The sequence below is a fragment of the Seriola aureovittata genome, chromosome 10, assembly GCF_021018895.1.
Source record: "Seriola aureovittata isolate HTS-2021-v1 ecotype China chromosome 10, ASM2101889v1, whole genome shotgun sequence".
NCBI classification, from domain to species: Eukaryota; Metazoa; Chordata; class Actinopteri; order Carangiformes; family Carangidae; genus Seriola; species Seriola aureovittata.
In genome coordinates, this window is record NC_079373.1 from 3,143,358 (window position 1) to 3,198,262 (window position 54,905).

Sequence of the window (54,905 nt, forward strand, 5' to 3'; positions counted from 1 at the left end):
GGACACATAAACCAGGTAGGCGACAGGTGAGTCACTGACTGAGCTGATTTAAAGCCTGTCAATGCTAATGAAACATAGAGCCAACAATCTGTAGCAGGCTAACTAAAGGTGAGGTGCTCTTTGCCAGGTGAGGAGCTTAAGAACTGAGGGATTGAGTAAGGGGGACTATATGTGCAGCTGGGGCCTCACATAGCTGAGTGATGACAGGTGATTTGCCTTTAAGATGTGAATAGAGGTGTCTTCAGTCAGGCCACATATATGGTTTCCCATACTATATGTGATGTACCAAATGAATTGACTCAAGGGGAACCAAAAATGTCAAATCTCGATCGCGATAGTTTTAATTTGAAATTTGTAAAAGGAAGTCATTTGTTGTCTGCACGCTAGCTTGATAATTGATCTTCAGCGCGCCTCCCGGACGTGGCTGCCTCTTGTGTGCTCTAGTCCCTCTCTCCTGTTCAGGTTCCGGGTTTCAGGTTAATTTACAGCAAGAACAATATGCCTTGTTACCTGCTGTTTGCATTTTCACTGTGTGATGGCCTGTGTTTCCTGCCGTGATATTGGAAAATATGAGTAAATGTGCAACGTGAATCAATGAAGATTTGACCCCCAGTTGGATGTAACTGATGCTCCATGCAAACACTGCAGAGAGTGTAAGAACAAATCAGGAACCAAGTTTCATTTGTTCCACATGTAGGGCCCTGTAGCAATCCTTCTGAATATAATTTATTTGGAAGGATTGCTTATCAGTTATAATTTTAAGTATTTTATTAGGAACACCTGTAAATCTGCTTATTCATGCAGTTAATCAGTCAGCCAATCATGTGGCAGCAGTGCAGTGTATAAAGTCCTGCAGATACAGGTGAGGAGCTTCAGTTCATGTTCACATCAAACATCAGAATGAGGAAAAATGTGACTCAGTGACTTTTGACTGCGACGTGATTGTTGGTGTCAGACGCTGGTTTGAGTTTTTCTGGAGCTGCTGATCTCCACGACAGTCTCGAGAGTTTTTGCTCTGAATGGAGCCAAAAACAAAAAGCTTCCAGTGAGCAGCAGCTCTGTGGAGGAAACACCTTGTTGGTGAGAGAGGTCAGAGGTCAGAGGTCAGAGGAGAATGGACAGACCGTTTGGAGCTGACAGAACTCAGATAACCAAGAACAGAACCTGAGGCTGCAGTGGACACAGACTCACCAACACTGGACTTGAAGACTGGAGAAACACAGCCTGGTCTGATGAATGTGGATTAATTAAAGTTAATTAAAGTATGTTTGACTTGGTCAAAAACATACACTATACCACAGCTTCACATGAAAATGAAATTCCTTCAACATAGAATTTCATGTTCATTCACTGTTGTACACACACACACACACACACACACACACACACACACAAACGTCTATCAAGCTATCACTGCTGCCATCTAGTGACTCCTACTTTTCCATTCACCATCTATTTTGCCTCGTTCATACTGTTACGTTTCGAAAAGGCAAAGACAAGGAAACCTACTGTATATACATAGTTTAAATTCATTTTCTTAGATCATGGCTTTTAAAATAAATGACAAATTTCAGCCCTGGATAATTAAAGTTTCTAGCTTAATGTTCAATGATTGATACTTAAATATGTAATTTGTTACTTAATTGTAATATCTATTGTATTTGCCTTTCTTTTATGTTGGAAGTGACTCTCATCTACCACAATAAATTATATCCTTCCACCTATGTGTCCTCTTTGTCACATCCACTGTACCCGTATCTCTCTCTCTTCCTCTCTCAATTATGCACTCGCACACACACACACACACACACACACACACACACACACACACACACACACACACACACACACACTATTTAAAACTGAAAAAAGAGTTGACGTAATAGAAGTTGAAAATAAAAACTTTAATGACATCTCTAATTTTTACAGCTTATCTTTTTTTTATCATCTTGTTAATCTGTGACTGTGACTTTTCCTCCAGGGACATTCTCAGTCTATGACCTCAGGAGCAGTTTCTGAGTAAGTGGTGACAGAGAAATAAATGATTGCATCACTAGGCCTTCGCAAGACAGAGGGGTTATAACAAGTTCATTATGATTGCTAATCTTCCCAGAAATATTTCAAATCCTGACACAGTTTGGGTCTGAAACAGGAAAGTTTTGTCAAATGTGTGTTTTTGTTCTGCTTAGCAATACTAAATACAGTTTTTTGGGGGAAAACAATTACAAATTGTGAAAAATATGGTCGATGTATGTTTTTAGTATTGCTGTGATTTGATTCAGATGTGAGATTATTTTTCTGATTCTTCCTATTTCTGTTAAAACATGTATATCTGGATGTCTCACTTGATATTAAACCAGACCTCCTCTCTGCATCTTAGGCAGCAATGTCATACCATGTCCCTCTGTGGCCAGTTTTCAGCAGGCCTACCACTAAAACTAGACTAAAATGTTTGTGGTTTTCTTCCACTGAGATGAGGCTAAAATGAATTTAATCAACCGAAAACCTAAAACAGTCAAAAAACTGACTGCACGGACGGATGGATCAACAAAACATTGGCCACTATCATGAAAGACCACTGTTTGTTTTAAACCGATGGCCGAGTCAACTTTGTGTCTCTTAACCTTATGACCAAAGTTATTATATAACCTTAACCATGCAGTTATTATTGTAACCATGATGACGAAAGTCCTCTAACCTTAACAAAGTAGTCTTATTATTTTAACCCAAACCATGATCTGTCCCAAAACATAACCAAACCTTTACCACAGCATTGTCTCATCATGCACATTGTAGGGGAGCTAATTTAGGAAACAGCCCTATGGGTCACATCATGGGTGGAGACAAATGGCCTATATGGTTGTTTAGGTTGGAGGACTGTTGCACATTACCCTGAATGAGTGATTTGCATAAGTCATCAGTAGCCTACAGTTAGATGTTATAACCAAGGACAAGAGTGTTCAGAATGAGAAACAACTCAACTCAACACTCAAACCTATGGTACATCCCGAAGTAATTCATGTAATTATCATACCCTGTGCTACAAAAGGGTCTCTGTCAAGACAGGTCACTGACTGAAAAGTTGTTCATGTTTGTGGATATTTGGTTTGTCATTAAGGTAGTCTTTAGGAAATACTTTATTTTAGGGAAACTGAAATTGGTTGTTTATAGAAGAACAAGGATGTGTACCAGCAGAGAGTCTTGGCCCTATTTTCGTGAACCCGCAAATGCACCTAGCAGCAGGCCTTTGCAGCACAGACTTGTCGATCGCACTTTGGTATTTCATGGCCAGACTTGCCTGATGCACCTGCGACACACTTGGAAACCAGGTGGGATCAGAAAGAATACATTATCATAAATTAATCTGTAAATTGGCATCTTAGATGCTGTGAAAATCATGGCCTGTCACATTCACTTTGGTATCCTTTAGGACGCTCCATAAGATGATGCCCTGACAGTTTGGGAATATAAATATATATGTCAATATATATAGAGAGAGAGAGAGAGGGAGAGGGAGAGAGAGAGAGAGAGAGAGAGAGAGAGAGTGGGCATGTTGTTACATTTCATTAGATTTTTAATATAGTCTACATTACAGACTGGATATGAGGTGTATTTTTTAGTCTGATCACTGTCAATTCATTTTTAAGTCAGTTTGTGGACCTAGGTTTTTTTTCACAGTCCATTCAGGTACAATTTTGTTGAATAGAAATCACCAGTGCCGGTCCAATTGTAAATAGTCCCCCTGTCCCCAGAATCTGGACTTCTGAGTTCAACTAGTCAAGTTCGAACAACGAAGTGCAGGAGTCTGAACTGATCTGAACCATGCAAACAGTCCGAACTAGTTCTCCTTGCCACCCCGCCTCCTCCCCTCAGATTGTCGTATGTTGATGACGTAGAGGTAATGGCCGCTCTCGCTGTGCCGTGCAGGGTGTTTTATTTTCTCTAGAACAGCGACTCAATTAAATGTTTAATATCTATTGTAGACTGTAAAAATAATATCAGCAGGAGAGGGGGTTCTTAACGAAGCAGCGCCGTGTTTAAACAGCTCCGCGTCGGCAAGGTGAATGAAATGTGTGGTATTCACGAGCTAGCAGAGTGTAGCTCCGCTTTTAGCTTAGCTTCAGGGAAGGCTGCATTGTTAATTGAGAGACAGGCTAGTGTGCTACACTGCCCGCTAATTGCTAAAGCGCCAGTTTCCGGCTAGTTATGCCCTTCATCTAACCAGTTTATTTGTTTCTATTCGTTAAGAAAGATTTGCCGATAAGTGAGGTATGTGCTCGTCGGTTAGAGAGATCTCGTCGCGTTGCTTAGTTATGGGCCTTGTTGCCAACTAGCGCGACCCAGCCATTAGGAGTATTACCGGTGATGTTACGCTGCAGCTGAACTTATGTAATACTCTAGTTGTGTACATACAAGTAGGTATACCACAAAATCCTTAAGACACATTTGCAGTTCATGAGGTTTTTAGCTCATACCGCTGGCAGTCGGTAGCTAGCTTGGCGTAAGCTAAGGTTTTTGAATTAGCTGCACCGGAAGCTAATAAAACAGACGCTGCTGTCAGTTATAAATTATAAACACACTGATGAGTGTTATTCTGATATAAAGTGTCATTAAAATTTAACAAAGCAATCATTTTCTCCACCTAGCCAGGTTTTTAGCAAGCTAACCAGTTATTCTTTGCTCAGGCTAAGTTCAAGTATTTAGAGTTCGTTGTGATTCAGTTTCTGTATTAATAAGCCCAATGTATATTGTGCTATATTGTGTGTCAATATTAAGTTCCATTTGAAGGTCTTCCATATATAGTTAAGTGTGAGTAAACATTCTTGAATACTGAACACTGTCACTAAAGGGTAGTTAGTTTGTTATCTCCCTTTATAATTATCCATCCAGATAAACTGGGATATGGTTGTTTGCAGTTGGAAACAAAGTTTTATTAGGATATTTTCTTGACTTATATTGTGCCTTTGATTAGAGACTTCTTGAATGGTCAGTTAATATTCTGAAATCCTATTCTTCCTGGTATATAACCTGGCTGATATGTAGAGATGTTAAATTGAAAGATTTTCAATTCAATTTTTAGACGGACTCCTGTTTTTCTGTTTACACCAGAATATTCTCTAATGGATTCTCCTGAAAGCCCTACCCAGTCCCCTCAGTCTCCCGAGGAGGAGGAGAAGGGTCTGACTGACTGTGAGCTGCTGGATTCTTCTGATGAAGAGGAGGACAGGGTCATTTCAGGCAGTGAGATCATCCGTGAAGAGGAAAATGGAGGGTTGGTGGATGAGGACGAAGAGGAAGAGGTGATGATGAGCCGAGGAAGAACTTTGAACTTAGAGGAGGAGATAGAAGGAGAGGATGAGGTGGTCCCTGACTTTATCTCTGATGAGGAGCCTGGAGGGATCGGGCAGGAGGATGAGACCATTATGCTGATGGAGGGGGATGAAGATGGTCCGCAGGGGGGCCAGTTGGATGGGGTGGAGGAGAAGGAAGAAGAAGAGGAAGAGGATAGAGTCATTGACACCCCACAATCTCCAGACTCAGAGCCAGAACAGGTCAAGAGCTTCACTGATGAAGACAATGGAAAAGATAGGGAGCAAGGATACAGTGTCAGTGGCTACAGAAAGGGTGCCTCAGCAGAGCCTGATCCAGTTGAGGTGGATGATGAGGAGGACAAAAGCAAGGCAGAGGAGGAAGAGGAGGATGAAAGGATAAGAGTTGAGGAAGCAGAGAGAAGAAGAGCTGCCGTGAAGGAGATGAAGGACGACTCTGCATCCGTTTCCCGGGAGCTGGATGAGCATGAACTGGATTATGATGAGGAGGTCCCAGAGGAGCCCAGCATCCCTCCACATGAGGAAGATGAAGATGAAGAAGATGCAGAAGAAGAGGAGAGTGAGGACAAGAGCATTAAGAAGAAGGAGAAGAAACCAATCCTCCCTCCATCTCCCAGAAACAATGAATCTAAGAGAACAGACGATTCCAAAGGGCCCGAGAGGATGGGCAGAGATTCCTTCAGAGACAAGAAGAAGGATGAGGATGATGGAGAGATTGATGAAGGAGAGATTGATGTAAGTGATCATTGTTACATGTTAATCAGTGTGAGGTGATTGGCTGGGTGCAGGTGAATAGAAAAATGCCTTGCATAATCAGAAGTGTGGAAGTTACATGTAGACTTTAATTATGGCTGGACAATAGAGATGTCCCAAGCAGAGTGTAGGGGTCTGTATCGGGGTTGATTGTGTTTTGATCATCTCAGCCAGCAAATGTTGAAGCACTGCTCTCCTGCAGCTTACAGTGAATTTCATCCTTAAATGCAAGTGAAAATTAGAGTGTGTGAATGTGAAAAAAATATTTGAGCACACTAGTGTGAGTGACTCTGAATTATGACATCCAGGTTGGCAAAAGAACTTAATGATTTGCTGAGCTTTGAATCGCTGTTTCTCATTAGCAAAGAGCAGTGTCTAAAATATTCAGGTAGCAGCGTTCACTGCCATTTTCACAGGTTGAAACAAATGTTGCTGGCAGCAGGTCATGTTTGCTAAATTCCATGAATAACTTGATGACTTGGCTGTTGTCTAGTTTGTGTGCAGCCAGAGATCATTTGTCAGGGAAGACACTGCACAGTGTAACACTGTTCAGGTGTTTCTATATTTCCCCTAAACCAAACAGAGTAATCAAGCTGATTATGTCAATTTCAGGATTCATAATCTCCCAGTCAACCTTCCGTTTATATCATATCAAATTTTGACCTTATGAATTACTATTTTTGTAATAATATTTTTTGACCTAGACTTTTGTTATTTGGATGAGGCTTGTGAAAAATGAGATGTGACAAAGTAAGTAGGCTACATTTATTATTTCAACGTGTCGGATGCATATCTTCTTTTGCAGTGTTAATCTAAGTATCAGATTGGACTCCGTATCAGCAGTGACCACTTATTATAGGACTCGGATCAGGGCCAAAAACTTAATTGGTAAACTCCTGCTGGACAATATTTCCAAATTTCTGTGATTATAATTTTGGCCGATATGAGGTACACAGCAAGTCCAGAATTTTGATACACTGGGATCAAAATCAGGGATTGACTTGTTGCTATGATATTTGATTTATGTATGCAGTGCACTCAAGCAGTATATTGAACCTTAATACTTCTACTTAATACCATCCGAAATGCGTTGCATTGACTATCCATTCAGATTTATGATCTTGTTTACCTGTTTTTATGCTATCCTGTTTTATGTTAAGATTTTTCAGATTTTTGACTGTTTTTATTAGGAAAAACTGTCAGACAGTTCCTTGTGTTTAGACACTTTTTTTTTTTAAAGTGGCAAGAAAAAGTATGTGAACCCCTTGGGATGACCTGTTTCTTTTTTGCGTCAACTGGTCATAAAATCTTATCTGGTCCTCATCAAAGTCACAAGTATAGACAAATACAATGTGCTTAAGCGCCAACATCTGACCATATTTTAAAACGATTTTATGCATCAATACTGTTGATTTAGAAGGGCTCACTTACTTTTTCTTGCCACTGTAACTTTGGCTTATTTTGTTTAATGAACCAAAGGGTAAAGTTTTGTAGAAAATCATACACCCTGTGGTCATTGTATTAGATACACCTTTCTAATACCTCCTTTTGTTTCCGGATCAGCTTGAAGTCTTGGTGGTTGGTACATTCCTTACAGATTCTGGTCCATGTTGGCATGACAGCATCATGCAATTGCTTCATGATCCTAGTCCACCACATCTCAGAGGTGTTGTACTTGACTGAGATCTGGTGACTGGGAAGGCGATAGGATTAAACTGTGCTCATTGGCATGTTTGTGGAACCAGCTTGAGGTAGTGGGCACTTTGTGACATGGTGGATTATCATGCTGGAAATTAGAAGATGTGTAGGTTGTGTCAATAAAGAACACACTTGGTCAGTAGCAGTGGTCGGGTTTTGGCTGTGCCATATAAATCATACTCAGGGGCCTAATGTGTGCCATGAATATATTTCCCACATCATTACACCATCACCCTGAACTGTTGACACAAGACATGATGGATTCAGTCTGACCTTACCATCTGCATCTGTTAACAGGAGTTAAACCTTCTGTTGCTGTTCTCCATGTGCTTCAAGGTTTGATGTGTTGCAGATTCAAAGACACTCTTCTGCATTGCACAGTTGTAATGTGTGGTCATTTGAGTTGGGTAGTCTTTGTTTTCTGTTTAGTTGGTTTTTGTGAGCAGTTCTGGTTTGTTGTCATTGACCATTGTTCCCTTGGTTAGAAAAACCAACCAACCAATCTGAGCTTTGTAGGATGGATTACAGCTCATGACGAGTCACCAGAGCCAGGAAAATGTCTATATTCATGAAAGATAGTGACAGAAAAATGGCAACAACCATTGATAAGGTTGTCACAGCTGTTAAGGTTGTCTTAAATTGACATACAGATAATAACTTATAAATCTGCGCCATTCATGTCTTTGATTAACAAGAACATTAACTGCTGAAAGTGAAAAGTCATCTGCTTTCCTCCTAAGTCACCCTGCATTAGACACTATAACCAGTGGCTGTATAACATGTCTGATTGACTGATTAAGTGTTGCTTTCATCAAATGGATTTTCAAAAAATTTTCACGACAAATGAAAGTTTGCTTAAAGCACAATTAAACAACAATTATTAAAATAGAACAACTAACCTTGGGCTGGTTGATCTATCGAAAATAATTCAATAGATTAAAATTAAAATTTTTGTCTGTGTAAAATGTCTCAATTGTGAAAATTAAGTTATTACAGTGCACACATAAAAGTAACTTTTCTGTCAAAAAGTAATGTTGATTAATAACTATCTTGAGTTAAAACAGTCCTGCTAACTGTGATGTGAGTAGTTACACTATATGTGTAACTGCTGCAGGTTACAGGACTGTTTTGACTGCAGTTGGCAAGCTGACTATCTCATAATGAAATTGATGATGACGTTTCCAAGAGGGACAGACTGACAGAACACTGCGTATTGATCTGAGCTCATGGTCTGTGTTTGTTGATGAGGGATCATTGATCGTTAGAAGAGTTGGACTGTTGAGAGGTGTCTAAACAGTCTATCTTCTGGGTAGCTAACTAGCCAGCTGTCTGCAGATATCATCAGTAGCAGATGGTGAGTTACTGTGTGGACTTGGACTCATGTCTGTTTGATCTAATATTCTTCTTATACTTGGTTGAAATACCTGATACTGACAGGCCATAGCTGTAGGGGATAATGTGTATTTTTTGAAGAGGAATAATGGTGACAATAGGTCCTTTATAATTCTGTCTTTCACCTGATGTACTAGAACTAGATCTGATATTTCAACCCTGCATTTTGCAGGAAAGAATGAATTAGAACTGAACTGACCCCAAGCATGAAAAAGAAATAGAGATTGAATCAGGCCTAGAGTAACTGCCACAACTTACTTTAAGTAGGATGTTACAACTGTCCTTGGTTTGTCAAAAAACATTTCTGAAACTCATTTCAAGTGTCTTCTGGTGTAGGGCCACTACACCAGAAGGGCCACTGTGTCCGTAGCATATTTATAACAGAACTGTTGGTTTTGCCTCAGACCGTTAGAAACCAAGATAAATACAAACCAGTGACTTATGGAAATGGTTGTTGTCAACTCCATCATCTTTGGTTACCTCCAATTTTTTCACACTCTGGATTAGGGATGGGCAATTGAAGACATTTCCTTATTCGATCATTGGGAAACTTAACGATCAATTATTGATTCATTACTAAAAAAAATGTTTATTAAAAAATGCCTGTGGTAGAAAATACTAAAGAAAGCCTCTTTTTCCTCATTTAAATTAAATTGCGCCCCGGCTGGTTGCTGCCACGTAGTGAAATTCATTGCATTGCTTCAACACAACCTCGTTGATACACACGTTAGATCGATCAGATTCCACGTGATCAACAAAATTCTGAACGATCAATTATCGATCATCGACAAATCCTACCCAACCCTACTCTGGATTCAACCATCATCCCACACCTTGCTTCCTGGTCATCCTGCTGTCCTCTACATTTTGCAAAAAACACACTGAATGCAGTGTGGCCAGTGGCTAACACCTCTTAATATTCAAATGCGGCTGACTGCCTGTTTTTGCTGTTGATGTTTAGGGTCAGTGATATCAATCATTTGATATCATTGATAGCAGTCAGTGCAGGAACTCTTTTAATAACGCTTTAATAACAATATAATGGTTAGGACAGCGTTCTGTAGCTGTGTTTTAATCCTCAGCTTTGAGACACAAATAGACTCACCCATTGATTCACTGAAGCAGGCACAAACCAAGTTGATTTAAAAGTAATTTTTATGTTTATGCCTAAATTAAAACATGTTTTCACTGGGTGATAAATAGTGCGATTAAATAAGCAGATTTTCCTTCAGTAAATTTGAGGCAAGGAGCTGTTATAATAATCAGTATAAACCCATTCTTCATTGCACTATTTAGCTTATACTCTTTAAATTACATATTCATCAGTTCTATGGCTCACCTTGATCCCCTGGGAAATCCCCGCAATCAAGTAGTAAATATAGTTATGGAAAATGTGTGTGTGTGAAATACAAATAAGGTGCTCTTCAAATGTTTAATCTTTCACATGATTACTAGGTAGGACACCTACGATTTGTCTTATTTTTCAGTAAGATGCTTTAGAGTGACGTGATTTTCCTTGTGTGGGCAGGATGATGACCTGGAGGAGGGGGAGGTCAAAGATCCCTCAGACAGGAAGATCAGACCACGTCCCATTTGCAGGTTCTTCATCAAAGGTAAGTGGAAGAGATCAGGTCCTACTCCAGAACTAGACCGATATAACATCATGGCTGATATTATTAGCTGCTTAAATAATATGACAGGTATACAGGTGCATCTCAAAAAATTTGAATATCATGGAAAAGTTCATTTATTTCAGTAATTCAATTCAAAAAGTGAAACTCATATATTATATAGATTCATTCATTCATCAGAGTGAAATATTTCAAGCCTTTATTTCTTTTAATTTTGATGATTATGGCTTACAGCTAATGAAAACCCAATATTCAGTATCTCAGAATTGTTGAATATTACATAAGACCAATAAAAAAAGGATTTTTGATACAGAAATGTTGGCCTACTGAAAAGTATGTTCATGTATAGGCACTCAATACTTGGTCGAGGCTCCTTTTGCATGAATTACTGCATCAATGCGGCGTGGCATGGAGGCGATCAGCCTGTGGCACTGCTGAGGTCTTATGGAAGCCCAGGTTTCTTTGATAGCGGCCTTCAGCTCGTCTGCATTGTTGAGTCTGATGTCTCTCATCTTCCTCTTGACAATACCTCATAGATTCTCTATGGGGTTCAGGTCAGGCGAGTTTGCTGGCTAATCAAGCATAGTGATACCATGGTCATTAAACCAGGTATTGGTACTTCTGGCAGTGTGGACAGGTGCCAAGTCCTGCTGGAAAATGAAATCAGCACCTCCATAAAGCTTGTCAGCAAAAGGAAACATGAAGTGCTCTAAAGATTCCCTGGTAGACGGCTGCGTTGACTTTGGACTTGATAAAACACAGTGGACCAACACCAGCAGATGACATGGCTCCCCAAACCATCACTGACTGGAAACTTCACACTGGACTTCAAGCAACTTGGATTCTGTCCCACTCCATTCTTCCTCCAGACACCCCAAATTCTTGAATGGCCTTTGCTTCACAATCCTCAAGGCTGCGGTTATCCCTGTTGCTTGTGCACCTTTTTCTACCACACTTTTTTCTTCCACTCAACTTTCTGTGAATATGCTTGGATACAGCACTCTGTGAACAGCCAGCTTCTTTAGCAATGACTTTTTGTGGCTTACCCTCCTAGTGGAGTGTGTCAATGACTGTCTCCTGGACAACTGTTAAGTCAGCAGTCTTCCCCATGATTGTGTAGTCTACTGAACCAGACTGAGAGACCATTTAAAGGCTCAGGAAACCTTTGCAGGTGTTTTGAGTTAATTAGCTGATTAGACTGTGACACTGTGAGTCTACAATTTTGAACTTTTTCACAATATTTTAATTTTCTGAGGTACTCAATTTTGGGGTTTTCATTAGCTGTAAGCCATAATCATCAAAATTAAAAGAAATAAACACTTGAAATATTTCACTCTGTGTGTAATGAATCTATATAATATATGAGTTTCACTTTTTGAATTGAATTACTGAAATAAATTAACTTTTCCATGATATTTTAATTTATTGAGATGCACCTGTACTGGTAGCTGTAAGAAAAAGAACCCTATGGAATTATCTGGTTTTCTGCATCAATGAGTCAAAAATGTGATCTGATCTTCACGTAAATCACAAGGATGGATAATCAATGTGCTCAAGCTAATACAACACAAAGAATTCTAATTAAAATTCCATGTCTTTATTGAACACAACCATTAAAACATTCACAGTGCTGGTGGAAAAAGTAAATGGACCCTTGGTTGAATCTTCTTTGGCAGCAATAACCTCAAACCAGCTCTTCAGTAGCTGCTGATCAGACCTGCACAGAGCTGCTTCAACTCAGATGTTCTCAGGATGTCTGATGTGAGCATCTATTGAGGTTATTATCTGTCAGATTATAAAGTCTGTGCTCTGACTGGGCCACTCCAAAAGGTGGATTTACTGTTTGAAGTCATTCTACAGTAGATTTACTTTGATGCTACAGCAGGTGAACAGACACCCTGACATTATCGTGTAAGAGACCTTGATAAACTTTGGAATTCATTCCCCCCTTAATGACGTTGAGCTCTCCAGGCCCCATCCCTCCACTGTACTTCACCTTTGGGGTGGTATTCCCATGGCTGTATGCAGTGTCCTATTTACATCATACATAGTGCTGCATGTTCTTCCCAAAAAAAATCTGCCTTAGTTTCATGACTCCACAAAGGTTTTTCCAGCAGCACTGTAGAATGTCATGGTGCTCTTTGGCAAACTTAAGGCGTGCAGTGTGGGTTCCTCCGTGGTGTCCTGCCATGGACGCCCACTTCTAGAGAGAGTAGCCTCAGAACTAGATCATCTCAATTTATTAACCTCTTGTATAACCGTGCACTGATGAATATATTAAGTCTTTGAAATCACTTTGTAACCCTTTCAGCTTTATGCAGATCAATAGTATCAAAGTTCTTGATCCTAAATCTTCTGAGATATTTTTGGTAAGGTTTGGTTCAGATCAGCAGATGCTCCTTGTGAATATCAAAATCAAAATGTAACGCCATGTTTGATAACTCCTTACTCCAATTAGATTTTGATGATGTCACTAGCCGAAGAGTTCACATACTTTTTCCAACCTACAACCAGAGCAATACAAAATTTAGTGTGTTATTAGGTAAAATTGATTGTGTTTCGGATCTGATCATATATTAAGACTAGAAAATTCCAGGGAAATTTTGAGTGCCACGGGGGCTACTGCCGGGATAGGGTTAGGGTAAAAAATCTTCTGTGTCACTGTAGCGATGACATCACACAGCCCTTGGCTGTCAGAGGTCAGGTCAGGAGCTGCCGTTGCCATGGCAATGTGAAAATCTGCCCAGAATTTGGCTTCTACATAGCTTCAAACAATTGCAAATTATGAGAAAACCGTTACTTCTTCTCAAAAACCGAAAACACTGAAGACAGAAGTTTCTTACAGTCTCTATTTTATTCAGATATTCCTTAAAATGAGTGAGTAAGCTCAGTGCAAAGACAGAGTGAGATTCTTTTGAAAAAAAAAAGATGATTACATTAGGTGTCAATGAGAGTGAGACAGGTATTGCTGCCGGACTCGGCACCCCCGTTTAATTTTGTGCAGACCCTGCCTGTCAAAGTTACATTTTATGAATCCCAACAACTATGTCTACATTTTGAGAAAGAATTATTTGTCTCCTTTTTACAGTTTGGCCGTGAGCTCGAGTTAAAAATAAAAATAAAGGTTATTTTTTACTGCTTCACGCACTCTAGCCAACTGACGCTGTCACTCTAACTTTGAAGAAAAAGTGATTTGCACTCCTCCTTTGAGTGCTCATAGTTTGAAAAGTTTACATGTTATGTAAAAACAGTTGTGTTTTGGAGAGAGCAGAAGTTTTCCTCCGTTTTATAGTTTGAATCACATTTCTACGTGCAGGTATGAGAGAGCTAGGTGACTCAGAAAAAAGGTGAAATTTTGTAGAAAAAAGGTTAAATTTTGTGGGTTTTTTAAAAAAAAAAAAAATTCCAATGCATTCCTAATGCATTATTTATTCCCAGTATTTTGGGAATAACTTTGGGAAAAATTGGAATTTTAACACCAAAAGTCATAGCACCTCTTTCGGGATCAAGACGCACGTTTTGATATTACCGGGGTTTTCTCAAAGCTGCGGGACGAGTTACGCACCAAAATTTGTCGGAAGAATAACAATAAGTCTGAGGAATATTAATAGATGCCTCGGAGCTGAGCACCCGTGGCACTAATTACTGTGCCACATTGGTAAAGGTATGTCTCAGGTCATTTAGGAAAAGATTAGTCATTGCATAGTTTGTCCACCAGAGAGCACTGACGAGCAGTTAAACAGTAAAATATCCTGCTTAGTGCACATCTGGGTCAGAAATCGGAAAAAACTGTGCTTAAGGGATCCATGTGTAAAACATTTGATATTAAAACTATGTTTCTTCCATTAAAGTGGGGAACCATTGGAATAAAAGCTTTTACAATTGTTGCTGTACTAGAGACTGACTGTTGTCTGTTCATACAATAGTCTTTTTTGTCATAAACTTGGATCTGTTCTGATCTGAATGTAATATCTTAATAAACAAAATTCTCTATTGTGGTTTTTATCTCTGACATGTTTTAGGAAATCAGTTTTAGAATTTGTATTTGTACATTAACAGAAGAGGATGAAGCCACCACAGGCAGATAGATTCTGTTTCTGAGGCGAGCTCATGAAAGATAAACGTAAAGATAACAGACTTTGACCTTTGTTAAGTTTTGATACAAAAACACAAAGACTACTGTAAAGTGATGTGTCAGGGAACGAGCTGTTAACACTTGTTATGCAGGTTGTTCTACAGCAGGGGGAGTCGTCATACTTAACATTGATCCAGTTTATTTTTCCTGCTGCCTTCAGTAAAGCATGTCCTCAGTAATAAACAAGGCACTTAACATATTGATTGATGATTTAGGATATCTCATGTCCCAAAAGACCATATTGTATCATCCATAACAGAAACTATGTTTAGAGTCAAAGTTGGCTTTTGCAATGTTCTTAAGCAACATATTAAGTCGTCTTCCTCTCATTTCACTCTCAATCCAAGAAAGTACCAAAATGTTTTTCTTCTCACTCTGGGTAACATACTGTTTGCTGTTTCTTATCCAGGAAATTGTACTTGGGGTATGAACTGTAGGTTCATCCACCCCGGAGTCAATGACAAAGGTAACTATTCCCTCATCAGTAAACCAGACCTCTTCTCACCTAATGGAGGGCCTCCTGGAGGACCACATCCACTCATACCCAATAATCCCTGGGTACGTGTCTCTCCCACCACTCTGCATAAAAACGGTGTATTTCATCTGTATGTTTTTGAAGAGATTGTGCACAGATTTCTGTTACACTGCTGTAGTACGTAAATACTCATAAATCGTAAAGATAAAAAAATGGATTAGAGTTCAAATGCTCAGGAACTGGATCTATGTGACTGGGCCTCTCTGTGTGAGCATGTTTGCTAATGTAGACAAACCAACAAATTAATTTGCTACTGTTTTAGGCTGCGCCTGCAGTGGAGGAGCTCCCTCCCCCTCCTCCTCCAGTGGAGCCTCCTGTGGAGAGTGCCTGGGAGAGAGGTCTGAGGCATGCCAAAGAGGTAAGTGCATCCACTGCCTCTCATGGAAACAGCAGTTCCATTTGGTTGTGTGTGTAAACTAACTGTCACGTAGGGCTGTTTGTTTAATGACGCTGTGGATCGAACAGAAGAGCTTTTTATTGCACCCCTAGTTTACTAGTTCTACAGTTTGTAAAATTTTATCTTTGTAATTGATAAGTATTTTTAAAGCACATGTTATGAGGCAAATGTGTTTTGATCTTTCTTATCGCAGAATATTTTCTGTGGAAAAAAGCTTTCTTTTAGTGATGCCAACAAGCAGTTTTTCACCTGTTTGTCCAAAGCTGCAACTGTCACAATAAAATACAACTCAGTTGATAGTTTATTAGATACATTTAGCTAAAACGAATGCAGTTTTAACAAAGAGCACTGCAATAAATCATGTGTCATGAAGGTTCAGTTTTTATTGAAATTGATTTACAGACATATTGATTAAACTGTGATCATTTTGGAGGATGTAGTGTGTGGAGCTGTTCAGCTGCATTGGCTTGTACAGGTATAGTTCCTTTTTGCTGTTATTTGGAGCCACCAGGGAGAAGTTGCCTACTGCAGGTTGTTCTGTGCCCCATAGGTGCTGAAGAAGGCCACCATCCGTAAGGAGCAGGAGCCGGACTTTGAGGAGAAGCGCTTCAACGTGACCATTGGAGAGGATGAGAGAGAATTTGACAAAGAGAACGACTTTTTCAGAGAACGCAGCTACCGCATCATTAGAGAGTACGACTTGCTCATACTGATTCCTCAGCTGAAACCAATCATATCATAGATGCAAAGCATATAGAACTGCTCCAGAATCTTGCAGGAGTAATTACATCTGTGTCCAATCTTTAATGAAACCATTTTCCCTGCCATTACCACTGCAGGGGCTAAAATGTGATTCTCTTTTTTTCTTTTTCTGTCTCTCTCACAGTCACCATCCTTAGTCAGAGGTTTCATGACGTAAATTAAAACAAGACCGACCACGTCAAGTTCAACCGACAACAATATAATCTGGGATCTTTTATTAATAATGTGTGTAGCAACAAACATTGGGGTTGTCAGTACCTCCAGCTCTGAAGTACAAGCTGTGTGCAAAGCCTTTTCTCTCTGTTTCTTAAAGTAAATCAAAATATAACTTTTCTTAGTCAAACAATCACATCAGACTCTTCACAATTGAAGTGAAGTTTGGCGAGATGACACACTACAGATTAAGTCCAACACATGTCAAATACATGTATTGTACCGAGATTATTAATTAATTAATAATAGTGATATAATATAACATAATAGTAATAGTCCTCCCAAGATTTGACCCTAGGTGACCTACCCTGTCACGCTTTTCAACCACCTGGGTCACAGCTTTCAGTGAGCCTGAAAGATGCAGTTTGTCAATCCAGTTTCTGTATTAATTATCATTGTCATTATCATATTATCATTAATAGCAATATGTTTTTCTTTTTTCAGTGAAATGGACTTCAGAGATCCAATCTATGGGTAAGTGTTGTCCAAAGACCAAAACACACAACAGCCGAACATGTCAAAACAGCCACTTTTTCTATATAAAGCCCCTATACTGATGGCAGTGTTGGCGTCGAGGCTCGCAACGCCCCATGACACATTGAAAAGACACTTTTCTTTTCCAAGGAATATGACTCATTACAAAAACAACAAAGTCTACACATGAATTTGAGTCGGTGTCTGCACGTTGTCTGCGGCACCAGTGTGTTTTGGCTTAACTTAGACGGCCTTAAGAAAAACAATTCACGTCAGTTTTTTGTAACTTATTAGAACTGAAATCATATCGAGGCCTCGATACATGCAGACACACCAGAGTTATAATGCTTGGTTTATGTAAAACATCAAAAATGCATGTTTTGATAAGCGGGTGTAATTGGATAAGTAACGTGTGTGCCAAAATTTGAAATGTTTTTTTTTCTCATTCTGGAAAATCTCATGTCTTATGCAAATTTTTAAAAATGCTACTTTGCACAAATGTGTGTAGTAACCTTTGTTGGGTATCGTTCAATTTCTCAAATGTGTTTCCCTTTGCAGTGACCCATATAACGATCCATACTATGACTATGAAATGGAGGCCCTTTGGCGAGGTGGCCAGTATGAAAACTTCAGAGTGCAGTACACAGAAGCTCCTCTTCCTTACCACTACAGTGTGAGTACCTTCCATACGCTGCTCGAAGTGAGAAGTGATCGGGTCAACCAAATATTCGAGTGGTTAGGACGCATACCATGAGTCCCCGGTTCGACCCCTGGCTGGCTGGACTGCTGCATGTCATTCCCCTGTTCTCTGTGCTCACCTTTCCTGTCTTCACTCTTGACTTCACAACTCTTGACTTCATCTTCACTGTCCTATCAAATAAAGGCACATAAATGCCTAAAAACTATGAAAAGAAAAAAAACCCAAAACAATGCAAAAGTGTCTTTGGGTTAAAGTGGAAGCGCAGTGGATGGCTCAACGCCACAAGACCAGTCTCATATTTTTCTTGTTATTAACATGTAAGTTTAATTTCTCAAGAAAGCTTCAACATAGGCAGCGTCCACGTAGATCAAAGAGCAACTGAAATAATACCTTTGGTGATATTCTCCATTAACTTCCATGAACCCAAACCAACACAGATAACACCATAATAACAATCCTGATCTTCTTCCTCTGTGCCAGAACTCTATTGATGTGCAGAGACTATTAAAAACACATCATTGAGCCAGGTTGCACTGGCTGATGTTTATCCTAATTCCCAGATACCTCATCCTCACCCTCATCCAGAAATAATCACTGCAGCACCAAATGTAGCAAAAAATAGTCCTCAGTTGTTTTAACTAAATTAAATTAGTCTGTGAGTCTTTCTTTTAGAAATGAAACTATATATTTGTGAGTTGGAGACATCAGTAGAATGAATGAGTGCAGCAGACAGGGCATGGAAGCCAAAAAGTATTGTGAGATGGTCAAACAAATTGTTGGTTTTGGTCTTTTAATGAGATTTATTCACAATGCAGAGTAATGGCAGTTGGTTTTCTGTGTGAGTGCCATTAAATAGCACGTTTTCAGTCAGATAACTGTGCACGTCCATCTCGACAGGAGCGCGAACGCGACCGTGACCCTCAGGAGCGGCATCGGGACAGAGAAAGGGAGCGAGATCACCGTGAGAGGGAGCGCCGGCAGAGGGAGAGGGAGAGGGAAAGAGAGCGGGAACGCGAGAAGGAGCGAATGCGACGGAAAGAAGAGTGGGAGAGGGACCGGATGAAGCGGGATGAGAAGGAGCGGCCGAGGATGCGTCCGCCTCGAGACGCCAGGGAGAAGAAAGACGAGGACAAACTGAAACCACGCTCTCCCCTCAGCTTGCCACCCAAGTAAGTCAAGTTTCAGCTGGCTTTGGGTTGATTGTTTTATTTTGGAGACATTTTTTTATGTTATGTCTTGATACACCAGAAAGGCAGGCATGCAACTAGAGGTAGGAAATGGTTTCAGCAGAACTTCCTTGAATTGTAATGAAAGAGTGGAGTTTCTCTATGCCCAGGATATAGGGCCTGACATTTACGTCAGAGAAATGATAAAGGGTTTTATACCACGTCATGTTCTTTCCAAGCACAGAGCAACAGTAAATAAGGCCATCGGAAAGGTAAACTCCCCCAATGTGTTTGTAATAATCCACTACAGCCTCAAGGGTTGGATGTGTTGGAACTGCCATATTCAAGTGTCCGTCACTCTCCTGCTTCGTTCCACTGTGTGCTGTTTGCAATGTGTTGCACAGGGTCACCTTTGTTGTTCAGCTTTACAAAGAGGAGGTGGTTCTTCTGTAACCACCTGAAATCACCTCTCATAGCATCTTTGGCCAGGTCACTGGTAGCAATCTTTTGGAAACCTATGTGCTTTTACACACTTTTATTGTGTTGTAGATAGGGATGTCACGATAACAGAAATTTAGTAGTCGATACAAATACCAGTGAAATTCCACGATTCTCGATATCTATTTCGATATCACGATAAAAAATTTAAAAAAACACAATAAATTCCATGTACTTTCTCTTTCACTCGATACGAATAAGAAAAACTAAAAACCAAGAACAGTGGCATGTAGCCTTCAAGAATTTAAAATAAACAGTACTGTGCTAAAATATAAACAGTCAACTTTTTATTGCACAGCGTTTCAACTTCTGGTTTGGAAAGTGTGAAGGCACCTTTTACAAACGGGCTTTTGCAGGTCTAAAATCAACCCCTCACCATCCGCTTCGAAAGCAAAATATTTCCATACAAAATATATATATATAAAATAAATATATATATATTTCTTTCGACGGGCCAAGGTGCTGTCGCTCTTCCATTTGTTATTGCGGCTAGACTCCAGCTTGGTCGTGGACGCTCCTCATCCTCCCTCGGGCAGAGGCCGAGCATGTGCCGGAGAAACTGTACTTAAATGTGTTCGGAGTCACTCAAATGTTGCCAGTGATGCAATAATCAGTGTTAATATTCTTTACACATGTTTCTGGTAGATTACTGTCACTTTTGAAGTAAGACACTTTTGCACCATGAGATAAGTTGCTCATATAGCTAATGACATCCTGCTTGTGAGCAATGAGACCTGATGCGCGAGCGGGTGTGACGAGCACTCATACATCTGCCTCCCTCAATAGGACGTCAATCTTCTGTTACTTCCTAAGAGGGTGACCATCAATCTCGTCACATGTACCGTGAAAAAACGTCCCGTTTTTTGCCACGTGGTACCGAATTGGTGCCGAAGTTTTGGTTCTGGTGACAACCCTAGTTGTAGATTTGGTGAAAACATGTTTTTCGTAGGGATGCTGCTGAAACGGATCATCTGAGTTAGATCAGATAATCATGGCCAATACCGATCATTTTTGCCATGCATTGCAGATGGCGTACGTTATATCAGTCTCATACACTTTAAGTTGCACACAGCTGACATGTTGTTTTGTTTTGGTGGCCTGTCGTGTATTGAACAAGGTGGGAGGCGGAACTACACTACACATCACACAGTGGTTCTCTCAGCCGCAGGCACCAAAGTATGAACCTCAGGTGATCGATTTTCAGGTGATAGTATTTTTCATGAAAATCGTCCGATAATAATCGACGGCTGATCAATCAGGGCATCTCTAGTTTTAAAAAATATTTTGCATTTTTTACAGTAATATTCAGACTCTCCTGTGGTCAGGTGCATCCTCCTTGACTGGAGTCCATCTGTGGCAAGTAGAATTCTTTGCAGTAAATCCAACCTTCATGAAGGTTATGATGTTCAATTGTTCTCTGTGCAGTTATGTTTACAGACTATATCTGCCTCCCTACACTGGTATTTGAGTCAAATTCATTTGCAAAAAAAGAGAGAAAACACACAAAAGACAAAGATAATAGTTGGTAGATTAGTTGTTAGTCGTTAGTGACAGCCCTAAGGATGAATTCGACTGATATTTTTTTTCCAAATTTCTATAGATATCACAATAATATTGTTATTGTGAATTCTTTTGACCATAATAATTGTGCAGTGAAACAGTGTCACAAACACAAATATGAATATGAGCGATATGATAAAAGTTGGGTTAAACATTTTTATTTACACAAAGGTCAGACTTGCCATAACGATTGATTACTTGACCTCATAGGAATGAGATATGCAAGAATGGGGAACTTAAACAATACGGGGAAGCATTTTAAAGTTGCACTTCCTCGTCTAGTCATGTTTTTGTTTGACTGCTTGTCAGCTGATAAAATGTTTGCTGCACACAATGGTTACCATGTGGCATCTCCTGCTAACAAACATCATGTCATCTTCATATAGAATTAATATTTTTTTTTTAAGTTTTTAATTTGGGGTATAAACTGTGTAAAGATACCAGTTCTTGTACAGCAACGAGAATCCAGTGTGATTTCTAAAGTCCAATATTTAGTGTCGGTCAGTCAAACATATGCTGTTACTTACTTACTACTAACCCTACTAAACCAGCTAATTTAAAAAAAGAGTTTGCATAAATAATGAAAGGAAAACAGAAAATGTTTGGTGAGAAGAACCATCAGTTAAAACAGAAGCAACACCAGAAGAAATACAACCAATCATAATCTGTGAATATGAAGCATATACAGGACAGAGACAGAAAATATTTTTTGTATGTCATAACATAAGCTGTGTACCCATATTTACAGTACCTATATAAAGTCATCATACCTTGTGAAAATCTTTACCTTTTGCCAGATTACACCCTGGAAATTAAAATTAAAAAAGTCTTAACTTTTTTTTAGCTGTATGTACACGTTATAACCCTCATAATCAAAGTGAAAATAACATCTTAAGAATTCTGGACAATGTATTAAAAATTAATTGGTGAAATTAATTTTTCTAACACTCATATTCTACTTTTGCTTTTGCTTTTCTTAATATTTTTCAGAGCTGTCGCCTTTTTTGTCGTTCGTTTGATGCTGTGTAGGAAAATTAATGAACAAATCTGGAACTTTTTTTTTTTTATAAATTGGGTTTTGATTTCAACTTGTACAACAAACATAGTAACTATTTTAAATGGGTATGATGATTTTCTATAGGCGCTGTATTTGAATTGCATTACGTGTGTTTGATGTAACCCAAGTGTGAGAAACCTGCATATCCTACTAAAACACACACAATGTCTTAGATTACTGCTATAAGGAAGGGGCACAGAGCACAGATGATGGAAGAGGTACTCAGATTAGAGTACTACAAAGTGGAAACACTGAACTGAAAGTAAAAGTCCTGCATTCTCAAGTATTATTAGTAGTATTTACATCTGTTACATTATTGCATTACTTTTACAGATTCATTAATGTGTCAGTTAAATATCATCATACTATCATCATTGTATCTTTTTGGCTGGACCGCAACAGCGGGGTCAGCCCTATAATTGCAAATGTGACCGACTGACTGACTGATGGTACTTTTACCACTTCTCAGCCGAGCCACAGTCTACCGAGCTGCTCTGGAACCGCAGGGGAGTGTTGGGAGCACAGCTAAACATCAAACACACACACAGCAGAGAGAGCAGGAGGGAGGGAGGGAGAGAGGGAGGGAGGGAGGGAGAGAGAGAAGTCATCTATAACACGGCTTTGTACTAACATCTATGACCAATTCTGCAAACAGAGAGTTAGACATTAAGACCTGCCTCTAATAAAAGCCTTAAGTTACGGAGTTGAAAGTAAATAAAAGCTAAATTATTGTGAATCCCAGACAGAGGCTGTGAGCTGTGTGAAAGACAAAAAAAGAACTATAGCCTGGCTTTGCTTCCCGGTAGCTCACTTGTAAAGCGTTGTGTGTTCGTGGTCTCTCTCTCCAATAGAAAAAAAAATAGCTTAAAATAGATAAGATAATATAGTCTTTGTATTTCTTTTCGATTGGGGGGAAATAAGTATTCAACACATCAACATTTTTTTAATTCAACATATTTCCATTGTACCTTTTCACATAAAATTTTGACCAGACATTGGTGTTACCTCAATAAAACTGCACAACTGAAGAAATTGTAACACTCTAATCCATAAAAAAAGTTATGTGCATAAAGTGGAATGACACAGGAAAAAAGTATTGAAACACAGAAAGAAAAATCACTAAACCAGCTTATTCCACTAATAAGTTCTCCCACCAGTGCTAATTAGAATCAGCTGGGTTAGCGCCTGTTTGAAAAAGGGTTTCCCACCTCTGAATGCAAGCAAACAAATGATTTGTCACCAAGCTTTCCTGCAAGAAACATCTCATCATGAATAGAGGCAAAGAGCTCTCCCAAAACCTTCACAGCAAGATTGTCGAGCAGCATAGTAATGGCACTGGTTGCAGACAGAATTCTCAACTCCTAAATGTTCCTATAAGCACCATTGGGGCCATTATCAGCAAGTGGAGTGAACATCATTCGACCATCAACTGGCCACTCACAGGAGCTCCTCGCAAGATTTCTGAACAGGCAGTCAGAAAGTTAGTCAGAAGAGAAGCCCAAGAGCCGAGGACCACTCGAGCAGAGCTCCAGAAAGACCTGGAAGCAGCGGGTACAGTTGTCGCAAAGAAAACACAAGGCAATGCACTCCACCGCCATGGTCTCAAGTTTGCTACAGAAGATTTGGAGAAGGCTGGAGATTACTGGGAGAATGAAGTCTGGTCAGATGAGACAAAAATTTTGTTTTTTAGCAACAATACAATGCCGCAGGTTTGGAGGAGAAATGGCTCTGCATATAATCCTAAAAATACCATACCTACAGTGAAAAGGTGGAAGCATCATAGTATGGGGCTGTGGAATCCAAATTATCGAAGGTAAGATGCAGCCATGTACTGGGATATTCTTTATAAGAATCTGTTGCCATCCACCAGGATGATGAGGATGAGACGTGGGTGGATCTTCCAGCAGGACAACGATCCAAAACATACTGCAAAGGAGATTCTCAATTGGTTCAAGAGGAAGAAAATAAAGGTTTTGGATTGGCTTAGTCAGTCGCCAGACTTAAATCAAATAGAAAATTTCTGGAAGAAACTGAAGATCAAGATTCACCAGCGGGCCCCCCGGAATCTTCCAGATTCCAGAATATCCCTGATTATTTTTTTGTACAGGAAGCGTTATGAAGCTGTCATTGGAAACAAGGGCTTCTCCAGTAAATATTAAATAAATTTCAGTTAGCGTCTTCAATACTGTTTTCCCGTGTCATTTCACTTTATTGCACATAACTTTGATATAGTACTCCATAACTGGAGTGTTACAATTTCTGTTGTTGTGTAGTTTTATTCAGTTAATACCACTGTTTAGTCTGTCTAGTCTTAATGCTGTAGCTTGTCCAGAGGGAGCTCTAGCTACTTGTATATTGTTGGATACGTATATAACTCTAACACTACAATATGTTTTGTAAGTAAAATGTAAATCGTTATTTTGCAAAGTAACTACTAACTACAGCCTCATAAAAAAGTAATGGAGTAAGAAGAACTTTATTTTCAAGAGTACGAGCATAATATAGCATTAAGAAATGCTAAAGTATAATCTAAGTACCTAAGTGTAGTAACGCATTGTATAAATATATATTTCTCATAACTAGTAGGCAACGCACCATCACCACATTGGCAGGTAGTTGATAGATCAAATAGTTTCAAGTTGCCATGGCTGATACACAAACATAACATTTGGTTAGTCAGTTTTCTATTGGTACCACCTTCATTTGTTTTCGTAAAGTTAATCTTCAGAAGAAAATGTCCGTTTCCCATCGTTAACACCCTCCGTCTCATCACCGTCTTGTTGCCAAAAGCAATAGACTAACTGTCCACAAAACTCGCTTCATAAAAGAAATTGGCTGACTGATGGCCAGTTGTTTCGCATAGTAGCACTCTGTTATTATCAAGCTGACATGGTGTGATAGTTGCCAGTAAAAGCAACAAGACATCAATAAAACAAACCTTACCACAGCCAGAATCTACTTCAAAATTCCCAGGTGTCTACATGTCAAGACATGCTTTAAGTAAACACCACCACAACAACAATGCATTCTAGACATACCGCTGTCCTGACCAATACAGGAGCAGCAGTTCGCTTATTGGCAAATTTAAAATTTTTCTTCCGCTTTCGAGTTTCAACCTCTTAATACAGAAAAGCATACATGAAAAATTTATATCAGTCCTAAAGCTCTTTGTTTTTACATGCAGTTTTGACATTTCAGTCATTGGCTTATCTTCTCCATACACTGACGTGTTTCTGTTGTCATATCAACCACTGTGAGTTGAGAATTGCAACTTAAAATATCCTTATCATCGTGGCTGTCCAGCTCTTATCACTTTAACATGAACTAATTGCCTAATTGGACTTGTCATCGAGGACAGATGTGGCAAGATAACATAAAAATAAAAGCCACAGGAATAAACGAGTGCTTTGTTTTCTTTATACAATTCAAAACAAGCTTGTACTGAAAAAAAGTTTCATAAAAGAATTGCTCCAGACAGTTTTGAACATTTTGAATGTAGATCATACTTTTTACTTAACCTCCTAGGACCTGGCGTCCACACATGTGGACCTCACATTTTGGGTTCTCTAGACCACAATACTAACTTTTTCTCAACAAGGGCCTGGTGACCACATATGAGGATATTATACTGCCACTCAGTAATCGAAATTTAAAACTAATGTCCTCATATGTGGACATCATTTTTCTCAGGTCCCAATCAGCCTAAATAGCAAAGAGAAAGAAAAAATGCACGCCATGCAAGAGTTCGGGTCTTAGGAGGTTAAAGATATAAATGCACGATTTTCCTAAAAAAAAACAAAAAAGAAACTATGTATAGACTCGTACAAAAGTAATCCCTCAAGAGTGTGGTGGTGTATTTATCAGCAGAGACACCCCCTGCTCTCTCCCTGTATTTCCTTATCTCCTCATGTGTGTCTTTACTCTATTAAAATGTACAGACCTCGTGTACAAAGGTTGCGAATGCACAAAAATGTTGCATCGACCATCTTTCATGTTCAAGGTCAGATGAATCAAGAGTGAAATGAACGTAAGAATTTGGGTTTGCTTTTGTGTTACGGTGAGGATACATATGGAGTTCGGCATTGCCTGTCCCCCTACAAGTGCTGACCACACTGGGTTTCACGGCGAAAGGGGCATTTCAGGAGAGAACAGGCAGACCAGTCTGCACTATGCCAGTCGTCCTTGAGCCGCATCATGCCAGCTGTACTGGACGGGAACATCCATATGTCATCCACGTATATAAAGTTCCCAAACGATGTGGTTGACCAGGCTGATATTACGCGCATACACCCTGAAATATATCAGTCTTTAGAGCGTCCTTACTTGTTTGAGCTAGAGACTTGCTGTTTTTTCCTGTTCAATTAGAACATCCCCACTTCATTCGTTATCTGTTATTATTAATGCCAGTCATGTTGACAAAATAAACAACAGAAAAATGGATGTATAAAGAGCTGCAGGTCTGTGTTTCTATTTGAATGAGGCTGAGCTACGTGCACGCACACACACACACACAATTAGACAATAACATTTTATTTCTCTGATTCACTGCTTTGTGTTCATTAACACCACTCCCTCTCCTCATTCACTCTCTACCTCTCTCGATCACCTCTCTCTCCGTCTCGCTCATTGAGCCAGGGAAGAGGTGCCATTTTTGAATGTTGGGTTTCCAAACAGCAACCGACACATCCTGCATAGTGTACCTTTTAATAGTACAGAAAATGTTAGTATGTTCATTATACACTGTATGGATCTAACACTTCATCTGGCTGTCAGTCAGTGTGTTATAATAATGTATAAAATACTCAGTAATGGTTTGGACCATGAAATAGTACATTTTCATTATAATCATTTGAGAAAATTGAGGTTATGGATGAAATAATCCAGCATATTGGCAGGGCTTGACAATGTTAGTGTTTCACTTGCATTTGCAGGCACCCCCTCAAGGACACCACTTTTTTCTGTCTAAATAGACTAAATAGACTCTTTAGGTTTAGAACTAAGAAGAACTACTTCATTATCGAGGTGTTCATACCATTTATACAGTTTAAAGTAGAAATAACGCATCATAATTATTGAATAGAGTTTAAAGCAGAAATGATTAAAAACCTGTTGTACGTTTCGTATTCAAGTAATTTAAATCATTTTGCTTGAAAATATATATTTGTATTTATTAAGGAAGGAAAAACACATAATTTGATCAGTTTTCATTGTGCCTCTAAAGTTCTTCATGTGTTCAGCAGCACATGTGCTCCTTGGGGAAAAAAGGTAAGCATCAAGCCCTGATTGGATACCTGACAAATCAATCATCACATACCATAAATCAGTCCTGCTCAATGATTTGCAAAAATTGCGCACAATGGTCTCTAACAGCCAGAAATATTAAATGGATAGATATAATGTTGTAAATGGTATAGTAAATTCTTTGACAGGTGACAAATTTAGATAGTTATTGTATATATCTAATCATAACCCAAATCTAGCTTTGCAAAGTTCTTCTTGTATTGTTGAACCGAAAGTCCCCAAAATGCAAATTATGCACCAACATTATCTTGTTTGCTGAGCCCTCTTCAAGTGCTTTGGTTTAATATTTAATTTTTAATGTCATAATAGGCAAGGAAATCAATACTTAGTTACTATTTAAAGGCATTCCTCTGGTGTGGCAAGCTGTGTCATAAAATATTCCTCTTATTGCATCACACAATACCACAGTACGGGCAGTCAGTCATCTGTCAAGCTCTGTCTATTGAAAAGCAGTTGTCCGTACTTCCCACCGGTTTTGTCACAAATTTCCTTTGCTTTGCTTTTGGTCATGGTCTCTGGTTTTGAAATTTTGAAACTTGACCATGTTTTTTTCCTGTCTGCCCTGGAGGTACCAAGACTGACGATGACGTGACTGTCACAAAATAGGTGCCAACACCCATGTTTTGCTATTGTGTTCAAGTGATGTGAAGATCTTAAGCAATATTACCTGCCAGAGTTAGAGTGGAAAACTTCCAGTTTAAGGATGAGTTAATCTACCTGTGATCTACATGCAGTCATAGTTAAGGAGAACTGGTTGATCGTTGCTGCACGCACTATTTGGAAAATGTCGAAATACAACCCTTGTTAAAATTTGGTCGTCAAAGCGACTCACTCTGTGCTTTTCAGAACATCTGGGAAGATGAATAAAAGCTGATGTTAAAATCATGTAAACGTCACCTTTAATACACTCGTTAGTACACTCCTAAAGACTTGGTACTCTCACACTCTGATCTTTTACTCCACCGACACCTTTCACTTGAGAACTAGTCCTACTTTCAGTCCTGACACATTAATGTATCTCATCAGTAACATGAATTCACTTGTCATCACTAATGATGTCTGCACTCTGTACTGTTTCACCTGTCCTCGCGATTCTCCTCCTCGCAAACTTTTTCGCGAAAAAAAAGCAAGACATTTCTGCAAAAAAAAAAGTTAATTTAGGGAAACTTTTCAAGAAGCTGGGTGTGCTTGGATGTTAAAGACATAATATTCGTCTCTAGGGTTGCCACCTTTTATGTGAAAAAAGGAGGCAACTGGTTTGGTTTTACTTGACATTACATTATTCACAGCACTTTGAAGACATAACATGAACAAAAACAAGTACTTGAATCATTTTATTTTCAAATGTAGGACGATCCCGTACTATATGGGATGGGTGGCAACCCTATTCACCTGTTTTAAAAGCCGCAAAGTCAGGTTGCCGCCTTCCTCAGGCAGCAAATCCAGCATGTTCGTATTCTTCTTCTTTGGCAATTCCGGATGGCTCTGCCTGATGCACGGATTACGATACAGCACCAGTACATTGCTGTAGTGGCGTACAGCCACAATTGCAGTTACAAATGTCAAATCCACCAAGTATTGAGAAAACAAGTACTAAAATTTTGTGGGCAGGCGGAGGTGGCACGAAATTTGACGGAGGTGGTCGCCTCCCAATTCTCTATACAGGAAAAACCCTGTTTGTTTTTTTTGTCTGAATTTGCTTAAGCCTGTACTCTCCACATCGCTGTTTTATTTTTAAACACATGCTCTATATTAAATAACAGACAGTCATATCAGGTTCATGTTCAGCTTGAATAATCACATGAACCTCTTCCCACCACACTGGCCTATGCTCCTCTAGAAGGCTCCTCAGGCTGATTCATTAAACTCACATCAGTCTGCAAACATCCTCTTTCCTTCTGTTGTGTTCTGTGGGGTTTGGTTTATTTGTTCCACTTCCCTTTTTTTTTCCGATGGCTTCCTCAAAGGAAATATTTTGTCAATAATAAATATCTAAGAGCTAAAAATAGCTCCCAGTGTTGTGGTTCTATTTTTAGCTCAGTGAACAGCGACAGCGTCACTTGTTTTCTCTTGCCTCACACCTGCGGAATTTCTCATTCACAGGTGTGTGTACCTTGTGTGTACCTTTCATGCACTTGCATTGTGTATGTACTCACTAAAGGATGTCCATTAACATGTTTCCCTTTTTAGATTTATGTTAGTGTTAGTTTAATCCTTACAGTTTGAGCAGCACATTGTTCAAAGGCAGTTTCTATTGTAATATTACACCAAAGCATTCTTCTTCTTCTTCTTCTCCTTTGCCCTCACCAGGCAGTAACGGATACAGAGATAGGACACCTTTAAGCATTCATTCAAAGGTTCCGGGACACAGGACCGTTTACACTGGGAATATCCACTCATCATGTTAATTTCCTCAACAAATATTTAGATACACGCCTAAAGATAAACCTAAATCTTATTTTGCAGAAATAAACAGTATCCAATCGTCCATTGCAAATAAAGTCCCACATACAGTGGGCCATAAAGACCACTTTCCCATAAAGGGAAACGTCTGTGATGGATGATGTCATAAGGTTATTACTGTGAATCCTTTGCTTTAGGGTCGACTGAAATAATGATACCATGATTTAAGATAGAGCTAAGATAGAAACTGTCTGTTAATCAGTTGATAGAAATTTAATTGATTTTGATAATTGTTAATATGATAAATAGTTCGTTTTTTTTTTTTTTTTTTTTCATTTGTCAACTTGTTCCAAACAATTTGAAGTTGTGACCTTGTGCTCTGGGGAGCCCAATATTTCTTGTTATTTTATAAACCAAACAATTCATCGCTAGATTTAGAAAATAATTGGCTGATTAAATGAGAATACAAAATCATTAAATTTTTTCCATTTCATTAATCCATTTCACAGAGCCAAACCAATGACTTGTGAAAGCAGGAAGTTACCAGGGGCATGTGTGACGACCCCAATCCAGAGCTAGGACCAAACCCAAAACCTCTGAAGCCTCTGTTCATCTGAGTTACCGAAGCCTTCCTGTGAACCAGTAAAACCAGCTTGAATCAGTCATGTCATGCTCCACTGTCCTCTCTCACGAACAAGGCGTTTCTGCTCACTCTGAGCTATTCCAAAAAGCAGGTAGTCTGCAACTTAATACTTTGACTTTGTCCATCGGTTTAATGCTCAATGTTTTGACCAGTATGAGATCACCATCTGGATGTGTGAATGCACTTATGCTGTCAAAACAGCAGGTGTGAGTATGTAAATACGCGAGCTGAGACACAGCATTGGTGATACAAGTCCATATGAGATAAGACCCGAATTCTTGATGTTTGGAAAATTCAATAGGACAATGACGACCATGTGACCACAACAGTAGTTATCACTTGATGATTTTTCAGAAGATTGATAAATAAAGTATATCAGAGATACATAACTATTGCTAAATATGTGACAGTACATTTACTGTGATAGGGCTTTGTATCCACATCACCCATTCCTGCTTTGGAGCTCTGATGTTGGAAAAACACCTCAGATATCTTCCAATATGTTGAGCATCATAACACAAAACCAAATTCCCAAAGTATCTGGTGGCTTTATAGATGAAGGTCAACTACTTGCTTCTACCAAGTCGCACATTGAACTAAAGTGATGGGGTTTTTTTTTTTGACTGAGCAGTCTTTTTGGAAACAGCAAATGTGCATATTTTGAATTTTATGGAGTAATGGAGAAACAAATGCTGGATAAGAGCCATTCACTATGTAGACAGTGTCATGTAAAGATTTAAAAAAAAAAAAAAAAATCCTTGATAAGGCTAACATGCAAAATTGCATCACACCTCCAGCCACAATAGGAGAAAAAACAAGCTGATGTTGATGCCAAACAGAAAAACCTCAAGTGTTCTTTCTCATGTGAAGTATTCACAGTAAGTTTATTTTGAGTGTAAAATAAATAATAGTTTCGGTTGCAGGTGGTGCTCGCTGAGAGAAGATAATAACACTATCAATATATAAAACAAAAATATATGTTCAAATAACAAATAGGATTTTTATTGACTATATGACTTTTATTTTATTCACAGGAACTAAATACACTGCATTCAGAAGTTATTCAGACGCCTTCACTTTTTGTCTTGTTGCAGTCTTATGCTAAAATCATTTGAATTAGTTTCTCTCTCATCAGTCTGCAGTCAATACCCCATAATGATAAAGCCAAAACAGAACTTAAGAAACTGAAATATTACATTACCCTTTACTCAGTATTTAGTCAGAGTACCTGTGGCAGTGATTACAGCCTCGAGGTGAGGAGCAGTGTCTGGCTTCCTCCAGACATGACACTCAGAACTGAGGTCAGACAGTTCAGTCTTGGTTTCATCAGACAAGAGAAGCTGTTTCTCAGAGTTTGAGAGAGGAGCACTTTAATGTGTCTTTCACTGAGGAGAGGTTTCCATCTGGCCACTCTGTCAATGATTTCACTGCAACATAACAAAATGTGAAAATAATTCTGAATGCACTGGAAGAGACAAAAACCAGTGGCAATTATAAAATTCTATTATAGAAGAGTGGAAATAAATAGGTTTTAAGTCTTGATTTCTCTGACAGTTCTTCGATAATTATCCAGTGGAGTGAGGACATAATTTGCGTTATGTTCACATTTTGTGGTTGTAGTAAAGAATTGTAGCAGCTGCATTTAAGACCAGTTGGAGTTTTTTATTTTTATTCCATGGAGTGGAAGAGCAGAGAGCATGTTACAGAAATCCAGTCTAGATAAGATCATTCTGCATCTGACTGTTAGAAAGAAATGGGTGAACTTGGGCAATATGGCAGAGGTGGGAAAAAAAGCAGCATTAATGATGTTATTGATGTTAACTGTTGAATTCAAAGTAAAACTGCTACCATCAAAATTTTGGTGTGGATCTGGTTAAATGTGCGGATCCAGGGATTTTTTTTTTTTTTTTTTAATCACTTTCCTTATTGTGCATTTAGGCATTTTATGACATTTTTGTTAATTTCTCAGGGAATAATGTTTGGATCTTGACCAGACAGCTTCTACAGCTTGGTGCAGATCAAGATAATAATCCAGATATGGTGGAAGAAAATACTGAATCCTCATTAACCACAGAGTTGTACTTAATATTGATAAGAAGTAAAAGTAGCATCAGTATTTTAGTCAACATACAACATAAAATTACACAATAACATCTGTGGTTACGACTTTGCAATGAGATGATGCTGATTTCACCATTTCACACCGCACGTAATGAAACCACACAGCAGTCTGGCTTAGGGATTAAAGACATAGGTTTCTGCTTGAGAACGTGTGTAGGCTTGTTTGGCTTTGATGGTGGTCATTCTAGGTATTGAAATATTGTAATCATGGCACCACCCATGAAATTAAGAGGCACTAAGAAATTCCCTGCTGAAATATTCATCAATAATATGTTTGAGTTTTGTTGTAGTTTCACCTCAGCCATTCTTTCAGGTAATAAGTTAAATGGGAAATCACTTATGCGGAAATTATGTCATTGCAGCTCCATATATGTTCATCAGGATTAAGTTTCAGTGAAGCAAGTACAAACAATACTACTCTGTCACTCTGCCACAGCCTGTAAACACAGCGAGAGCGTGTTTATCTGCCAAGCTGTCCAACCGTTGTTACTTGTATGGCAAGGGAGGACACCCTGGTTAGGTCACCAGTCAATCACAGGGCTAACATATAGAGACAAACAAGCATTCACGCTCACATCCACACCTGCCGGCAGTTTAAAGTCGCCAATTAATCTGTATATTTTTGGATTGTGGGAGGATGCCGGCGGAAACCCGCGCAGGCACAGTGGAACATGCAAACTCCACACATAAAGGCCCGGGCTGAACTTCAACGATTCACCAACATTTCTGATTTCCAATATATGGATGAATTTTTCCACATGTCCTCTGTGTGATGTGTGAGGGAGAATGTTTACTCGACTGGACCTACATTTTGGCGTAGCATATACATCTTAGTTTATCAGGGTTCGTTTAAGCGTAGACGTAACATAAGCGTTTTAATAAATGAGAGCAAAAGAAGAACAAGAAAGAAGAAAAACAGGAACAGCAAAAACAATGGGCCTACGGACACTTCAGGTTCAGGCCCCTTATTAAAAAAATTAAAAAAGTGACAAAGGATCTTATAAAGTGTTTGCAATATTTAAACCAGCACAAAAATGCTCAGGTATCAATTTTACCTAAATGAGTAGATATAAGAATGATTTTTACGCTGCCACTTGTCACAACGAGCCATTAATCATCTTTTCACTCTTCCCAGCAGGCCGATGGAGCCTCCCTCAAAGAAGGAGGTTGTTCCTTTAATGCGGCGACCAGATGAGTGGAAGGACCCATGGCGTCGGTCCAAATCGCCAAGGAGACGTCCCGGGTTGGGCTCTCCACCACGAGGCCGCCGGAGACATCGGCCCTCAGGCTCCTCCGTCTCTCTGTCCAATTCCTCCAGGTAGGAACTCCTCCTTCAAGTTCTGATTCCCTGCGTCATCCTGACGGCGAGAAATGACAAAAACAAGCAGTATTCACATTATCCTGACGATTAACTCTCTGTTGTCACGTTAGTTCCACACAGGTTATCTACATTTAACTAATTTATAAGACACACAAAATACATTGGGATGCGTAACATTAGATGGAAACAGAAGCATAGTTTGTTGAGGAGAGAACTCCACCACAGCTATAATTACATAATCCTTTGTAGATGGAAGAACTCTATGCTCATTCTATTGTAAATTTATTGTGAATTCAGCAAATTGGAAACGGTCTAGACATTCTATTGTTTTGTTACTTGAATAATTTAAAGAGTAAATACAGAGTTGTTTTATTCCCCACAGAGTGCGTCACTTGTGGTTGAGAGTTGGAAGAAATTTTTGCAATAGATTTTTACATTTAAAAAAGAAACGAAACCATGAAGGGTTTTTTTTTTTTGTTTTTATAATAGATGCTAAATTTGTAGCCACCTGAGTTTCGGTCATAAATCTGGTTTGAAACTAGAGTGAGATGAAAGATAAGAATAAAGTTTCTGTACCGTGATATTTATACAGCACAAAGAACAACAATCACAGCCTTGCCTCTTGATACTAGTATTCATGGTGCTGCTCCAACCTCATTTAAAGAATCTGACAAGAGTCAGTGTCACTTTAAGAACTAGACTGTGGCATTCTCATCGTGGGTGTTTTCAAGGAGCTATTTGTTCAGTTTTCCTATTGCTACAGAGCTAACGTTAGCGTTAACAGCTGTTTACTTACCGGTCTAGAAGAAACGTTGAGTTCATACACTGCGTCCTGTCCTAGTTTCTCTCCATGCCATGGAGGTGAGGGAGAGAGAGGAAGAGGGGTGAGAGGTCAGTTGGCTGGATGCAGGGGAAGGGAATCTTAGCATTCATACCCACTACATTTGTGAAACACAGTTTTCCATTTATGTGTGATGACAGACAGAAGACATTAGAAAGCTCATTGTTCAACTGTTTCCACAGACTGTGTAGTACCTCTTCTGACAAGTAAACTGATTTGTACCCCGGTCATTAATCTACCTTATTGATATATACATATTGGACATACATATTGGATCCTCTTTCATAGAAATATTATATCCCTCTCATGGTTCAGACGTCTTTGGTTGGTTTTCATTTGCCATTCATTAATCTTACGTACGTGTGTTTGTGTGTGTTTTGCAGGTCTTCATCTCGCTCTTCATCCTACACAGGCTCCGGGTCGTCCCGTTCTCGCAGCCGCTCCTCTTCGTTCAGCTCCTACTCCAGCCACTCCTCCCAGCGCAGCTCCTTCAGTGGCAGCCGCTCCAGGTACACAAATCCATGTGTGTCTGTGTGCATCTCCATACACCTAGCTGTTGAATTTGCATCAATGCAAATAAATACAGTGATATAGTCTTTCCTCTACCTCCCTTCAATCTTAGGACATGTTTATACAGTCTGTTCAGTTCTTCTTCTGAACAGTATCAAACATGTTTTTAGCCACTACAAAGCTGTTTCTACCTCCTGTGGGAAACATACGTACATCGTGAAAGGTAGAAGTTGAGTTATCTGTTTTAACAGGAAAGGTTATTATACGTCCTCTTAACAACCTCCTCAGTGATATAGGGAGTAGTGCGCTACAGTTTTTGGAAATAATTGCATTTAATCTTTAATGGCATTATGCGAGTAAGCACCGACTAGTTTGACAGTTTGGAATATTTGCTGCTTCGGTTTCTTGACAAAAAGTTCACTGAGAAGATTGAGTCGATTCTCATATTTGTCTGTTAAGTATGAACCAGCGTTAGGAGACGCTATATCTTGTCTGTTTTATCCATACAGTTTAATGGAGGCTAAATACTGGAACTTTTTCTTAGCATTAAGTCTGCAAGAAACTATCACATTAATTCTACAATTGTCCTTTATCCACCACAACTGCAGAGAGAACCATCTCTTTGTTTGAAACAGGCACATATGAGAGACAGGCATGATACAAGTATATTTTATCATATTTTAGTATGAAGCTTCCCTGCTTCCCAACCTCCTCATCTAATTATTGGCAATAACACAAATATACAGCGGCCCAGACGGGGCAACACAATGCAGAAGTCACAACACAAATACAAAAGCAACAACACAAATGCAAATTAAGCCACAACGGAAGTTAAGACACAATGGAGCAGAGCAGCGGTCCGTCTGTACTAATACTATAACAATAAATATGAAAATTAAAACAGTATGACAAAAGTACATAAATATGAAAATATAAATAGGTTGAAAAACATTTCTCATTTGTGAAAGCTTAGCGACATTAATCAGTTACCTAGCAACAATGTTTCGTTTAGTTGTCAAACTGCTTCAGAAACTTTCCAGGTCAAAATAATACAATCAACTGAGAGTGTCGTGGTAGCCAAGTGGTTAGGGTGCATAGTATTTTCTGAGCAGTGACTCTGTGGTTTGACTCCCGGCCGGCCGGCCGGACTTCATGCTGCATGTCTTTCCTCTTCTCTCTGTCCCTGTATTTTCTGTCTCTCTAAACTGTCCTGTCAAATAAAAGCATAAAATGCCCGACCTGGAACAATTTGGGATTTGGGTATTTTACGCTTTTATTTGACAGGACAGGCTTTTGCATTCGTATTGTGGCTTTTGCATTGTGTTGACCCGTCTGGGCCACCGTACAAACAAGAGTATTTTCAAAACTATTTCATAAAGTTACTCTCAATAAAACCCCACACTTGCTGCAGAAGTTTCATTATCAGTAACTTAACAGAACATGAAAAACTACATACAAGTTGAAATGATTGGACACAGTCAGTGAATATAAGCTGTGTTTGTGTGGCATAGAAACACAGAGCAACAGTGGTATGACTTGACTGTGTTGCACTGATGGAATCTGTGGAAATGGACATTGTACTGAATTTACCATGTTCTTGTAGAGCAAGTAATTACTACTCCAGTGTTTCCTCTACATTCATTTAGCTAAATCATAGCCGCCACGCCATTTTTTAATTGTCGCAAATGCACCACCGCCACATCTCTCCACCTTCACAGCACAGCCTGTGTGATGATGAGCGCCACAGCGGGGGGAGGGGAGGAGAGGGGAGGGAGGGAGGGAGTGGGGTGGTTGGAGGATCCTGTTGGAGTTAATTACTCGCGAGAGCGCGGCCTTGAAAGTGACATCACGTCAGGCACCAGTGAGAGTCAGAGAAGTGTAGTCGTGAGGAATAAGGCAGCGAATTACCAGAGAAAAGCCAACTCAGTGACGCTAACTTGGGTAAACTAATTGATAGCATTAAGCTAATATCTACATGTCATTATGTATTAACTGCTGACTGCATTTTCAGATGAGCTTGTTCAGATACTTCTCTAAGAAGAGAAAGACAACAGATGAAGAAGACGCTAGTCAGGTAGCATCATAAGCCTTTTACTGACTCGTAAATGATGATGTTAGGTAAAAAATAGTATTTTAATGTTCACACTTGTAACCAGATGTGATGTGAGTGTAAACTATATAACGCTGTTAGCGTTACGTTACTCACACTTTTAATGTAATCTTATTAGACAAGTAACATTAGACAGGGAGGAGTTGTTAAACAAAGTGGAGGAGAGCAGAGCAGCGGGAGAGCTGGGTGAAGGTGCAGGAGAGAGAGATGAGCCTGGGTGCAACCTGCCCCCCCCCCCCCACTGCTGAAAAAAATCCTAGAGGAAACACTGTACTCCTCAGTGTTTTTGACCCGCCTTTATCAGCAGCTGGCCTTTATTTGTTAGTGTAATGCTGCTAATAATAAAGCCTTATAATACTATGTCTGATTATTTTGACATTGATTGTTCAGCTACAATATGTTATATGTAAACGGAAGGACACCTAAATAACGTTCACATTAACTGACATAAAAACAAATCTGCCACTGTCACTGTGTAAATGTTACCTGGGAATTTGACAACAAAGCCAAACACTGGTTTCAACCTGCTGAATTTTGAGAAGCTGATATGACAGTTCTATTTATGGAAAATGAAAAGACAAAGAAAAAATTGTTGTTACTGAAAGCGAGTAGTTCAGGCAAAGGGTGGTGCCGGGTAAGTGCATGCTAGAGGCAGGATAGAAATGTCATCAAAGCGCCCACTTGCTCGTTCACACGTCAGCTCAGTCAGACATTAGACGCACTTTGTACTGGGAGCTGGCAGGGTAAAGTCCATTTAACATCCGGTCCCACTGATTCAGACATTTGCATTCTCACATACAGCTCCTCCGGGTAATGTCTACATAAGTTCAGAGTTCCAATGTATTAAAACAACTATACAAGGTGAACATAGTGGGGCATTCAGCAGCTAAAGAGCCAGATATTTCTCTAATGAGATGGTAGAAGGCAAAAACTGGGCTAAAAGAAAGTGAATATTGGATGTGGAAATAAGCAGCTCTTTGCTAACAAAACAGTTATGCACTTATTTAGATTTAATATGAACTTCAATGATGATAACATCATTTCTGAGATCTGTAATTATAGAGTCTTGGAAATACACTTTGAAGAAAACAAAATCTACCTGAAAAAACGTTCAACTGGACAGTTTTTTCAGGCAGCATTTACTTTGCTTATCCTTGAAACACATCGAAGCACAATTCTTGAACTTTTCTGAATGACACAAAGCAACATTATAAAATCATAGAATACTTGTGTGATGTGATCTAATCTTAAAATTAAACTGCATGATGACACTTTCATGACAACTTTACTGTTGATTTCTAGGTCTCGGTCATTCTCCACATCTCCCTCTTCGAGCCCAACGGCACTGAGGAATGCAAAGAACAAACCAGAACTTTCTCCTATGTTAGCTAAAGGGTAAATCTTAATCACTTGCACCAGTTTAAATCATCAATCAATTATCCAGCATAATATTGCATCATGCCTGTTTACTGATTATTATTTATTGATCATTAGCTAGAGCATTCTTTCTGTCACTGTCTACACGCTTGAAAAACAATGAGTGTCTTTTCCCTCTCTAAGAGTACCGCTGAAGCCGGGTGCCATGCCTCCCCCACGCAGGGACAAGCCTCCCATGAAGAAAGCTCCCAGTCCTCCTCCACCTGGTGGACCGCAGGGCAGGCCTTCCAAACCCATGCTAGAGGGAGGGAAGCCTCCCACCAATCCACGGGAGGCTGGAGGCGCGGGTGGCGGGGCTAGTGGTAGTGGAGCGGGAAGACCCCTGCCACCACGAGAACCTGGAAAGCCTCCCAACCCGAGGGAGGGAAGGCGGAAAGAACGACAGCAGCATCCTCCTCGGAGGTAGGTGTCTCACCTTCAAGCTCCTGGTTCATTTTGTGGCAATAGGACTAGTGCTGTTAAAAAAAAAAACTCATAATGCATTGATACATACATTTTGTATTATCCGCTACTAGGTCAGACTTCACTGAAAATTTTATTCCAGATTAGATTTTTGCAGTGCCCTTTTTAGTTATTCGACTTCATCTTCCGTAACGAAATTTTGGCACGTAACCAGTCATGCCGCTTTGAGAAAACTCAGACAATATATACGTATATATCAATACATGCAGCTTGATCGGGAATGGTGTGCTATGACTTTTCTTAGTGATTTGAGTAACAATGGTGACGTTAATGGAGATAAAAGGCAAAAGAAATTCCCATAGAGAATGAATGGGGAGACGACCAAACCCACACCTCTTTGGAGCTCTACTGCCGCATCAAAAATGGTGGAACAATAAACGGGACACAAGTCTTGAGACTCCTTTGGGTTAAATTGATATTTTGAGGACTATTACGGTTTTCACAAAATTAAATAAACACAGTTTACGTTTTGGGTCATTTTTAGAAACCAAAAAACAGAGTAAAGGGGACTTTGTAAACTGCGATAAAACCTCAAGTGTAAACTGTTAGGTTGTGTATATGTATGATTGTGTACACACACATACATTGAAAGACAAACTCCATCACCACCATATGGATATTAACTGTATAAGTGTCTCAACTAGGGCTGGGCAATAAAACGATAGTAATAATTATATTATTAAATGAAATAATTTAACACGATAGAAACATAAAAAATGTTCGATAAATGTTGAATATTATTAATGCTTATAGCACACCCACAAATTAATCATGAACGGCCAATCATGTCGCAGGAATAGAGGTCTGCATTGCACAAGTTAGGATGCATGGTGAGAGGTGTAAATACAGGCCAGCACGTGATATTATTTTCAGACGCACGCAGAATATGACGGGCTTGAAGTTGGAGCGGAGTAAGCAAATAAGGCAGAAAGAGCAGAACGCAGCTCGGAGGACGAAGATAACGTCGACAAGAGAGGCCACTCAACTTCAGTAGTTTAGAGATAATTTGGCTGTTTACAGTCCAACAAAAAACAGAGCAATGTGCACTGCACACTGTGCCGGAGACACGCTCCATCAAAGACAGGCAACACCACAAACCTGTTCCATCATTTGAAACAATATCAGCCGTTAGAACACACAGAAAGTAAGAAATTACAGGGCCAAACGAGTGTTAGCGCACCCTCGGCCTGTACCCTGTGCAAATCTTCTTTTTATTTTTTTATTTATTTTGCAGCTGATCATGTTACATGTGTGTTGTATCACACCGCAGAACTTAATTTTCTATTCACTTTGTTGAGTAAAAAGGACTGAAAAGGATTTTGATTTTCAAAGATCAAATTCTGAATGTTTGTACCTCAGAGTTTGTAATGTTCTGCTGTTTGGCAAGTGTTTGTCATGTTCTGACTAAACAGAACAGTTTAAAACTACAATTGACTGTCTGGTTTCTTCAACTTTCACTCAGGATGTGGATTAGGTGTTTATGAGAACCATTTGGAAAAGCTGATGTGGCTGCATGTTGTTTTCGAATCATTTCAATCACCTCAACTGCCATTCATACAGGCACAAGGCTCTGTTAGAGGCTACTTCCATAGGTCACCTGGAGAGGCGTTAATATGATGAACGTTGACACTGCTTCTTGGTTGAATTTGCACTCGGTTTCTTGGTCATAGGTTCAAATGTGCACATGAATGGTTGTTTGTCTTTATATGTCAGCCCTTTGATAGACTGGTGACCTGTCCAGCGTGAACCCGGCCCTCACGCAATGTCAGTCTCATGCCAAGTGTAAAAAGTACAACTCTGGAGAAAAGAAGGGAAGCAGTAGGACCAGTGTTTATGAATCAGTCTTCAAATTTTACATTTAAAAGAAATATTGACATAATTGGATACAAGCTATTTAACCAGTTGATCTGGTTGTGTTGTTTGTTTTGTTAGAAGCATATTTTGCATCATTTTCTTTTTATAGACCAGTGTGGGGATGGGTGCCGTTAAGATTTTAATGGTACTGCTACTTTTATCGATGCTGCTTATCGATCCGGTACTTAAACAGCACTCTTATCAGTGCTTTTTGTTATTTTGTAAGAAAAAAAAATTTTAGGAACAGAATTAACATTCTTGAGTAGCAAACTTCAACAGCACTGAATCAATCACTATTATAGACTGATTTTGTAATAATGGAAATGTAATACACAGTGATTTACTACAGGACTTTTCCTTTGACAGTATTTCTACTGTGCAGTAGTTTGACATCCCACTCATCAATAAACCCTGAGTTTCACTGGAAATTTCCACCCTTGCGTAAAAAAGACCACACATTTGAAAGTTTATTTCTCTCCATTTTCGGAGAGAGATCGAGAGGAAATCTATTTTCCTAATTTCTCCAGCACTGAGAGTAGAACCGATAACGTCAAAGCTTATCGATGCTACGGCCTTTGAAAATGTAGCCGCAGAGCCCGTTTAATACCGGGTTTCGGTACCCATCCCGACCATTGTGTACTGTGTATACATGTTTTTTTGTTTCTATCTAAATTAGCCCTAAAAAAAAAAGCTTTTTTATATACACAAAATAAGATTATTTGCTGGTCTTTTGGGTTTCGGGTGTGTACATGTGAGTGGGAGAATGTGGCCTGCCTCTGGTTTGTTTACCCAGTTTGTATTTGCAAGAAAATATGCCAACAGTGGATGAAGTAATAAAATTGCATCAGGCAGAGCAAATGTGTTTCCAAACACATTTACATATTTGTGAGTTTGTGTGTGGCATGAGTGATACTGCAGTTGTATCACCCAGCTGTGCTTAGGAGGAAAGACCAAAGGTATTGTGTGTGTGGGCGAGGTAGTGGGTGGATGGCTTGAGGAAACACTCCACTAATTCGGTGAGTTTTGTGCACATTGTTTGTGCGCGTGTGTGACAGAGAGCAACATCAGCCAGAGAGGAAGAGCAGTTAAAGGGCAGGGAATAACAGTGAGAGTTTGTGAGACTACTTTCATCTGTGTGTGTAGGTGTAAGTGTGGGCAGCATGGAAAATATCCAGGAAAACCAGTTCCAACACCTGTTTATTCTGTTGGTAAACTACTTCTCAGACTATAGATTAGATACTAGATACTACCTGGGGGCAGCAGGATGGAGTAACATTTTGAATATGTTTGAGGAGATGGCTGCAGTGTCTTTGTATGTTGTTCCATTAAGGTGTGGGATGACCATGGCCCAGCACTCCCATACTTCAGTTGGGTGTGTGGCTGCGTGCTGGTTAGCTAGTCAGTAGCGTGGTTAAAGAATGGTAAAGATGTAAGGACAGGTGTCCCGTGTGGCGCAATAAAATTAAAATGCCAGGCAAGTACACTTTGTACATTCACACAGTACTGAGATCAGATCAGTCTAATGAGCCAAACCAAAAGCACACACACTGAAGATGGTACAGGCATTTTTCATGTGTCACAATTAGAAAACCACAAGCATAAATAAATGATTCGATTTAGTTCCTTCAGTCTCAATATCTTAAACAGTGGTACGTGTGACTTGGACACTTGAATAGAACTGAGCCATTGTTGACGTTACTTACACCTGTGCTTTTTCTTATAAGGACAACTCAAAATATCAGCTTAAAAAAAAAAAAAAAAAAAAAAAGTTCTTCTCCAACGTAGCCTCATCTGACGTTAAAATAAGCCAAATTGTGAGTGTCTGTATTAATGTCCCAGTACTGTGACAGATTAAAATACAAAGTCTGACACTGGAAATGTAGAGGATGAAATTTGCTGTTGGTTTCTCTCTTCTGTAATAAAGATATGATGCAGGAGTAAAAGCAACCAGAAAATAAACTATGTACATGCTCTACTCATATATTATAAAACTCATCAGATTTGAAATGTGGATCCTGTCAGAATCGTGTAAACAGATATGAACAACCAGGTGTCTCTAAGTTCCCTGGAGAAGTCATATCCCAAATACGATATGATCAAAACCAGGATATGTTTTATAAAGGGATACTGGAGCGCCTGTAAACTTACTCACTGACCTGATAGGAAGGCCTGTCGTTGTAACATGGTGTTGATATGAAAAGACCATTAAGTTTGTTGTTTTGTCTCTCTCAAACCTTGGTATGTCATGTTGGGGAGCACTTTCTGTCATGACCAATCACGGACATTTCCCACCATTAAGTTTTATTTGGCCGCAGTTTCAGCCTACCATGTGGGTTATGGTGAAATGCCATTTGGCCAGCATTCCCTGATAAGGAGGTTTATGGAGGCAGCCCACGTGGCTCTGGCCTGCATGTAAACCCACAGTTGACCACTGTTTAGAGCCAGCCTCAGGTTTCCTCTTGAGCAATTGGAGTAGGGCTGTGTATTGGTAAGGATCTGGTGATACAATATGTATCATGATACATGTAACATCCAACATCATAGCATCATGCCACATCAAAACTACTTTTTGTGCTGTCTGAGCAAAGGAATTATTATTACAATTCTTATTAATACTACATCATTAAAAAAATAAATAAAAGTGCTTACAGGATCCTGTGGTGTATTCACTATATTACTGAAGCCTTCATTCTCCCTCTCCAACACTGACAGGGCGCTCTTCTTTCAGTGTTTCCTACAGGTTGAGAATTTACTTGCATGTGACCAAAATGCAGGCAGAGACTCGTGCATTTTCTAACTCAGTGTCTGTGGCTGCAATTTACAGATGTCCCTAAAACGCCTCACATGCATACTTTAAATGGTGACAATATTATTGTTTGCATCCTGGAAACATGGGAATTGTAGTTCCATAAATTACAGCATAATTATTTCCACAAATCAAAGTAAGACAGAGTCTCCATGAACTATGGTTATTTCACATGGGGTTGTGTGAGGTACTTATTTATAGTCAGTGTATTACCTGCTATAGATTTGGATCGGTGTGCTCTCAGTTTGGAGAAAAAGACACAAATACTGACACAGAAGCTAAGTGATGAGCTGCTGTGGACGCGGTCAGCAGATGAGATGGGGACTGAAGTTTGCGACTCAGACTCAAGTCGCAATAAAGTCGCACAGCGACTTGAGACTTGACTTGAACTCTAGATTTGGGACTCTTGAACAGTCTTAATGTTTTATTTTTTGGCGCATTAACATGATGAAATGTCTGATGTGTGGGACGTCATTTCCTCATAGGGCTCATAGGCCTCACAGGTGGTGTGTGTGGTGATCAGACCAGTGGAGCAGACTAGAGTTTATTTAGAGGTATACTGTTAAATAGCTTTATTTTCTGCTCTTGCTTCCTCAGAAATTCTAAGTAATTAAAGTCTTGAAAGTATTTGATCAGCTCACAATGACAGAATTTTACTACAGAAAAATCCAGTGAAGGAGAAAAACTACTATAATGAAGAGAGGTCTGGTGTTGTATTTACTGCTGCACTGTCCAGTCTGAACTCTAATCTCTAAAGCTATTAATTTATACAGAGGGAAAAGATCCACAGCTTAATGTGCTGGTTGTTCTTTCTGATATGTTGTTCTCCTCTGTTTGCTACGTGGTTCTCCTCTGTTTGTTACCTTATGGCAGCAGCAGGGAACAGAATGCTTAATACAGCCATAAGAGACTTGACTTGTACTTGTACTATGAGCATCTCTGGTCAGCAGAAAAAACATGTTTTAGCCACTTAAAAATGCCCACTAAGAATCATTTGATACCTTGCATTTCTTTGGTTTTGAGTTTGTATTGTTTTTTAATAAGCTTATATAATTGCTGAACAAGGAGCTGGTTAGTTCACACAACCTGCTTGGTTCTCAACTTTGTTCTCAGTTCTTTCCCTCTTTCTTCCAGGCGAACTGTGAGTGGGAGTGTCAGTGGAACTGGTAGCAGTTATACTGGTTCTAGCTCCAGATCCAGATCCTCGTCCAACTCCCTCTCACGCTCGCGCTCTGGATCCAGAAAATCCAGGTACTTGCCCATGTGAAGATTTTCATTGTCATCACAACTGCAGTTTGCCAAAAAACTTTTTGAAAGAGATGTCAGAGACAACACACTCCATTTATTTATGCAAAGAAATAATTAAATGGAAAAATAAGAAGTGTGATTTATCATTGTTTATTGCATACAGTTGTGAACATGCGTATTTAATATAATAGGCGTATGTCTTGAAAATTGAGTGTTTTTTTGATTGACATTACTATGGCACGTTAACAATAACTGGAGATATAGAGCATGTTGGCACATAATGTAACTTTAAATGAACACATACTTGCAGATGATGATGACAATCTGTAGGGTTGTCTGCAATTTCACTTACTGGCGGATGATCTGATGATTTATATCATGGACGATCTTACTTTGCGTATGGCCTACTTTTCAGATGAATTTTACAGATCGCGTCATTAAAGGTTTTCTATATTTAGATAATTAATTTTACAAGTTCAGTCACTGCTAACCAGCCCATTGTTAACTGTTAAACAGCTAGCCCGCTAACTGTAGCTGGAGAAAAAAAGTCTTTATTCTGCTCTGCATCCTTGGTGAGCTTTGCATAGAGCTACATGTAGCAGTTTTCCACCTGAGCAGACCAAGAACAACTTTCACCAACTGCAGTCCAAGACAGTGGAGTTACAGTTCGTCTTTGGGACAAGAGACCTATCAGCAGGCAGGACAGCCTGAGCTGGGACCAACCAGGGCTAGCTGCATAGTCAGTGTGTTACCTGCAGTAGATTCAGATCAGCGCGCTGCCAGTTAGGAGAGGCGGCCAGGAGCCACTAGCAGAACGATGTGTCGCTGTGCACAGAGCCAGCAGGAAAAAAAAAACTCTGCACACAGTTTATAAGCTGTGGTGTTGGATTCATTGCCACTACCCTCAGATCTGTAAACACTGCATTTGAATAGATGCACTCAAATGACTTTTTTTGGAAGTAAAATGCATATTAAATGCAGTGTTACACTATGAAAGTGGCGTAACACCCAATGGCATGTGCGTGCTGTAAATTTTAGTGAAGTTCTACCTGTAGAATGTAGAAAAGCGATGTTTGAACTTTCTCAACAACCACTCATCCAAAAACTTTCACAGTCCACATTGCATTTCCTTGGTCCTTAGCAATATGCCGCCAAGTTTGAAGTCAGTCAGATGAGCAGTTGTCAAGGAAAACATTTATATATTTCCATTTATAGTTGGCTGCAGCCTAACGTGGTTTCATTTTCTGTTCTTCTCTTTCTCTTCTTCATGTGATGTCTGTTTGGAAACCATCCAGGAAATCCAGGTGATGATACTTATTATTCTGTGTGTGTGTGTGTGGGTGTGTGTTGTGTATACACAGCACTCAGTCAGAAGCACTGCTGTTATCTTCCCTATGTGACTGAGAATCAGCACCTCACAGTCGAGCTGTCATCTTCTGCCACAGATCGCTGAGTGTGAGCAGCGTGTCGTCGGTGTCATCAGCGTCGTCCAGCAGCAGCTCTGTGCGTAGCGCAGACTCGGATGACATGTACGCTGACCTGGCCAGCCCGGTGTCCTCAGCTAGCTCCCGCTCGCCGACACCAAATCACCCCCGCAAGGAGCGAGGAGCTGTGCGGGAAAGGCCTCCACATGGAAGAGACAAGAACAGGGGTTAGTATGGGACACAGTCCCTGTGCAGCAGGCACACAGGACACATGACACAGACTGATACACAACAGCATCACATACAAACCATAAACTCTCATGTAGAAGCTGGAATTCAAATAATGGCCAAGTCTCAGTTAATCGGTTCCCATGTTTCCCTGTCCTCATCACAGAGAGACCATCAAAGAAAGATGAACCCTTCAGGGAGGATCGCAGGAAGATCGACCCATCTGGTGCCCCACCTAGAGGAGGCAACCCTGTGCCCAGATCGGGACCTGGTAGCAGGGGTGGCCACCCTGTACATCCCCCACCTGGTGCCATGGGCCCCCCTGGAAGCTACGGAGGTTCAGGATCCCACAAAGACATCAAACTCACCCTCCTCAACAAGGTTACTATTGCTCTTCATCTCATTTTTTAAGGATCTGTTCACCCAAATCACAAAAACTGTATTTTCTCACCTACCAGTAGAAGTAGAAGAATTGAGCAAACCACATATAACATGTTAATTAGTGAGTTTTAGATGTGCTGGTAAGTGGCTTTTGTTGCCTTTGTCAGAGCCAGACTGGCTGTTTCCCCTGTTTCTACTCTGTATGCTTGTTTTACTAAGTATTTGACTCACACTTCTGACTTCATGTTTAGAGTAAAATCATGAACGTGATCAATGTTCTCTTCGCTCTATTAAAAATAATGCTAATTTTCATATTTGCCAAAATGCCAAACTATTCTTTTAAATTCTATTCTCTTAAAGTTTCCCTCCACTCAGCCAATGTAATTCCATACTTGCATGAAACAATGTGCACAGCTCCTCCAAAAAGCAGTGTGTAAATCTACATCCTGATTACTTGAAGCAGAAATTCGAATTGTGTGGATGATTTTTTTATTTATTTATTTTTTATTTAATTCTATATATTGTGTTTATCTCCGGCAGCAGGGAGATAAAGGCAACAGGAAGAGATACCTGCCTTCAGACAAAGACAGGCCAGGTTCTCCCGCCAGCAAGAGGATGGCCATGTCTCCAGACAGAGGTGAGAAACTGTGCTGACTAACAGCACACACACTTTTTCTCACACACACACACACACACAGACACAGACACCAGAGCTAGACCAGTATATGGGAATGTTACTGCGTCTTGTCCATCTCTGACGTGATGGATTTAATGCAGTTTGCATAGTTACAGTATCCGTGGGACACCTTTAATCTGAATTAATTCTGATGTGACATTTTGGACATATTCCACAGACGTATAACTGGAAAAGGTTTATTGGTATTTATTGGTTTTATTGGTTGTTCACGCTGAAAACGTTGTTTGATTAATCAGTCAGTCAACAGAAAATCACTCTGCAAGGTGTAATCATTGCTGTGTCATTTTATTTTATCAGTTCAATATGTCAAACACTGGTTTCAGCTCCTTAATTGTGACAGCTTGTTTTTCTGTTTATTTCACTATAAATTAAATACCATATTAGTTTTATTGTCATTTATTTATTTAACTTTTTATTGACTGAACAAATCTGAATAAATCTTTTTTAGATTCATTGATAATGAAAGTAATTAGTTGCATCTCCAGCAAAAATATTCAGATAATGTTTCCTGAATTATTAACAAAGATGAGGTCCATGATGATGCATCTGAATGTGTCACAAGAAAAGAGAGCCTTCAGTTTCATCCTGTAATAAACATTTTTAACAGCTGCCTGAAACAGACAATAGGGATCATCTTAAACCCACTATCCTCCTGCTTTCTCCACCATGACAACCTGTGGTGAAGGTGAAGTTTTAATCCTGCTATGAAGAGGAAGTGTTGTTTCATCAGCCCACATTAGAAAAAAGTCAATTGTGTTTCCATCCTTACACACATGTAACAGCTCTTATCAGGGTAAATGATTTTAGAATGACCTGTTAAAGCCAACGCTGTGACCATTTTATAACTGTTGGAAATGTTTGTGCAGTCCGTTATCTGGTTCAGTTTTCCCCCACCTCAACGGTCAACATGTGTTTTTCAGTAGGGCTAATATGATAATAAAAAAAAAATCATATTGACATTATTTTCACAGATATTGAAATTGCAATAAGTCACAATTTTAGTAGGCATGGTAATTTTTGCATAAAATTTTCACTGAAAAAAAAGTCTCCACCAATCGAGCTTGTTCCCTTACGTATGGAGAATATGATTCGAAGGCTGGGGGCATCTCTTTAATGCTACATTTATTATTGATGTCATGACACAGTTTACCTTTTATTAAGTAATTATTGGATAGGTGTTGGATATTGCACTTGACTATATTGCTGTTTCAATTGTATTTTGTTTAATTGTTCAGCCCTAGTTTCCTGGCAACAAAGTTGATATAATATAATGTGGGTCCTCCCACAAGAGTAACTTCATTATTATTTAATTGTTACATTCCTGATCTCTGGTTATTCAACAACACAATGTGTGTAATTAAAGTTATGCTGATGACACATCTGCATCTTTAGCTATATTCATTAAGCAGCAAATGAACAGAGACATGATATTTGAGCGTCCTTCATCATACCACCTGTTCAACAAGCTTTATACATGTAGAAAAGTTTTTTACACGAGCGCAGTGCGCTAACATTAAGCTAATAGTGAACTTTCTGTGTGGAGACTGCAGCTTCATTTACCACAAACTTTTGTAACAGCTACCAGTTACAGTTACCTGCAGCAGAGAGATGACCGATAGTGATCTTTGTCTATGTTCTTCATTCAGCTTCACTGAGAAAAACTGTATATGCACACCTCAATATTCGTTTATTTATTGTAAGTCACATCGTCATCACAAATGTTCCTCATATCATGCAGGCCTAGTTCCCAGCAGGAGCACCAGCACAGAAGCTGAGTGATGAGCTGCTGTGGATGGGCTCAGCAGAAAAACCTGTTTTAGCCAAATGCCCACAGAAAAAACTAATATCAGTTTAAGTGAACACTATATTTTGAATATTCCCAACACTTTATCTGCTGTCAAACAGCCCTATGGAACTACATTTTTCAACTGTTGAACTACCATATTCCTACGCACAAGCGCACCTACACTAAGCTCTGTCTGACTCAAACAGCTGATCTGCGTAATAATACGGTAGTTTAGGTGTTCCCAAAATGTCCTTTTTCCCTAAATGTCCTTTTTCAAAGGGCTGTTTGACGCCAGATAAAGTTGTGAAAATATTCAAAACAAAGTGAACTATTAAACTAATATTAGTTTTATTCTTTGGGTATTTTTAAGTGGATAAAATACATTTTTGTGGCTAACCCCGTCCACAGCAGCTCATCACTCAGCTTCTCCTGCTGCTTCTCCAAACTATGATGGCGCTGATCTGAATCTACTGTAGCTAATACACTGACTGTGGATAAGTACCTCACACAACCTGACGTCAAATAACCCGAACTATCACTTCAATGTCTTTGATTTAAATCAGACAAAGTTGAAATGTAAAAATGTCCCTCTTACTGCTGAAATCATGCTGTATAGAAACACAGCTGTTCAGCACTGCTGAGCTTTTCAGCCTCTTTTAGCTCATTGTTTTGATTTCAGGTTCCACACATTCACTGTTTGGTTCAGTTGTACCACGTTATGAACCACTGTGTGTAGCTCGATTCACAAGCAGCCACAGAGGTCTCTATGGTTTCATTACTTCTTGTTCCGTTTCGGATTTGAAAGTACTGTGTTGTTAAATATCAATGTCCATTCTGTCATTTCATTTCTGTCACAAGCCCACATCCCTATTTAAGTGGAAGTTGAGACATTTTATGAAAACTTAAACAGCCTTTAAGAGAGAAGAACCACAGTAATGTGGGTTGAATGAACCAACACTTCAGTCCTAACAGCTTCATTAACTCTCACACTGGTGTTTTCAGGCCGTGATAAAAGGATACCTGGCCGACCCCCACTCTCCCCTCGAATGGATCGGCCCAGAGGCCAAGGGCCGCGACCCTTGCCCCCCCACGGAGACAGGTTGGTGCAAATGTCTGCTTGTTATTGGTGTGTGACCGTGATATTCATCGTTTAACACTGTATCACACAACAACAGAAGTCAACAGTCGTAAAAATGGGTATTCAGCTGGAAGTGTGGAAATTCTGAAGTCAACTTTCCTTTGTGACGTATGGCTCTTATCACCGGCAGCGATCATGTTGACTCAGGCCAGACACAGCAGGGATTTCAGATCATGAAGTTTTTTCTGACCACAAGTGCTTTGCCAAAATGAGGATGTCACAGAGGTGGAAGCACGTCGGTATTACACTATCTCTGCACGTGTCATTCTCTGGCTCTCGAGCAAAATTCCCAATATGAAACAGGTGCTCTGTGACAGGGCTCAGAAAGTGTTCAAATATCAAGTACAGAGGATAAACAAAATATGAACAATTGAAATGACTCATCCTTAGTTATTTGGGTGCTGTGATATTGGCAGCAATGGTCATCCCCCAGGTCAGGAGTTTCAGTTAATGTTCATCAAACATCAGAATGAGGAAAAGATGTGATCTCAGTGACTTTGACCGTGACATGGTTGTTGGTGTTAGACGGCTGATTTGAGTTTTTACAGATAACCACTTTTTACAACTGAGGTGAGCAGAAAAGAATTTTAGAAAGTAGAACATGTCCAACCTTGAGGTGGATGGACTACAACAGCAGAAGACCACGTCAGGTTCCACTTCCTGTCACCAAAAACCTGGTCTGATGGATGTAGATTTGTGCTGAGGCAGCAGATGGTCAGGTCAGAATCTGAATCCATGGACCAACCTGCCTTGTGTCAACAGTCCAGGCTGGTGTTGGTGTGATGGTGGGGGGGATATTTTTCTCGATGCACATTGGGCCTTAAAGGGATAGTTCAGTTTATTTGACGTGGGGTTGCGTGAGGTGCTCATGAATAGTCCCAGTCAGGAAACCTGACCAGGAGCACCTGGCAGAGTGGCATTGAGATGCGTTGCTGTGCACGGGGGCCACAAGAAAAAACATTTTTTAAAGACTTTTAAAAACATCCACCGGCAAAATCCAGTATCTTTTTAAATGTACACTTCATATAGAATATTTTCAGCGCTTTATCTTCACATGAAAGCAGCACTTTCTTTTGGCACTACATTTTTCCGCCGCTGAACTACCGTATTCCTACACACAAGCGCACCTACAGACTGTACTGACCATCTGTGAGCCAAATGCAACGTGACTTGAGTTGCAGCTTCCCCATTTTTTGTTGCTCTTTCACAATGAATTAGTGTAAGCACTTTTCTTTAGGGTTTTTTTGTGTAGCCTTCAGTGTTCGGAGTGAGCCTATATGGTATGCGCTCTACCACGTGAGCCACCAGGGCGCCACAGGGTCCCCCATTTTATTACGTTTTATTTTATATTTATTGTTTTATTTTCCCCAATTTTGGCTGGGGACCCCCAGGAACCCCGTCAAGGACCCCTGGGGGTCCTGGGGGACCCCACTTTGAGAACCACTGCCTTAAATGATGTAACTGAATACAGGTAATACAATAAGAAGACGAACACTCTCGTCCCCACAGCTGATGATTACAGCAGCTCATTCTTTTTGTTGCTGCTTTCATACTGGGGGGGATTTTCTCTTTTTCTTCTTCATGTCACACTATCAGCTTGTAGCAACTGACCAGAATACTCTTATTTGTTTTTCTCAGAAAACGTCCTCTGTCACCAGCCCCCAAGTCATCTGGGAAAGCCCCAACGGCGCCATCAGGCAAGCCAGCCACCCCCGGCTCTGCTTCAGCGGCCGGTTCAGGCTCCAGCTCAGGGTCAGGCTCCAACAAACCCAGCAACACACTGTCCCGCCGTGAGGAGTTGCTGAAACAGCTGAAGGCTGTGGAAGACGCCATCGCTCGGAAGCGAGCAAAGATCCCCGCCAAATAGAAGGAAGCCCGCTCCTCGCCTGTTTACCTGCCTCCTGAGCTGGGACAACAGTGAGGGTCATGGGACGGAGCGTTTTTCCCCCTGCTGTCAGTGGATGTGTAAAAATGTTGTATGGTTCATGCTGCCACAAAAACCATCTTCTGCTTGTTTGCCTTCAGAGAGGTTTGGCTCTGCTTCATTCTAGAGCGTCGTTCACTCCCATATGCCTGACTTTTGCTCCCCTTAAAAGTCCTTGAATGTCTGGCTGCAGTTTACCTCATCAGCGAGAAACAGGAGGGAACACGGGGGTATTTGGTGAGGGGGGGACGTCTCAGGAATGGAGTGTACTCTGTGTAGACTTCACGGAAACAGAAGCGTAGTGAGGTGCACTTTGATCTCTGTTCCTCCAGTGAAATGGAAGCATCTTCCTCATGTGGTGTGATGAAAAGCAGATTTATACACATTGATTCTACTACTTCTGTCTGTCTTACTCTGCCCCCCTTTTATTGTCTTGTTCTCTCACATCTTTGCTTTAGTTTCCTCTGTGTGGAGTGGATTGACTGTTGAGTCAGCTCTACAGGGTACTGACGGCCGACAGGGCTTCACAACATTTCTTTGTATAAATCCACAAGTTCTTGAGCATCAGTATCTGGCCCCTGTAAGCAATCATGAGCCCATGCTTTGTTCACAGTGGGCCACTCTTTAACCAATGACTCATCTGCATTCTGTGTTTTAGGGCAGTGTTCACTGTCTCACCTTGTACAATAATAGCCAGTCATCACATTCTTTTAACCGTATGATTATAGACAATAGTGATGTGAAATATTGCTTATTCTTTTTTTTCTTTTTTTTTTTTAAATCTGCAGCATTTTGTTTTTCTTCTTAGCTCTTCTCAAGTGATAAACCAATGTTTTATTTGTGTCACATTTTTAGTTGGAGGAGTATGAGAGGTGGAACGGGGACATTTAGAGACAAGATATGTCTTGCTTTTGTGACAACAGCCTTCTAAATAAACTATTTTGATAAAGAGAAGGTCGGTCGCCTGTTTTTTTTTTGTTTTTTTTCAGGTCACAATTACACACAATTCAGACGCCACAGTGTTGAACATAAAGATATATTTAGAATCACCACCTCATGTTTGTTTCCTCCACCAACCAGCCGAGCTGCAGGAAATATGGTCACAGTCTCTCCTTCCTGAGTTACAGTGTTAAACAATGGCCAGAAGTGATTTTGCAGAACATTATGATGTCACAGTGAAGTTGACCTTTGGATATAAAGTGTCAAAGGTCACTATGACTGCACAAATATGTTTTGTGCAGTCATAGTGACCTTTGACCTTTGACCACCAAAATCTAATCAGTTCATGTGAGTCCAAGTGAATTTTTGTGCCACATCTGAAGAAACGGACATACTGACAACCCCGGCACTGGAGGCATAACACCACTGTCACTCAGGGCTTGAATCTCTTGTGGACAGTTGATGGTATTTGTTGAATGCTTTTCTCAAAGCATTGCTTTAGCATGCTACAGTGTTGTGAAATGTCTGTACCGTTCGACTTCCATCTGTCCGTCTTCAGGCTGTTGCACTCCTGTCTCAGCAGCTTTGTACCTGATCAGGTCAGAACTATGAACCTGTGATTTTTAATCAGGCCCCGCCTCCAGGTCAAATTTCACTTAGTTTATGACATGACCTGCAAAACTAAAGACATTCCCCAAAAGTTAGCATGCTAACACACTGAACGCAGATTGTGAGCATGTTAAACTATTGTACTTGGCCAGCATGCTTGAGTACGGAAGCTGAGAAAGGCCATACTTACATATATTTTTTTGTCTCTTTATCTCAAGAAAACAAAGGTCGCTATCACAGATAATGAGATAAATATCCCGTTATCGAGAGCTAACAAAGCTTGTTTTCTCATTATAATTACTTGGTTAATCAGAGATCAGATGTACCAAGTCAGTATGCAGATGGCAACTTGTGGAGCTGTAAACTGAAAATGTCAGGACAACATATTGATCAACGCATCAGAGAATATTTCAGTGTCTTT

The 54,905-nt window shown here is 39.9% G+C and overlaps 1 protein-coding gene across 1 annotated transcript; it reads left to right on the forward strand.

The window, feature by feature from the left end:
* Positions 1–3,897: 3,897 nt before the first annotated feature.
* zc3h18 (zinc finger CCCH-type containing 18) lies at positions 3,898–53,890 on the forward strand. The gene is made up of 20 exons (XM_056387100.1): positions 3,898–4,060; positions 5,110–6,065; positions 10,702–10,786; positions 15,349–15,497; positions 15,737–15,832; positions 16,422–16,564; positions 17,291–17,320; positions 17,879–17,993; positions 18,918–19,189; positions 33,905–34,087; positions 35,315–35,440; positions 38,854–38,946; positions 39,112–39,390; positions 45,245–45,361; positions 46,654–46,662; positions 46,804–47,009; positions 47,177–47,391; positions 47,932–48,028; positions 50,877–50,973; positions 52,651–53,890. The coding sequence occupies exons 2-20, from the start codon at positions 5,121–5,123 to the stop codon at positions 52,877–52,879; spliced, it is 3,486 nt and encodes a 1,161-aa protein (XP_056243075.1). The 5' UTR covers positions 3,898–4,060; positions 5,110–5,120; the 3' UTR covers positions 52,880–53,890.
* Positions 53,891–54,905: the final 1,015 nt, after the last annotated feature.

Coding starts and splice junctions, on each gene's coding strand:
- zc3h18 (XM_056387100.1), top strand. CDS start 5,121: ATGGATTCTCCTGAAAGCCCTACCCAGTCCCCTCAGTCTCCCGAGGAG. Junction 39,391..45,244: donor CAGCAGCATCCTCCTCGGAG/GTAGGTGTCTCA, acceptor TCTTTCTTCCAG/GCGAACTGTGAGTGGGAGTG. Junction 47,392..47,931: donor AACTCACCCTCCTCAACAAG/GTTACTATTGCT, acceptor TATCTCCGGCAG/CAGGGAGATAAAGGCAACAG.